The sequence below is a fragment of the Vombatus ursinus genome, unplaced genomic scaffold, assembly GCF_900497805.2.
Source record: "Vombatus ursinus unplaced genomic scaffold, bare-nosed wombat genome assembly UNPS02014802.1, whole genome shotgun sequence".
Classification (NCBI taxonomy): domain Eukaryota; kingdom Metazoa; phylum Chordata; class Mammalia; order Diprotodontia; family Vombatidae; genus Vombatus; species Vombatus ursinus.
The window spans coordinates 29,567,023-29,639,111 of NW_020954580.1; the positions used below are offsets into that span (position 1 = coordinate 29,567,023).

Here is a 72,089-nt window from a genome sequence, read left to right on the forward strand (position 1 = left end):
GGAATTCACAGCCAAAGAAATGACATGGAGATAAAATGTCATGTGTGAGGAATAGCAAATAACTGGAATGTAGATTATGTGGAGTGAGTAAAGTATAAGAAGACTGGAAAGGTAGGAAGGTTGGTCATTCTCATTAGCAGTGCCTTCTAATTAGTGTTTTTTTTAATTTACTTTTTAAAAAAATACAATTTTTATGTAAGATAGAACCAACTATTTGTAATTTAGCTTCTGCATCACAGTTAAAATCCAAGTAGATTTTTTTTTTAGACAGGCAACTCAATCAAAACCTACTAGTTTAGAATCAATAACTTCTTTGAAACCACAGCAATACACTTGGTTGAGGCTTGAAGGCAGAAATATGGTTGGTTGGAAAGCTCAGTAAACTTTCAGTCTAATCAAGGAGAATTGAAAAATGCAAAACTGTGCTTTTTGCAGAGGTACACTCATCCCCAGAAGGTTTCTTTTCCTTTCTCCTGGGCTCAAGATGGAGAGCTGGGTACCTAGACTCATTATTCCTTCCGTGGCCCTCTCTTCTTCCCTCTGACTGGCAAAATACCTCTCACCACGATCTCATCCCCTAGCTGTGTCACACCATTCCCTTGGTTCTTCCTTGATGTTCTCACCCCATAAATCCTTAGCCTTTTTCTTAGAAAGATTTTCTCACAACCAGTTCCCAGACAAAACCGAGTCTATTCCCTTGCCCCTAGAATGTGCATTTCTACTGAAACTCCTGTGTCTTCTTACATAAGTCTGCTTTCTAGTGTCTTCCCACTTATTCTATTTAAGCAGAGTCCTTGTTTCTAATTCTCACTGATTGATTTCTTCTGCAGTACTGTGATGTATTTCACCTATTCTCCCTGTCTCAGATTTGGGGAGAAATCTTTACTTCTCAAGCTCTCTGGTATATGAAACCAGAGATCAACCAAGTAAAAAACAGAAGAAATTAGAATACTTTCCCCAAATTTTAGAATAAAAGGTAGACAATGGGGATAAAATTGATGAAGATATGTGATGGGAAAAAACACTGAAAATAAAAGAAAAATATAAAAATCTGGTGTATATATAAATAGTGATTATAATATAGAGAGGCTATATCATCCTGATGATAGTACTCTGTATTTTGGAAATTTTAACTATTTGTACATTTTATCATATCCCAGGTACACTGTATTTTTTGTCCTTTGCCAGTTTTGCTCTGTGTAGTTACTGTTGCACTATCCATGAATGAATGTGTTATTATATTTATAAAAAGTATAATGACTGGCAGATTTATTGATAATCTTTCACATGGAAAACTGCTTTGGGACTAACTGATTTTTCCTAACCTAATGCAATATACAGAAGCTTGGCTTTTCTCCAAAGAAGTTTCAGGAAAAAAATTGATTCTGCCTGCTTCCTGTCTCATAAGGAAACAACCATTTATGTTTACCTTCTTGTTATGTGGATTATGATTGCTGACTAATTTCAGCTGCATTCTCACCAGATTAATATATGTCTGCATGGAGACTATTTCCATGTATACATAGTCGGAAAATTAACCTAAACTAAATAAAAATATAAAAGTGCCATGCAACTCTGCTAGCCCAACAGCATTTTTGATGTTCCATAGCTCTGTAAAAACAGGCAGCAAACTACATATGATTGGAAAACATCAGAAAAATATTCCAGCCCCTAGGGACCTTCTTCCGCTGAGCCCAGATTTCCTTATCTATAAAATGGATGTACTTATAATTGTAATACTCAATTAAGGGTATTGTTCTGAGTAAACTACTTTGTAAACCTTTCAGACTGGGGAACTTTAATGAGGGCTTGGCCAATGAATTCCCAGATTGTGTTTGAGTGAGAGATACACGGTGAGCATCCCAGTTCTGTCTCAGGAACTGATGAAAGGTAAAGGGAACAGAAATGATCAGAATGCCTGCTCACACTCTGAACCTGGCAGAATCTGGCATGATAACATGTTAATGAGCCTTTCTGAAAGCAGGCTCCCTAACTTCTATATGGACTGGCAGAAAGCAGAACATGTTGAGTGTGCTCTGAAGATGGACTGTCATTGGTCAGGCCCCCTTTAAAGAAGTATGAATTAATAATTACTAGTACCACCATTATTTTTTTTTCTTTTGGGTTGAGCTGACATTAAATGCAAAAGTAGAGCAGAAGATGTACATGCAAAAGAATATTTCTTTCATTATTATTAAATGGTGGTGCAGTGGGTAGAGCACCGGGTTGGGAATCAGGAAGTCTCATCTCCATGAGTTCAAATCTAGCCTCAGACATTTACTAGCTGTGTGACCCTGGACAAGTCACTTAACCCTGTTTGCCTCAGTTCCTCATCTTTAAAATGATCTGGAGAAGGAAATGGCAAACCATTCTGGTATCTTTACCAAGAAAATTCTCAAAAAGGGGTCACAATGAGTCAGGCACGACTGAAATGTCTGAACAACATTTTAGCAAGGATTAGATGATCAGATTAGGCCACTAGTCATTCCTCATGATTCTGAAGGACTGGAGTATAGGACATGCACATTTTGCTGAAGTTGGAGGAGAAAAGGAAAAGATTTGGGACACAAGACACAAGGAAACCTGGTTGGATCATTGCCTCAGAAGAAAGTTGGGACTTCTTTGCCGGGGACAGAGCAACAAAGGGAAAGTGGCAGCCTAAGACACTTGCGTCAAGAGAGAGAACAAAATTAAAAGATTTAACCAAAAGAAAGTAAAAGTACTCAAGATACTTCAGTTATATTAGCATCAGAGGGCCAATACTAAACAAACTGTGAGATCAGTCCTTTAAATATAAAACTCTTCTGTGTGACTGCATAAAACACTCAGGTAACCATGGACCTTGAGGAATGAAATGTTGCAGGAAAAAGTCCTACTCTAATCCAAAATGGATAAGTTAAGGTATTTCTCTGATTGGAATTGGAAGAATCGTGTGTTTTTTTCTGGGACTAAAGAAAATGATCAGAGGATACATAAAGGGGAAGATAGAGGGGAATGTGTGATGAGCTCTAATCAAATCAATGGTAAACAATGAAGGAAAAATAACTCTAGTAGTCTCTCAAGAAAAAGAGGGGCTACTTGGGTGAAGTGGCAAAGGGAAGGATTGAAATAGGAAGAGAAGAGTAAATTTTGATTCAGTGTTGGGAAGGAGTTCCCTTAAAGAAAGGGGAAGGAGATAAGAATCTTAAATGGGTACAATCTGCCAGAATATGGAAATTAGACAGTTTGGGGGGCGCTTGAATCAAAAGAGGAGTTTTCATGGCAAATAGGGAAAAATGATCATGTGGAGGGCAGGGGGCGGTAATGAGCCACATAATCAGGAGCACTGGAAAATTTCTACCCTGGGGCAATACTTTCACATTCTTTATCACCTACAGTAATAGAGACTTCTAATAATAAGACTCGGCAAGAAAAAAAAAAGGTAGAGAGGGGGAAGATCTACAAGGCACTAACAGAAGAAGGGACACAACAGAAAAAGAAACCTTAAAAAATGGCCTTAAAAATCGCACATTCAATTGCAAAAGCCACAGAAGAATCCTATTTCCTTTGCAAACTCCTTGCAAATAGGGATTATTTCATTCATTGCTCTCGCTTCTCCAGCACTTAAAACAGTGACTGACACAAAGCAGGTGTTGAATAAAAACTTGATAGAAGAAATAAAGTAGAGCCTGGCTGCATGGTCCTCTCGCCTAGGTTCATCAGTGGTCTGTCTACTGAAAGCCACCAATCTAGTATTCCAGACTGGTGTCCCAAAACAGATAATGCTGCTCTCACAAATGCTTCCCAGCAAAAGAAAAGCTGAAACAATGAGGAAACCTGTGTCCTTGGCAAGCCCATTCTTGTCTGAATGGTACCAATTTGACTTAAGTCTAAAATTAAAATACTAGGTGACTTAAATATTTCAGTACTTTTGAGTTTTAAGTACTTAAATATTTAAGTATTTTGGTCATATAGTATTTAAATCATATAGTATTCATTGATTCATTCACTAATAATTTACTGAGCATCTATGTGCACAGCATAGGATTAGGCTCTAGAGCTGAAAAACAGGATAGGGCAGGGTGAGGGTGCTGAGGAAAATCCGTCCTAGAAATGGATGCAAAACAGGGTGGAAAGCGTGTTTTAGAGACAAGGTTCTAAACCTTTTGTGTGCCATAAACCCTTGGCATTCTGGCAAAGTCTGAGGATCCCTTCTCAAAGTTATGTTTTTTAACGCATAAAATAAAATACACAGGATTACAAAGGAAATAAAATATACTGAAATACAGGTATCAAAACGTGTCAAAAATGAAAAAACAAGTTTTTAAACTCCGTGTTAAGAACCCCTGGTTTAGAGGAACAGAGTCATGAACTTGGAAGTTAGGAAACAAAGTTTGAGTCTCAGTTTTGCTACTGACTATGTGAGCAGGGACAAATAACTTCCTCTCCTGAATTTGTTTCTTCCTCTGTAAAACGGGAATGATAATTGTTCTACTTAACTACCTGGTACTATTATTGTGAAGATAGCACATTGAAAACTTTATAATCCTATGTAAATGTGAGCTACTATCGTTTTTGCAGGAGACTAGAAGATTCATGAGGGCAGAGAACTACTGAATTTTTTCTTTGTATCTCCCCCAGGGTCTAGCACAATGCTTGTAACATGGGCAGTTCTTGATAAATGTTTGTTGCATTATTCGTGATTTCCAAAAGGAAAAAGCAGAAATCTATATTTGATTTCACCAAAAAGTGTTCTTTTAAAATTATTTTATATAATAACCTTATGATAACTGGGGGGTTCACAAAAAATAGGCCATACACATCCAACAAAGTTCTGAGAAGTCACTTCTCAAACCTTGTAGTTGGTGGGGGAAACTGAGTTATATATTTTTCTTGGTTTTATTTGCATGAGATTTTAAAAAAAGAACAAAAGACTTACCAAGAACATCTGTGGGACATCAGTTTCAAAAATTAGTTAAATTATATCTCAGTTCAAAGAACACATTTCTGGTTTTTCCTCATGCTTCAAATTTCATATCTTATACAAAAGAGGAAACCCCTATTTTCCATCTAAATTTAGATTTTTCGGAAGAGAATTTTTAGATTTTTTCCCTGATTTTTCTACTTTTATAAATGTGATGGGGAGGGGAACAGAGCAGTCAACAGCAGTTTATAAAAGCTAATATGTTTAGTTCTTTAAACCAAAATTTCAGTTCTATTTAAAAAATGCTTATTAAGAATATGTCAGGAGGCAGCTAGGTGGTGCAGTGGATAGAGCACCGGTCCTGAAGTCAGGAGGACCTGAGTTCAAATCTGACCTCCAACCAAACACTTGACACTTACTAGAGCAAGTCACTTAACCCCAACTGCCTAAGCGGAAAAAAAAAAAAAAAAAAGAATACGTCAAGTACTGCGGCGGGTTCTGGGGAAACAAAGACAAAATAAAATAGTCTCTGCTTTCAAGAAACTTACATTTTTCTAGTGGAGGGAGACAATATCACTAACAGATAGTTAAATGTAAAACAAATACAAAATGGAGGGGTGATTAGAATGCCCCTGATCAACTGATTTCCCTCCATATCAATTGATGAAATCACAGAAGATGAGAACAGGTGATACAGACAAACAGGGATTGATATCTTAAGGTCTTAAGACTATCTTAAGAATATTTTTATTTTGTTAACTTTTTACAAAGTATAAAGTTGTCCTTGAAGGAATTAGAGGGAAGCTTGTCATTGGCTAGCTAAATTGTATGTATCTATATGTATATAATGTGTATATATGTTAATAATCTATAAATACATAGGGTAGCTAGGTGGCTCAGTGGATAAAGTGCTGGGCCTGCAGTCAGGAAGACTCATCTTCCTGAGTTCAAATCCAGCTTCAGACCCTTACTAGCTATGTGACCCTGGGCAAGTTACTTAACCCTGTATGCCTCAGTTTCCTCATCTGTAAAATGAGCTAAAGAAGGAAATGGCAAACTGCTCCAATACCTTTACCAATAAAATCCCAAATGGGGTCACAAAGAGTCAGACATGACTGAAATGACTAAACAACAACAATACTACATCAATATAGCATTGATTATAGATAGTATAAATTTATAATATATGCATATATACAAGTATATGTGTGTATATGTATACATGTATGTGTATATATCTTTACATGTATATATATATATGTATACATCTTTATATATGTATGTGTGTGTGTATCCACAATGAGTAATAAGCCATTTTGGGAGTAGATTGGATCTAGCTTTGTGCAACATATCTAACTAGTTATTAGATAATAACAGAAACCAATTAAGAGTAATATGTGTTGATTTATTGTACCTTACATGGGAAGTTCAGTAATTCCGTGGCAAAGCAGCAACTGTGGAAAAATTGTCTAGCCTTTCATTTCAAAAAAATACAACACAGCATTACAGTACAAAACCACCAGCCCACCCTGGGCAGCTATAAACTCACTATAGCAGTGGGAGAACTGATGAAAAACTCATTATGGAATTCCATTAGATATTTATATTAAATGTCAGTGACTTTTGGTCTGCATCGACAATATGTTCAAGATAGTACTGCACAACTTCAGCTGTGCCTCCTCTTCTCAAGATACCCTCTCTGTTTGCTTCTTCCTCCTTTTTTTTATATTAGTCACACTCCTCCTCTCCCTCTTCCCCTGCCAACACACTTCACATATCATACACAAGCCTACAAGTTTTTAGTTGGATGAACATTTTGCTCCTAGAGCCACTATTGGAGTGTATTTTGCATGATGTTTGGAAGTCAGACTATCTGCATCGAACAAGAAAAGTTGAGTTGCCCAAGGAAGACTAAGTACTTCAAAAGATTTTCTTCTTCATCATCTTTTGTTTTTCAAAATACTGACTAGTTGCTCTAGTAACCCAAAGAAATGGAAGTGAAAGCAGCAACTACTTGGGCAGCCCAGATACTGATTTTTTTTTCAGATGTGTGAATGTCTCCTTACAAAATCAAACCAAGAAATCTTTCCTTAAAATTAAAAACAAATCCATCTCCTTGGCTCTGGAAGTAAGTTAAGGTAGTAAGCAACTCCAAGGAGTATGATCCCTGGCAGCAGAGAAGAAAGCCAGCTAAGGAGGAAATGACAGATGATTGTTTTTTACCAATTTCCTTCCTTGTACTTCTGCCAGAGGGCAATGAAGGGGTAAGGGAAGGGGATTTCTCTTTTCTCTCCCCAAATGTTGGCCATGGTGCTTGCTGCAGAGCTAATATGACCAGAAGGCAATGCCACATCCAGAAGGGAACAGGTCTACGAAAAGAGTTAAGTTGGGAGACAGCCTTAAGAAGTGTAGCCCCTGGAAGCAAACAAGAAAATCAGCTGTAAAGATTGAAGGGAGAATTAGTCTCAATAATTAAGTTGTAGAAAGAATCAGGCCTGGGGAGCTCAGCTAAGTGACTTGCCTAGGACGGATGTTGCTCTCAGGGGGGAACAATGTGAGAACACCATCAAAAGAGAAAGAACATTGAGGAGCTGTAGTGGCTGAGGTGTGAATTACCTGGGCTGAATATGCTCCCCACGTGTTTGCTTCTATTGATGTGCTCTATGTATGGATCCACTCTTGCCTCTAATGCAATCTCCAGATTTATAGGGGGAATTCTTTTTTACTGCTATTCTTACTGTTGTCATCTCAATAAATGCCTTTCCTTTAAGCTAACTCTGTCTACTATCTATTAGTTGTATGCATTTGTGAGGGCTCATGAGCTACAGTTTTAGTAGTGTAGTTGTACCATGCGCCTTGACCCTAGGATAGCTCATGTCTCCCAGGGATCAAATCTACAACTTCTGAGTGCCAAGTTGAGAGTCAGAACCATTAGGGTCCTTCAAAATAACATGAGGTGAGCACTAATAACAGGGGAGGAGGAGGAGGTTAGGAAAGTCTTTTTATAGGAGATAGTACTTGAACTGAACTTTAAAGGGAGCTAGAGATTCCAAAGGGGAGAGGCAATTAAGAAGAGCATTCCAGACATGGGGAGCAATCTGTGCAAAGACATGGATATGGAAGATGAAAATCCTAAATATGGGGGAAATAATTAGACCATTTTGACCAAAATTTGGAATGAAAAAGAGGGGAGTGTATATAAACAGCCAGGATGGATGGACTGCAGTCATATTGTAAAGGGTTTTAAATGCCAGACACAGGAGTTTATATGTTATCCTAGTGATAATTCAGTGAAGCCACTGAAGTTTTTGGAGCAGAATGATGACATGATCAAACAAATTCTTTGGGGGGATAAACTTGGCAGCTCATGGAAGATAAAGGAGAGGCTGAATGTAGAGAGACCAATGAAGAGTCTGTTGAAGGATGGAGGAGGGAGGGGAGAGAGGGAAAGAATTAGGAACTCAAAAAAATTTAAATGAATGTTAAAATGAATGAAGCATAAAAAATAAATAGGCAAAAACCCCCAAAAAACTATTCTTCAAAAAAAGTCTATTGCAAAAGTACTGGTATGAGGTATTGGGGACTTAAACTAGGATGGTTTGTAGTATGAGTCGAATTAAGGGGACAGATAAAAAAATACTGTGAAAGTGGAATTGACATAAACATGGAAACTGATTGAAAATGGGGGAAATGTATAATGAAGTATTTACCAATAAAGCTGTTGACTCTACTTTTGGCTTATTCTTTTTTCTGGGTCCCTCTATCTATGCCTGGATGTAAAGACTGCTTATGAGCCAAATCCCATGATTGGTCAGCACCAGAGCTCTGACTTGCTCCATTTCTTACCTTATCTAGCCCTTCTTTAGATAATCTGATGGGCCCTACTCCTGGGAAATTTCCATAATGATGCTAAAATTAGTGTGGACACTCAATCAGTAAAAGCCATTCAGCTTAGAGCCCCTAAACTTAAGAGATCTGCCAGTTTCAGCCTCCCTAGTATCTAGGATTACAGGCATGGACTTCAGTTTTTTTTAATTTAAAAACCCTTTTGTTGATACCTTTTATTTCTTATAATAGCCATTGCCTTAGCTACTCCTCTACCAAATAATTCTCCCCTTTAACAAAAAATAATAATTATTACACAAAAATCAATGATACAGTAATTTTTCAGTTGGTATACGAGACATTTGGCATTCAAAGCTCCCTAACTTTCCACTGAGAAAAGGGAGATGTATTCCATTATCTGAACTCTGAAATCAGCCATGGTTATTGAATTTAATCTGAGTTTAGATTCTGTTAAGTGTTTTCATTTCCATTTCTTTACTCTCCACCAATTCATACAAGTCCTCCCATGCTCCTCCCAGTTCTTCATATTTGTCATTTCTTGTGTAAGTGATAGTTTTCTTAGTTTTTCAAATAACCATTGACCAATTTACCTGTCTGCAACATTTTTTGCCGGCTTCATGTCCTTGATCCATCAATGAATGAAATCAATATGCATGGATTCCTCAAGGTATCATCAAATATTTTGCATTTGCAGACATGGTTTTACATTAGACTGTGATTAAAAAAAAATAAATAATCCTCTCAGTTTGACCAGCGTGAAATAATACATTGCCAAACTGGAACCCAGACTTGAAGAATCTTGATTCTCAGTCTCTTACTTAACTGGTGGGAGCTAGCTCTCGTTAAAGTAGAAAAGGGATTATCCAAGAGGAAGTGAAAGTCGGTGCTTTCATTTGAGGATGCCCTTTATATCAACTTCCTTTCCAGGCACATAAACCAAGCTTCAAAGCAAAATCAATTGCTCCTCAATATTGTGGGGGAAAACATAATCTTGTACAAATTTTATTTGTTTTTTCAGTGAAAGAATAATTCTACAGAAAAAAAAGGACTGATATCTAGGAGTGATTTTCTAGAAATGAGCTCTACTCCAAAAGTAATTCTTCAATATAACATAAAGGGCTTTTAATGAGACAAATCCAAATCTATGTGCAATTGTAAAGAGTGACTTACTCTCCAGCAGTTCCAATCAGACAGGTAATGCTAGGGAAATCAATAAGAAGGCTCTACACAGTAGGACTCTAGCACTAGAATCAATGACATGGTGACAGTTTTGCTACTTCTGTATTCTGAGAAAGCAGCCACCATCATTTGCTCTAGACACAATAAACAATTTCTGATCGGCACATTGAATGGCTGAGTGCCTGCCACTTTTGATTTCTCAGGTTGCCTTAAGGAGCTCACTTTTTCTTTCAGGGAGTAACACACAGTACAGTGGAGGCCAATGCAAATGGCAGATTTTGCTTCCATGGCTACAAAACTAATGAAAAGCTATTTGGCTTCTGATTAAATCCTTTCTCTGGATTCTTGCTGTTTTTTTTTCTTTTGCAAAACAAAGCTGTGTGAAGCAAATTGTCAGTCACTTTACTATTTTAGCTCTTTGAATTTCACTTCCCTAATCACTCTGCTGCTCTAATGAACATTCCTGCCACAGAAATCAGCACATTTAATCTCTTATTTGGAAATGAACACCTTATCCTGGAATTAAGTTGAAGTGGTTCCTTAATGTACTGTTGTCTGCAATATCATTCCTCCTCATACTTTAATTTATTTATGCTCATATTTCTTTGAATAGATCCCTTTACATGTATTTTGGGTATGTGTCAAGCATCAGGTAAGCCTGACATCTGGGGCTGGAGCACAAATGTGAGAGGGGACCTACAACCAAATAAAAGGGGCCATAAGGGTCATGGTGGGCAAACAGATATGGAACAACACCGTGTGGACTTGGAGTCAGCAGTCCCTGGAGGACATCTGCTGATGCCAGGCAGAGATACTGAATCACACCTACACTGAAGACTGTTATAACCACAGAGCCCAGAAAGGAAGGGCCAATGCCAGACATAGGTATTGAACTAATACAAAGCATCGGAGATTGAAGAGGGAGGGAGGAGAAGAATCCTATGTGACAGGGAATCACAGAAAGATGAACCAGAGAAGGGGGCAAAGAGCAGGGAGGCACAGAGCTATAACATGAAGAACAAACCCAGACCTTGCTCTTCATAAGCACTGTGAGTCATATAGACTGTATAACTCATGGGGAGGCAGTTGATTTTGTAACAACTTCAAACCATACAGGTAACTATCATAAATCATCAATTCTATATAAGCCCACGTGGGAAATTAGGCAATATTTTTATGACAATCAATGGGATCAAGGATGAATCTTTTCTACATTTTTGCTGTGTGATGAAACTCTCATTAGTCTAAAATTTGAAAGAAGGTGATTGAAGAATCCTTTGACTAAGCAAGATGAACCACATACTGAAGTTCTAAGGGTTTCCTTAATCAGAGGCATGAACCAGAAAGAGTTAAACCTGTACTCAGATCTTTGTGTCAGGAGGAATACTTACACAATAGACTTACATGTGCAATATTGCTCATACACCATCTGGGATTGGAGATGGATTTATGTAGTTAAGTGACAGCAAAATCCAAGTGAACACTTATTATATTACAATAAATTATGTTTGTCTAATAACAGAGGGAGATAAATAGCATGTATAAAACATGGTCCCTGCCCTCATGAAACTTAAAGTCAGTCTAATAAAAAGATGAGACATACACAAATCATTATAATACACAATAGAGCTCAAATACTACCTCAGACACTTATAGGCTATGTGACGTTGGGCAAATGATTTGACTTCTCAGCTTCAAGTTCCTCATCTGTAAACTGGGGATAATAATAGCATCTATTCCAGAGGTTTGTTGTGAGGATCAAATGATATATGTAAAGTGTTCTACAAACATTAAAGCACTATATGAGTGCTCGTTATTATTATTGTTGTTATTGCATGAAGTCTATTAGAGAGGTACCCCCCAAGAGTTATGATAACCCAGGGAGAGAAGGTTATTACCAAAAAGAAGATTCAGGAAAGGGCTTCCTGGAAGATAAGACATTTGCATTGGGCTAAGAATTATCAGTATGTCTAGTCAAGGACCACTGAGTTGAATCCTCTGAGCCAACTTCAAAAAGAAAGCCTGTAATAGCAATAAGAGAAGAAAATAAAATTGAAAGAATAAAAATAGTTAATGAAGAACAAAACTATGTCTCTTTACACATGATATGATGGTATAGTTAGAGAACCCATGAGAATCAATTGAAAAACTAGCCAAAACAGTGAACAACTTTAACAAAGTTGCAGGATATAAAACAAATCCGCATAAATTAAAGGCATTTTTATGTATTACCAATAACACTTATCATGAAGAAGTAGAAGGAGGAATTTCATTTAAAATAACTGGAGGTAGTATAAAATATTTGGAAGTCTACCTACCAAGATACACACAGGAACTATATGAACACAATCACAAAATATTTTTATGCAAATAAAGGTAGAACTAAACAATTGGATAACTATGAATTGCTCATGGGTAGGCTAAGCCAATATAATAGAATGACGATATTACCTAAATTAATTTACTTATTCAGTGCCATACCAATGACACTACAAAACAGTTATTTTATAGAGCTAGAAAAAAATAATAAAATTGATCTGAAGGAACAAAAGGTTAAGAATATCAAGGGAATATTTTTTTAAGTGAAGGAAGGTAGCCTAGCAGTACCAGATCTTGAGTTATACTACAAATTGGTAATCATTGAAACAATCTGGTACTGGATAAGAAATAGAGTGATTGATCAATGGAATAGATTAAGCGCACAATAGTCAGAAGTAAATGACTATAATAATCCAGTGTTTAATAAACCCAAAGATTCAAGCTATTAGGGGAAAAAAAACTCACTATTCAACAAAAACTGGGAAAACTAGAAATCAGCCTGGCAGAAACTTAGCATGGACCAATTCTCACACTGTATGCCATGACAAGCTCAACATGGATACATGTACATAAAAGATGATATCATGAACAAATTAAGAGAGCATGGAAAAATTACTTGTAAGATCTATGGATAAGGGAAGAGTTCATAACCAAACAAGAGACAGAAAGCATCATTGAAAAGTAAAATGGATAATTTTGATTATATTAAATTTAAAAGGTTTTGTACGAACAAAATCAATGTAGCCCAGATTAGAAGAAAAGCAGAAAAGTAAGAGAAATTTTTTTATATTAAATATCCCTAACATCTCATTTCTCAAATATATAGGAAGCTGAGCCAAATTTATATTTAAAAAAATAAGAACCATTCCTCAATTGATAAATGGTCAAATAATGGGAATAGGTAGTTTTCAGAAGAAGAAATCAATACTGTCAACAGTCATATGAAAAATGTTCTAAATTACTAATAATTAGAGAAATGCAAATTAAAACAACTATGAGGTACCACCTTGCACCCATCATATTGGCTAATATGACAGAAAAGAAAAATGACAGATGATAGTGGGATATGGAAAGATAGGTACACTCATGCACTGTCGGTGGAGTTCTCCGTTCTGGAGAACAAATAGAAACAATGCCCAAAGGGCTATAAAACAGCGAATACCCTTTGACTCAGGAATACCACTACTAGGTCTGTATTCCAAAAAGATCAAAGAAGAAGTAAAAGTACTCATATGGACAAAAAATATTTATAGCAGCTCTTTTTGTGGTGGCAAAGAACTAGAAACTGAGGGAATGTCCATCAATTGGAGGATGGCTGAACAAATTGTGGTCTATGATTATGACAGAATACTATTGTGCTGTAAGAAATGATGGAATGGATGGTTTCAGAAAAACTTGGAAGACTTACATGAGCTAATGCAAAGTGAAATGAGCAGAACTAGGAGAAAATTGTACACAGTAACAGCAATTATTCTAATAACAATCAACTGTGAAAGACTTAGCTATTCTGATCAATACAGTGATCCATGACAATTCTGAGAGGCTCATGCTTAAAAATGCTGTCCATCTCCAGAGAGAGAACTGATGGACTGTAAGCGCAGATTAAAGAATATTTTCTTTCACTTAATTTTTCTTGCTTTTTTTTTCTTTCACAACATGGTTAAGTTGGAAATACATTTCCATCACTTCATATGTATAATGAGTATTGTATTTCTTGCCTTCTCAATTGGTGGGAAGAAGGAAGAGAATTCAAAATTGGAAATATATGTATGTGTGAATATATTTCACCTACCCCCTAAAAATAGAAATAAAGTATAAAACACAGCACCTATTCTCAGAAACCTTACAATTTAGTTGGGGGTGGAGGAGGGTTGGAAAATAAAAGAAATACATAATGATAATTAGTAATATAAGTTAACACATGATAAGTAAAGATGAGAGACAATAAGTGCTAAAGGAACGGATGAGGGATAACTTACTTCCAGACATTATAAAATTCTAAAATGAGTCATTAAATTTATTTTACAGGATTAATGGCTTCCTCAGAGTAAGAAAGAGTATGGAGGGTGGTCAAAAAGCAAGGAGCAGAGTCTCCAATTCCAGAGCCCAGGCTTGTCAATTTCCAGTTCCAAAATGAATTTGACAGAAAAGTCCAGCAAAACTCAAAAATCATATTCTCAAATTGAGCTCTTTAGAGGTAATACATTTCAGGCCATATTATGTCATTGAAAGATAAAAGGTTGAAAAAGCAAAGTCATTAAAATTAAACAGCTTGACTATCCCTCCTCCAAAGTGGGGAGTGAGTTATTGTAAATCCACATGGGGTCATTTGGCACCCTTCAGCAACTTTATGAGGGAAGGAAGCCTTACTCCCTCAGTATCAGGAGAAGCAACCCTCCACAGAGCAAATATGATGAATCGCCAAGAAGACAGAGGGCTAGAGAGGCCTCCTAGGGACAGCAGACCTTTGCTAATCTCCTCATAGAATACAGGTCCTAACCCATTTATAGTTCACCCAGTAATTGTTTGATTGCCCACTGGATTATTTCAACCTTCCCTAAACTGCATCCCCTCTCATTTCTACTTTTGAAAATAAGCATACCTTTTATTTATTTGTTTGTTTGTTTATTTATTTATTTATTCATTATTTATTTATTTATTTTCAATTTAATCAAGCATTTATTTTCCTCCCTTCCACCTCTTCACACAATAGAAAATGAAAACATTTGTAATGAGTGTGCATCATCAAGCGAAACAAATTCTCAAATTGTCCATGTCCAAAAAATGTGGGTCTCATTCTGCATTTTGAGTCCACCTCTCTGACAGGAGATAGATAGCCTTTATCATCAGTCCTCTGGAACATGGTTGAGCATTGTGTTGATCAAAAGAATCATGTCTTTTCAAGGCAAAAAATAAAATTCCCAGGGCTGGAAACTAAGTTGATAAATTTACAACTGCAAAGGTTCTTAAAGGTTATCTCTTCCACCTCTGTCATTGTACATATGAAGAAACTGAGGTCCAAAGACTTTGGTGACTTTCCTAAGGTCACACAGGTAGTAAGTGGAAAAATAAAGATTTGAAAGTGTGTCCTCCACTCCAAAGTCAGCTGTCTTCCAATGTAACATGCTCAAAAACTGGGCTCTGGATGGCTTGGGCATAGTGTCTGTATTCAATAGTAACCTTACTTCATGAGCAGCTAGCTGCCTCAGGAAAGGTTTGTTCTATTCCTTATGAAGTAAGCTCAAAGTCATTCCCCCTTACTTTAGCATCAAGCAAACTTCAAGGAATCTATTGTCTTGCTGACTTCTGCAGAGAGAATCTAGGACACTGATTAGAGAGAGAGAAAGAGAGAGAGAGAGAGAGAGACTCTTGTAACCCTCTATGCCTTTTCTGTTTTGTCCTTGGTTCAGATAAGAAGACTTGAGTTGAAAGCAAATTTAAATATCAATCCTTGGTGGTCTGAAATACTGAGCTATTCCTAGACTGAACCTCTCCATTAATGTCCATGCTCACATGTGAAAGAAATGTATATTATGCCCCCAAGCAATCATTTTTTATTTCAGTGACCTTAGGATCAAGTATGTATGTGCACATGGTCCTGCCTGATAATAGAGGACAAAGAGCCAGCATTATAGGCTAATAAGTGCAAAGTGGATGCATGTTCAAAGGTCTTTACATTTTCAAAGTGCTTTCAAACCTACCTACTTTAGTCAGGCAGTAGATGTCAATATTTATCCTTCACAAACCATCCTCCTCCTTCTCTTCCAAATAAGACAATTTTTTTGAAAGAAATTTCACTTCTCCAGTTAATTGTCCAGCTTATCTCAGGCACCACACCTGTCCTTTTTTTTTTTTTTGGTTGTCATTTCTAAATTGAGCCTAATGTTCTGTTGGCATTGGTCTGTTTCCCTTTCTGCATCCTTCAGTCTTTCACGAATTCCTATTTCTCATGATTGATCCTCAATCTAGCCCCCTTAATGTTTTCTCCCCCCACACACACATATGTATGCATGTATGCAGATGTGTGTATGTTTATTGTCCAATAGAATGTAAGCACCTTGAGGTCAGGGATTGTTTCCAAGACACATGTAAATAAATTTCTTGAGGACAAGAATCACTTCATCTTTTTCTCTTTTTAGTCTCAAGCGTTTAACATGGTACCCTGAACTTGGGACAATGATTAGGGACTTAATAAATGCTTATTGGTATATTGACTATTGAATGAACATAGCAGGCACTTTGGATCATAGACTGAAAGCCATAGGTCAACCTCTTTATTTTGCAGATGAAGAAACATATTCATCGAGGGGGAGTGATTTGTGCTAGTGGGTAAGAGACCGAGCCAGGCCTCCAAAGCAGGGCCTCTGATTCAAAATCCAACATGCTTTCCAGTAAGCCACGCCTTAATAAACATGTGGTAAACTGAATTGTCTCAGTGACAAGAAGTGGCATGAGAAAGAAAAAACTAACAGTCTTCACTTCAGGGCAAAGGTTAAGGAAAAAATAATTTCTTTAGAAATTATGACTTTGGTAGGACCATTCTTGTATTATTCTGGATTAGAGATAGAGATTTCCTTCGCACCTGGTTGTGCACAAAAGTATTATTGTAAAGAAGGTACTAGATGCTCAGTCACTTCCTGGCAGGCAGGCAGGCAGGCACACATAACTGATGTCTGGGAGAAGCTGAGGAGCCTCAGGAATCTTCTTGTCCCTGAACCCCCTTTGAAGAGCTCCATTTCAGTCAGCCAACTCAAGAGTTAAGGCATTGGCTGAAAGGACAGATGACTAACTCCCTTCTCTGGTGAGTTATGATTTTTACAAACTCCCTGCTTATACAGCTGTTGTTCATTGCCCCTGGTTAAAAAAACACACACAAAAACTGATGGGACCACTTCAAACAGCCGGGCCTTTGACCTATGAGTTAATGTATGTCATTGCTTTGGAAGTGCTCAAGGCAGCATCATGGGATGGCTCTGACTCTAGAGCCATGGACAGATAGATCAAAGTATTTCTATAACGTCACTTGTCTTTTCCTCGGTAGAATATATACATAGGCCTCTGCAAAGAGAATAGGATGCTAGGGGGCACGAGGGGGAGAATTACCCAAGCTCGGTCACTTATACAAGTTCTCCTTGGGAGGGCGCAGAGGGGAGACATTGATTAGAATTCTTCAAGGGTCCTTTCTGGTCCAGTCCCTCCAAATCAGGAGCTGAGAGCTTGTTGGATGCTTGGCATGACTTTATGCCTGACTTGGTTTGTCTAGTACAAAATACGCCAGTGCAAGAGAAGGTGATAATGCGTATGAGTGCAGGTTTGGCCTAATACTGTTTATCTGAATTATGTCAGTTGAGTTTGCTTCTCCAAAGGGAAAAGGGGGAAGCCTATGGGTCAAGACAGTTGAACTTTTTATCAAGTGCTACCAAAAATCCTATTGCAATCTCCCTCTTCTCCACCCCTCACCATACATACACACACACACACACACACACACACACACACACACACACACACACAACTTATTTAAATTATCAATGATAGATCCAAAGGCTATCTGCTCCCAGATGTTTTAGGGATGGACAAGGTTGGAAAATGGGTAGAGTGCACAGCTCCCTATATAGCATGATTTTAGGAGCCACAGCAAATAGGCTGCTCCCCTCAAAACACCTCCTTCGCTTGCTTTCTGATTCCTGAAATTCCACTTTTAGAAAATCATTCTTTAGTTTAATACTTTGTCAGGAAGTGGAGTCAGGAAGACTCTGCTTTGAGTTCAAATCCAGCCTCAGATGCTTATTAGCTATGTGACCCTGGGCAAGTCACTTCATCTTGTTTGCCTCAGTTTCCTCATCTATAAAATGAGCTGGAGAAGGAAATGACAAACCACACCAGTGTCATCACCAAGAAAACCCCAAATGGGGTTACGAAGAGTCAGCACAACTGAAAAACCGCTCAACAACAAAACTCATCTTAATAATAATACATGGACAGCCAGGTGATGCAATGGAGAGAGCACCGGGCCTGAAGTCAGAAAGACTCATTATTCTGAATTAAAATCTGACCTCAGACACTTACTAGCTGTGTTCCTGGGCAAGTCACTTAATCCTGTTTGCCTCAGTTTCCTCATCTGTAAAATGAGTTAGAGAAGGAAATGCAAACCATTCCAGGATCCCTGCCAAGAAAACCCCAAATGGAATCATAAAGAGTCAGATACAAGAAAACAACTGAACAACAACAACAACAATAATACATGTACATGTACATATACATATGTATACATACACATACATACACATACACACATATATACATACATATACACATACATACATATATACATGCATACACACATATATACATACATATATATATACATATATATAATCTCATCTGATTTTCACAATAATCCTGCCAGTTGTGTCATGATCATCCTCATTTTGCAGATAAGGGAAAGTGAGGCTGAGATAAGTTAAATCATTTATCCAGAGGTCACACAGACAGTAAGGATTTGAGGCAAAATTTGAACTCAGATCTAAGTCCAGAGCCCTATCCACTGCACCATATAGGCTCCTTACTTTAAATTCATTCATATATTGTTATTTCCTGAAAGCAGACTTAAATAATAGGGGTGGGGAGGGGACACCAAGGCAAAGACCTTCAGGACACTATGGACCTCAAAAAGCATGGGAAAAAGTTTTCTACCAAGGGAGGAAGGAAGGATTCACAATGTAGAGACTGGCTAAGATGGAAAACAAACTTTCCCTCACATTACAATTTCATCTGGGGTTAGCCCTAAGTATAAACCTGTTTTGAAGCAGAGAATGAGTCAATCTGTTTCAGAGAATCGAAGATTCCTTGCAGCACCAGAATGATATAGTGGGAATAATAATAGCCAGTAATTACATAGCACTTTTAGGCTGGCAAAGTGCTTTTGATATATTATCTCATTTGACCCTTACAACAAACCTATCTTAATGGAAATTGCTGGATTTGGAAGCAGAAGGTCTTGGGTTTGAATTTCTACTCTTCTTTTTATTCATTGTGTGTCCTTGGGCAATAAATTTTGCCTGTCTGGGCCTCAGTTTCTTCATCTGTAAAATGGGAAGAGATTGAATCGGTTGATCGCTAAGGTTCCTTACAGCTATAGATTCTATGAGATTTTCCAGTTTTCCCATTTGTATTCTGTTTAATTCTTTTCTCTTTGTTCTATCTCCCTATTCCACCCTTATATCATATGGCAAGTCAGGGCAGCCTGGAAAGTAATCATATTGAAGAATTTCTGATCGGATAGAGAAATTTGAAGTTGCAAAAGTCTTGCTTCTCAATTTCCCCTCAAAACAGTGATAGAAATGTCAATAAAAGAAGACAAACTACTAGAAACCCTCAAAGGAAAACTGGTTTTTAGAAAGATCAAAAAATACACTCAAAGAAATGGACAAATGAAATAAGAGTTCTAACACAATGAAAATGAAAATACTCTGGATTAAAAGAAGCAGTCACAAGAAGACTAGAAGGGACATATGCTCAAACATCAACAGAAGCACCAGAAATCAAACTTGTATTGATTTTATTTTCCTATATGTTATATCCAGAAAGAGGAATATAAGCTCTTAGGAAGCAAGAACTGTATAATGTTTGTCTTCCTTAGCCCTTGCACAAAGGAGGCATTTGTTGAACTGAATTGAACTAAAATTTCCTCAATATACAAAATGGATAACAAACACTTAAGGAATTAAAGAAATGAAATTAGCTAAAATATCACAAGATGAAATAAGGAAGAAATTAAGCAAAATTAGGAAATCTCAGGATACTATGATGCCAAAATAACCACTTAGAAATACCCAAGGAAAATATAAACAAACAATACACTCAATGAAAAATAAAAGAATTATTTCATTGGAGGAAAGAATGACAGAAACAGAATTCTAGATTTAGAGGTAGCAATGACTCAGCAATGAAAAGTTTTTATCATTTTCCTTTCTCACTCCTTCCATCTTCTGGCCGTCACTGAGACCTGGCTCCCTGTTAATTACAATACATCCCAGGCATCCTGTTAAGTACTTGACCACACACTTCCCCCCAACTTACTCATTTCTCAACTTCCCTATTCCTATCATGGGCTCCACCATCTTCACAATCAACCAGTTCACAACCCCAATGTCATGTGACTCCTTACTTGATTCTCATCTCACATATCCAATTGATTATCAAATTTTATTGTTTCTACCTTTCCAATATCTCATACTGTTTGTCTACCTACAAAACTGTGTACACCCTTTCACCTAGTGACTCATCTTCTTGTGATCCTAAATAAGAAGAATATTTTTATGTGAAAAGGAGCCATCTGCACAAAAATGTTCCTATCAGCATAGCAAATGCTAGAAATGATCTATGTGTGCGATGATTGAAAAATAGTCAAATAATCATGATATATGAATGTAAGGAATTATTGTGATATAAGAAATGACAAATATAAAAAAAATAAGGAAACAGGAAAAATTAGATGAGATTCAAAATGAAGAATGCAGAAAAAAACAATATATACATTAACATTTATAATCTAACACAATATTTGGGTGGGAGGATGACAGAAAAAAACAATTTCTGAAGGCTAAATGGAAGTAGGAGATTTTGTTGCTATCTTATTAAGGTAATTCTATACTTTTAAAAAATTTTCAAAACTAACTGGAAATGATGAATCTTTACTATTTCCTCTAAATCTTTGCAAATGCTCTTTTGTTTATATTAGTGTTTATCTTTATTGATAATTATAGTTCATAATAAATAAATGTATCCATATACATGTATATTTATGCATAAATGGAAAAACACAATTAGGCTAAATGAACTCTCCCTGGTTAGGATCATCATGGACTTTGTGTGTATATTTCAATAATATATTCTGTTAATAATTTGAAGGTTCCTCAAGATTACATATGAAAGAACAGGCTGACAGTGCCTGACAAAGCATTCTTACAAAGACCCCTGGAACTGAACAAGTATCACAAAATAAAAATGCCTAGATTGTTGTCACTAGACTGTCCAAGTTCCATGGTGACTATCATATAGTTAAGATTTAAAGATAAAATTAATGAAGCAATTTTAAGCAGTATAATATTTGCTCTGTTGGAATTTGAAACTTACTGGCTAGTCCATTAAAATCTTAGTAAATCAGAACTTGAAGTCACTCCTCCATCTTCTACTAAGACAGAAGCTTCATTCTCAAAAAAATTGTAGACTATTAATAGCCATATAAGAGTGCTCCAAATCACTAACACTAATAGAATTTCAAATCGAAAGAGTCCTGATATTTCATTTCATACCCATCAAATTGGACAAGATGATAAAATGTGGCAGAAGTCAATGTTGAAGGAGATGTGACAAGACAAGTGTACTAACTTATTGGTAGTAGAGCGATGCACTAATGCAATCATTTTGAAAAGCATTTTGGAATGAGGCAAATAAAACGACTAAAATTTCCATGCCCTTCAACCCAAGAGATTTTCTTAGTGGGCATATGCTCCAAGGAGATTGGTGGTAAGAAAAAAGTCTCCATTTACACCAAAATATAGCAGCACTTTTTATGGTAGCAAAGAACTGGAAACAAAGTAGAACCCCCTCAACTGGAGAATGGCTAAACAAATTGTGGTGCATGAATGTAATCAAGTATTATTGTATTGTAAGAAATAACAAATATGATTAATATAGAGAAGTATGGAAAGGTTTCTACAAACTGATGCAGAGTGAAGTAAACAGAGCCAGAAAAACAATATATACAACAACTACAAAAATGCAAATGAGGAGAACAACCACTAGAAACTACTGAAAGTGAAAATTGCAAAATTGCAAAGAACAAGCATGGCCTGTAAGAAGATATATAAGAAGACACTCTCACCCCACTCCTTTTCAGACGTTGAAGGTCTACAGGTTTGGAATATTGCATTTAATTTCAAACTTTTTAGTTATGCTGATTTTTTCTTCCTCTTTTAAAATATTATTATTATGCTCTTTGGAAGGGAGAGGAGGAGAAGGAGTCATGCTGGTGGACATTTTGGTGATATAAAACAACAAATATCAACAAACCTGGCTTAGCAGGGAACTTAAGAACTTGAATTGGCAACAGTGGCATGGCAGATATAGAGCAACAAACGAGTTCCTGAAAAAGTAGGAAAATTCCAGGACCAAGTAGGAACTGGACCCATAGAATACTGGTACAGATTAATTTTGTGCAAGAGCAGACTTGGCCCTTGACCTCCACTGATCCCGGGAAATATGTGGAGTGTGCAGGTCTGGGGACAGAGTTCTAATCTTTAGTGACCCCATGTCCTCACCCTTTTCAAGGGATCCTCAATATATGTGTGGAGGACTGGACAGATCCCTGGTGGGGGAAGAAGACCAAGAAAAAGAGAAAAATAATTTTTGAGCTGTTTATGGGCACAGTCCTTTTTGTTTGGTGGGGATTTGGGGGGGATTTAAATAAAACCTGTCCTATATTCAATGTACTTTTAGCCTGTTTTTACATGGACCTTTTTCCTTTTTGTCATGAACATGTGGACATGGGTCAGTATTACAATGTTTCCAGGAGCAAGCTGGCTGGGACAAAGAGACAAATTCTAACATGGGTTGTGAACTAGAAGAGCATGATTGCCTACTGCTCCCGTAAAAAAAAAAAATTGATACCATACTGAAAGGATGCACAGTAAGAGATTCTGACCACATGTTTTAAATATTCTGTTGATTTCTTTTGTTTTTCATACCAGTCATTTCATAATATACCCCTCTCACCTTGTTGAGCTTTCTTGCAATAAGGAAAACCAGTTCAGCAGAAGCAACTAAAAATGATCATATTTAATTATGCATAAAACATCCTGTTTCTCATCTCTCTACCAAGAGGAGGAGGAAATGTGTTTCATCATCTCTTCTCCAGGACCAAGCTTATCATTGCATTTAATCTTACTGCTTTCTTTTCATGTTTTCACTTCATTTCATTTACATTAGTTCAACCATTGTATATATTGTTTTCCTTATTCTTTATTCTGTATCAGTTAAAACAAGTCTTCTCACATTTCTCCGAATTCCTCATATTCATTTCAGGCAGTACAATAGTATCTCATTACATTTTTTCCTAATCAATGGATATCCATTTTGTTTCCACATTTTTTATTACCATAATAAATGTTGCTAAAATATTTTAGTGTATATAGGATCTTTTTTTCCATCTTTAAGGTATATACCCAGTAAAAGCATTGGGTCTGAGGGTATGAAGAGTTTAGTCACTTTTTCATATAATTTCAGATTGTCTTCCAGAAGAGTTGGACCAATTCATTACTCCACCAACAGAATATTAATGGGTCTGTCTTCCCACAGAAGCCAAAGGTGACAATTTCCATACTTGTTATTTTTTGTCAATTTTATAGATAGAAACCAAAAATCTCAGAATTGTATAAAATTGCATATCTTTTATTATTAGTGATTCTTCATATAGTTATAATGGTGTACAAGCATACTCAATCAACATCACCATTATTTCTGGAAAGGGACTGTTAATCTATTAGCCTATAACTTCATTCACCATCCCTATGAATTCCCAGACCAAAACACCCTTCCCTAACTGTTGTTCCCCTACATATGTTTACTCTGAGGTACCACCTCACACCTATCAGATTGGCTAACATGACAAAACAAGAAAATGATAAATGTTGGAGAAGATGTGGGAAATTGGAATACTAATGCATTGTTGGTGGAGCTGTGAACTGATCCAACCATTCTGGAGAGCAATTTGGAACTGTGCCCAAAAGGCAATCAAACTATGCACACTCTTTGATCCAACAATACCACTACTAGATCTGTATCCCAAAGAGGTCATAAAAAAGGGCAAAGGACTCAAATGTACAGAAATATTTATAGCAGCTGTTTTTGTAGTGACAAAGAATTGATGAGCAGGTGGATTTCAGAAAAACCTGGAAAGACTTACATGAACTGATGCTAAGTGAAGTGAGCAGAACCAGGAGAACATTGTAAACAGTAACAGCAACATTGTGCTATAACCAACTTTGATAGACTTAGCTGTTCTCAGCAGTGCAATGATCTAAGACAATTCTAAAAGACTCATGATGGAAAATGCTACCCACATCCAGAGAAAGAACTATGGAGTCTGAATGCAGATCGAAACATACTATTTTCTCTTTTTTTTTTTCTCACGGTTTTTCTCTTTTGCTCTGGTTCTTCTTTCACAGCATGACTAATGTGGAAACATGTTTAATAGAATTGTACATGTATAGCCTATATCAGATTGTATGCCATCTTGGGGAGGAGGGAGGGGAAGGAGAAGGAAAAATATAGAACTCAAAATCTTATAAAAATGAATGTTGAAAACTAAAAATAAATAAATAAATATTTTTTTAAAAGACAAGTAATATTTAAACAAAATAAAAAGACTAAATTTTTCTTTAAAAAAATGCATGTTGCCTGATTGCTAACTAACAAGACAAGGACTAACATAACAATAAAGGAAATACAGAATGTAAGAGATGCCCCAGGAAGTATATAAATACCTGCTGAGTAGAACAGACTCTAAATGTTAAGAGTTCAGAGGAACTGTAGGATTAGATGAGGTCAGTGGTATGGCACCTTTTCCATTAATAAGCCATTTCCATTATTAAGAAAGCAACCAAAATATGGATTTTACTGATGACCATACAATATGAGAATCAGTTTGGCATGGAAAAGAGATGTGCGCATAATATCCACATAAATATTTATGTACATTTGAGTCCTTTGCCATTTTTTATGACCTCTTTCGGACACAGACCTAGCAGTGGTTTTGCTGGATCAAAGGGTATACATAGTTTGATTGCCCTTTGGGCACAGTTTCAAATTGCTCTCCAGAATGGTTGGATCAGTTCACAACTCCACCAACAATGCATTAGTGTTCCAATTTCCCACATCTTCTCCAACACTTATCATTTTCCTGTTTTGTCATGTTAGCCAATCTGATAGGTGTGAGGTGGTATCTCAGAGTAAACATGTAGGGGAACAGCAATTAGGGAAGGGTGTTTTGGTCTGGGAACTCATAGGGATGGTGAACGAAGTCATAGGCTGTTTAAGGTCTTATGGAAAATGGATTAGACCTGTTTTCTTTGCTCTACCACATAGAATAAAGCCAAAATCAATAGAAGAAAGTTTTAGAAAATCAAAATTTGAAAATTTTTCAACCAGAGCTGTCTCAAGGTATAGATGGCTATATCAATGAAAGATCAGATGACCAGGTGACCATGGTAGAGAAGATTCTTGTGTGGGCATGGGGTTTGACTAAATGACCTCTCGGGTTTCTTCCAAATCTGAGATTCTATGAAGTTGCTCCAGCGAGGTCCCATCAGATGACACACTGTCCTGGACAGTGGAAATTAATTGCCTAATGTAAAAAAAGGGGGAGGAGTTGCATATTATCCATGATACATAGATACAGATGCAATCCCTCATTTTCAGGATTCCCTCCAAAAGATTATATTCCTTCTTTGCTCTTTTCCTTAACAGCAGTGACTCCTCTACTTTTACTATTGTTCAAATCCTTTTTTTCTTTTTTTCTTCCTTCCTCTCTCCCTCCCTTTCTTCCTTTCTTTCTCTTTTTCAAAATGGAACCCCAGACATTGCAATAGATTGAAATGGAAAGGGGCGGCAGCTCAGCCTAAAACCCAAGCTGTACCACTATCAGGCCCCACTTTAAACGGTAGAGCATGTTTTGCTGAACTTCATGGAACTTCATGGCAATCACTGCACTAGTCATAAAGAAGGAAATCCAAACCATTGTTACATAAAATCCCGGAAAAATCAGACCCATTTTACTCAGTGAAGAGCCTGTCATCATGTTCTCTATATTGTAGCCCAGCTTTTGTTTATGTGGATGACTATACAAAAAGGCAGATCACAGGAGGTTGCAGCTTCCTTAACTATCCCATATTTATTTTGCAAAATGGATGTTCAAAAAGACTAAGGGTATACATCTAAGGAAATTGTATTGATAATTTTTAAAATATGATTTAAATACTTTAGTCTCAATGGTGAATGGCTGATCAGTCATCACATTTTTTTCAATATGAAATTACCTTTACTTTATAGTCAACAAATACTAAGGAACTTAAGACTGATTCATCCCAAGCATAGCAAGTTTTACGTGGAAGTGGCGAGCAACACTAACATAAACAGGAGCAGATTTTTTTTGGACAGCTCTGTTTTTAATTATAAAATAATGGCTCAATCCATGGACATTCCCATACAGTAAAACTACACAGCATAGGAAACTTTGAGAAATGTAACCACTGGTAAAGTAAAACTTGTAGTTACAGCACCAATCCCCAGGAGATACTGGTTTTACCACATATATTTTGCAATTTACAAACAGTAATAAGTCATTCATTCATCTGTTCATTCAACAAATATTCATTGAGTATTTACTATGGATACTGTGAGTTACTATGGCAGCTACTAAGAATAGGACAAGGGTCCCCTGTCCTCTTGGAGGTTACAGTCTAATCTATTTCTTTATTATTTCCCAAAATATTTAAGATATGTTAGTTCTTAAGGATTATTTTTGAATTAAAAAAGTTACCCTTTCTATAACTATTGTTTCTTTTAATATTGTTACATTTTTAAAATATAGAAATATTTATTACAAAGATTTTTTTTACAACAGAGTAAATCACATGGTCATATTGTAGGAAAAATGAAAAAAGAAGAAGGAAGAGATTAAACAGCAACAACAAAAAAAAGAAAGTTCTCATAGCAATATATTGTAGTCTCCATGAAAGTGCATCAATGGCTAATGCCAAAGCACCAACCTGGTGATGGCATATTCAGTAATGACTGGTAAGCCCTGGAAAGAAAGATGCAAAAGTTCTTTATTTTTTCTAAAGATGTTTAAATGGAACACATTTAGGAACCCATTCTTACTATATAATTATTTTTAAATAGTTTCTAGCTACAAAAGGGTACCGATAGAAATACTTTACCAACAGTCTGCTTAAAAGCAAGTCAGATGGCTTATAAAACAAAAACTTTGCCAGTTTGCTCTTCATATGCTGCATTGAACTCACCAGATTTAAGACTCTCATAATCTAAGATTATAGAGTCGATTTAATTCAGCTGCAGGAGTAAAATTCAGAAATGTCTCTCTTCATGTTCATTTCTAGCTCCTAGTTTATATAATTCAGTTATTGCCATATGAAGACTACTTTCAGTATGTGTTGCAACTTTATGTAAGATGGTTATAACGCTATATTATAACTACTTCTGTGGCTTATATGCTAGTTCATTATATGAAGTGCTACGTATGTGTAATATATTTTTATCTATTCTATAACATGTGGTAATAAATGTGCTCTCCCAAATTCAACCAAAATATGCATGGCAAGAAAGTACTAGATGAGTATCAAAACTTTCTACATATCTCTCAAACCCTTACCATCAATAGTATTATTAACAACAATTATGTAATAAGACTGCTAAGTTTAAGTCTTTAGCCTTGCCTACCTTGACCCTAATAATGAGAAACAAGAAAACCACAGATAGACAAAGTGAATACAAGGAATATCCCCCTACCTCCTTATTTTAGCTAGCATCTTTCTAATTCACTTTTCACTTGGACCATACCTTGAATTTACATTTGAATCAACTTGATTCTACACCAAGAACTCTCAAATTCAGAATTCCCCAGGAAGCAATATCCTTGAATTACTCTTTCAGGAAGTGTTAAGGTATTAGTGCAAATGGAGGGGTTGGGAGGGATATATGGAAGTAGAAATCCTATCCCCACCTGGCTGCACTCTATAAAAGGTGCAAAAGGAAAGGTGAAGAGCAACTTTTGAATTGAGTTCTGTGGCTGGCTCCCTCCTCCACTGCTAAAGTGCTCTTTTTTGAGCTGGCCAGCCTACTTTGTTATATAGCTCCAAGAGACATAAACAATCCTTTCCATCCAAAGTTCCCTGTGTTTTGTCACTTGCCTTCATTGATGGCCAGCAGCAAATATCTCAACTTATTGATGGAGAAACTTCTGCAAACCTTGGAGGGTAGGAAAACTCAACAACAACTCCTTTACAAATGAATAACTAAAAATAATTTATTAAGCACCCACTATGAAAAAGGCACTGTACTAAGTGTTAGAAATACAAATGCAAAAAATATAGTTCCTTTCCTTTTGGCTCCTTTTTTTTTTTCTTTTTGAGACTGAGAATCCCTCTCCCTTCCAGATTGTAAGTACAATGGCCATTCATGGGTTAAGACCCACCACTGAGGATCAGGGTTTCTCATCTGTACCAATTTGCCCCTCCTTAGGCAGTTATGCACCCCAATCCCTGTGCACTCCATCCTCCAGCAGAGGTGAAGGAGTGGATATGCCTATAACATTAGTGCTAAACTTAGTATAGATAACCCATTGCCTTTTAGCCCTACTGCAGCTCGGAATTCCCGGACTCAATCAATCATCAGCATCAACGTCTCTAGTCAGAAGGCCTATAGGCATTAGGCACCATGTTTGCAGTAGGCTGTTACATTCTAACAGGGGCAAATAACACATGTAAGGGAATACCGGTTAGGGAAGAATGTATTGGTCTGGGAACTCACAGGGTTAGTGAATGGAGACATAACAGGCCCTTTCAAGAAATAATGGTGGTGTTGATTTTATTATTGCTTTCAGAGCAAGATATGGAGAGGGAGGAGAAAATGAGTCCTCATCTTAGAAGTGAGGAAACTGGATCCCAGAGGTGGACAGACTTACCCAAAGTCACATTACTAACAAGTGGCACAGCTGAACTTTGAATATCTTTCTCCTGACGCTACATCCAAAATAATCTCCTAATAGAAAGAGAATAATTTAATTCTACATAACAGTTTCCCTTTGACAGGCAACATGGGGCAGAGGGGAGAGGGTTGGTCCCCAATTCAAGAAGACTGGCTTCATGTCCTATCTTGGACACCTCTTGGTTGTCTGACACTAGACAAGCCGTTTAACCTCTCAGTGTCCCCAGAGCAGACTATGAGTTGCCAAGACAGAGGATGAGCCTTATTTGGAATTCTCTAACTGATGAAATTTCAGGTCCAATTTTTAAAAATCCTTTTAATTTCAGTTCCCAAGTTAGCAGCATAGGTAAGTATGAAAACCCATGTTGGTATTATTCTATCAGTGCCAAGTATTTTCAACCCTAGTCCCTTTTGATCACTATCTTACATTTCTCAGAATCACAGGAGTTTAGTGAACAGGACCCTTCCAGTTATTGCCCTTGGAGAAAGGTCTTATGAGTTGAAACATACAGAACAGGAATTTGAGTGCTGTAGAAAAATCACCACATTTGCTGATATCATCTTTTTTGCAACTGTCACGGTCTGTGAATTTTTAGAGTCATCATTTCTCTTGCCACATTTTGCCCTTCTAGGTCTTGCTCATTTTTTCCAAAGATCCTCATCCCTCTACAACTTAAAATCACAACCTTCCACAAAGGTATAATTCCATGGACTTCAGAGGAGCTAATGACTCCAACCAGTCTGCTTAATGAGCAGCATTGAGATGAAAGACTGTCCCTTAGCTATGAAGATGATACTCGTGACCCGTGATCAGTAGTTTTATGAACCTTGAAATTTTATCTCAGTAATAGTAAATACTAATGAGTTCACTGAGTTATTGATGTACCCTTACCTGGTCCCTCTTGTCACAATGGCATACAAATAAATGTAAGACTCTCATGGTTTGGGAGTACAGACTGTAGCCTTGAATGAGAATTTATTTTATGCCCATTGTACAACCCAGCCACCATTTCTATACCAGGCTGCCTGCTCTCTGGCCATTATCATTGGTTCTTCTCCACTAGAATGTTGGATTCAACCCTTGGAATGCCAACCTCTGATAAGTAAGCTTTTGCCTTATCTTTGCTCATTAGAATGTAAGTTTCTTGAGGACAAAGACGGTTTTGCTAGCTTGTATTTATATCCCCAACACTTTAGCACAGCGCCAGGTACCCAGTGAATGATTAATAAAAATTTTCCCTGTGTATAAACATATGTAACAGACATATACACATATAAATAAGCAATACACATGTGTGTATATATATATGCATGTGTAATGTGTAGGTCTATATACACATGCACATATCTGTGTATACATATATGTACACATGTGTATGTTTGTGTGAGTATATATGTATACACACATACATTTCATACATACATGTGTGAGCTGAGGACCAGCAAGGTTAAGTTTTGGTGTTTTTCCTGGGTCTTTTAGTAGTATGTAACCTCAACGGAGTCAAGAGTGTTATATCATAACCAAAAAGAAGTAACGTGATCTCAGCACACATTAAACAAGGCACTAGGGAGGTAGTGGCCACATTGTCCTCTGCCTTGGTCAGACTACAGCAAGAATATTGTGGTTAGTTCTGGGCCACCATATTTTAAAGGCGGCTAGGTCATGCAGTAGATAAAGATCCCTGGGCTTGGAGTTAAGAAACTTGAGTTTAAATGTAACCTTCAGACATGTATTAGCTGTGACTCTGGGCAAATCACTTAACTACTTTCTGCCTCAGTTTCCTCATGTGTAAAATGGGGATAATAATAGCACCTATTTCCCAGAGTTGTTTTGAAGATCAAATGAGATAATATCTGTAAAGTGCCTGGCAAACCTTAAAGTGATATATAAATGCTAGCTATTATTAGGAAAGACGTTGATAAGTCAGAGAGCATTCATAGTAGAATGACTAGGATGGTAAAGGACTTGGATGATTCCGTATATGGATTGGTTGAAGGAACTAAAGGTTAGTCAGGAGTAGAGAAGACTTAGGGAGGGCATAATAAATCTATGAAAGAATGTTATATGGAAGGCATATTAGACTTGTTTCTGGTTGAGCCTAGAACTCAGAACTACAATCAATGGATAGAATTTGCAGACAGATTTAGGCAAATCATTAGAGAAAATCCTAACCATTAGGCCTGACCAAAAGGGCTCCCTAGAGAGGTGAGCTCCTATTCACTAGAAGTCTATAGAATGAAGTCTGGGTATCCACCAATTGGAGACGTCACAGAAGACATTCTTGTTCTGATGTGCATTTGACTTCATTCTGGAGAGCAATTTGGAACCATGCCTAAACAGCTATAAAATTGTGCATACCCTTTGATCAAGAAATACCATTACTAGGTCTGTGTTCCAAAGAGATCAAAGGAAAGTGGAAACGACCCATGAGTACAAAAATATTTATATCAGCTCTGTTAGTGGTGGCAAGGAATTGGAAATTGAGTAAATGTCCATCAATTTGGGAATAGCTAAACAAGTTATAGTATATGATGGTGATGGAATACTATTTATTGTGCTATTAGAAATGACAAGTAGGATGCTTTAAAAAAGACTTGGAAAGACATATAAATGGATACAAAGTGAAGTGAGCAGAACCAAAAGAACATTGTACATGGTAACAGCAATGTTGTAATAATGATCAAATGTGAAATACTTAACTACTCTGACTGACGCAGTGATCCAAGACAATTCTAAAAGACTCATAATGAAAAATGCTATCCATCTCCAGGGAAAGAACTGATATACTTTGAGTTCAGAGTTGAATGAATTATGCTTTTTTCCCTTTTCTTTATGTTCCTTGCTTTTCATTGTTGTTGATTTCTTTTTGCAACATGGCTAATATGGAAATATGTTTTTCATGACTTCACATGTATAATTGATATCATTGCCTGTCTTCTCAATGTGTGGAAGAGGGGCTAGAGGGAGAGAGAGAGAATATGGAAGTAAAAAATTTATATGGATAATGAATGAATGAAAATAAATGAATGAAAGAAAAAAATTCAAAATAAAAGCAAAAAATGGGTTAGACTAGCTGACATCTGAGTTCCCTTCCAACTCTGGGATGCTGCTATTTTGTGATCTATCTAGGGCCATACTGATTATTGACTGCCCAGGACTAGAATTCTAGTTTTCTGACTCCCAATCCAGTGCATTTTCCCAATAAATTGCTTCTACCTATCAAACTTCCCCTCACCTTTAAAATCATGATTCTGGAGTCAGAGGAGAGGGGTTCACTTCCCATCTCTGTTAATATCAGGGTGACTTTGTGAGAGTCACTTACCTTCTCTGGGGCCTTGATTTCCTTATCTGTAAAATGATAAGATTAGGCCAGATGGCCTCTGAGTTTTCTTCTAGCTCTAAATATATGATCCTCAAATCTTCAACTAAATTTCTAACAGCCTTATGATTTATAAAAAATTCATATATATTATTCTGTCAGCAAATACATAGAAACTGAACAATAGCACAGGTATGAGGTAAGAAGGGCCTGGATTAGGGTCTGCAAGGCAGATGAAAAGAGATAGATTTGAGGGATTATAAAAGAAAAATGATAAAGGAGTGGAGGAAGTTAAGGATGGCTGAGTTTTTTTTTAAATGAGGTGACCCTAAGGTGCCTGAGAGAAACAGGGAAATTTGGGGTGGGAATTATTCTTTTGGTAGAGGGAATGGTGACATTGAGATTGAGATGAATGTGGGCCATCTGGATGGAGCTCAGAGAGAGATCATGTCTGGCAATTGTCATTTCATTTCTTTGGACCTCAGCTTGAATTTGTAAAATGAATGAATTGAGTTAGGTTATCTTCAAGTCCCTGGAACCTCACTATTCTATGATTGTATGATGTAGACTAGTAGTCATACATATTTAGGGCAGCTAGGTGGCATAGTGGAGAGTGCACTGGATTTGAAATCAGGAAGACACATCTTCATGGGTTCAAATCCAGACTGTGTGACCCTAGGCAAGTCACTCAGCTGTGTTTGCCTCAGTCCCTCTGTAAAAATGAGCTAGAAAAGGAAATAACAAACCACTTTACCACTTTTCTTTACCAAGAAAACCTCAAACGGGATCATGAAGAGTCAGGCACAACTGAAACAACACAACCACAGTAGTCATCCATATTAAGATGACAATAGAGCATGTGAAATTTCTAAGGGAAAAAAGTATAGAAAGAAGAGCCAACCGGCAAGGGTTGATTCTTGAGTTATGCTTACATTTGGATGTACAGGAGGACAAAATGGTACTAGTGAATTTTAAAAACGGGAAGGAAACAGAAGAAGTAAATAATGCAAGGGGAGGGTAAGAGAACCTGAATTTGAATTCCCTCTCTGCCACTTACTACATGTGTGATCTCAAACAAGTCACTTTATCTCTCTTGCCTCGGTTTTCTCATCTGTAAAATGATGCAATTGGACTAAATAGTCCTCAAGATACTTTCCAGCTTTATGTCTATGCTCCTATTATCTTATAAGTAGCTGAAAAAATTAAGAAAAGAAAAGCACGCTTCTTCATGGAAGTCAAAGGAGGAGTTTCAAGAAGGAGGAGAGGGTTGGCATTGTTGAATCACATAATCGCAGAGGTAGCGGCAGCTCCAATGATCATCTAGATCAACCTTTACTGAAGTCCCACTTGTGACATTCCCGAACAAGCGGGCCCTGGGATTACTGCTTGGTGATGTCCAGTGCCGGATGACTCAGGGAAGCTTTCTCAATTATGAGACAGTTCTAATTATCAGAAAGACTTTTCTTTTGTTGAACTGAATGCTGCAAAGTGGTTCAAGGAAAATAAAAACTGAGATAATTATATCACCTTTGACAACAGGAAGTCATAAGTGACATTGAAGAGAACAGTGTCATTACAACAATCAGGGCAGAAGTCAAATTACTAAGAAACAAAGGAGTGGATGGTAAGGAAAGGGGAGTGTAGATTATAGCCAAACTGAAATTGTTACACACAGAATATTTCCCTTTTTAAGAAAAAAATTCTGCTTACTTTAAAATAAGTCTGGTTATTCCGGTATAAATTTGGTTTAAACCCTTAAGCCTAGTAAGGAAAATAAGGAAGCATGCTTAATGGATACTACATTCTTAATCTCAAAGTTGACCAAGAGGCAAATGCAAGTAACATCTTAAAAGGATCCTTATGGCCTACCTTCACTAATCCTCATTTTCACTTGACCTCCATCTTCATAGACTACAGCAGGGGGTGGAGGTGGGGATTCAATCACCCAGGTGGAAGAAATAAGCTGTGAAAGCACTTTTAAAAGTATATGGTACTAGGCTATGGAAGAGCCATTCCTAATTTATGAAGAGCTTGTGTAAATGGGTGGTCAGGGAACTCATGAGCAATTTTCCACAGAAGCAATACTACAAATGATGCCTAGTCCAGGCTAGCCTATGTGTCCATTTAATGAATAGTTATTTTATTAATACTTCAAACCTACATGGAGAAAATAAAAATAATAGCTGACATTTATATAATGCTTTAAGTGTTTTACCAACGTTATCTCATGATCACATATGAATTAGTTACCTAATATTATTATCTTCATTTTCAAGATGAGGATCATTGTTGGAAATACAGCCTACTTGTGCCCACCCTCAATCAATCAATCAACAAATATTTAGTAAGCACCTACCAGGCACTGTGCTATTCTCTGGGGACAGAAGTACAAAGAATGAAATAATCCTTCCTTGCAATGAGTTCACATTCTAATGGGGAAAGCAACAAGTACATATAAAAATGTATACAGCATAAATATAAAATTAGTTATATACACACACGCATTCCCAACTAAAGCTAGTTAAGTGTCTGATTTGAAACTAAAGGTTTTGAACTTAGATCTTCTTGAATCCAGGCTCAGGGCTCTTTATCTATTGCACTACCTATAAGAAAGAAGAACATTTTCTACCCCTTCCTGCATTCAGGAATAGCCCTAGAAACACTTGAAATTGGGAAAATGTGTCTTTGACATCTTCCCATATCCTTTTTGTACCCTCTCTGCTGCTTCCCAATTCCTTCCCCCTAAAATTTGGATTCAGTCAAAAGGCCACACTTAACTATCGAGAAGACCACATGTGGCCTCAGGGCCACAGTTTTCCCATCCCTGCCCTAAACTCTCCTGCTAACATGGACCATGCATGGAGCACTTTAGAAGCCAGGCCTGCTTAACACATCAAAGCATTCCATGCTCCAACGTTAATTACCTCCCTTATTCCTAATGAAAATTTCCATCTTCTCAATGTAGTTTATCTCAGCTAGCTGTTAAAATGAAAATTATCTAAGAAAACGGAATGATAGTCTCAGACCCTTCCAGATGTTTGTGTTTTTAAAGTGGATGCTTGTTAATCCAAAAGAATCCCTAATTGGCAAAAAATTCAGACAGTATAAAAAATCACTTACTATCTCTTTGATGTGGATCAAGTAACTTAGACTGTCCAAACCTCGGTTTCTTCCTCTCTAAAACATAGTTAATAATATTTGCACTAACTGCCTTTGTAAAGTTCAAAGTGCTATGAAATGATAAGCTAATGTAATACAGTCAAATGAGGTGGAAAAAATTCATGCAGTATGTCAAAATATCATCCGATCGTAGCTCAGATTCAAAGGGATCATAGCTTTAGAGTTAGAGGAGACTTCAGAATTCTGATTTACAGAAGTGGGAATTGAGACACAGCGAGGTTCAATGACCTGCTCAGGATTATTCGAGGTATTCGGGTGCAGAGAAGAGATTCAAATTTAGGTCCCAGACCTCTAAAGACATCACTCTTTCCCCTTCACCATACTATCTCCTTTCTTTTTGAGCTGGGAGTTACCAAAGAGACAGTCCAGCCTTCCCATGAAGTTGGCTTCCAGATCAACTCCCCTGTGCTATTGTCTTTGATAGCTCCTTCCCTTCAGAATTCAGAGTATTTTCCAAATTCACAGATTTTCTCAAGGTGCCAAGACTATTTACAGTCATCCTCATGACAGCTATGTAAACAGGGTCCCTAGCAGGGTAGGGATCTGGGTGAGGAAACAGAGGCTTGGTCATTAACTTAGGACAGGCCACATAATTTGATCACCAAGAGTTTCCAACTGGAGCTATAAGGGATGATCACTTCCAAATTCCAACATAATGTTTCCTAGTCCAAATAGCTTTCAGTGACAGGTGGCTTAGCCTTGTGGCATCATTACTGGGTGAAGAGGAAGGAAATGGGTCTACCTGTTTTGCAAGGAATTAGTTAGGTGACCCAGAGACAGTGTATACCACTCCTTCAAGAGCCTCACACACTTAGTAATTACCGTTCACCTCCATTTTAATAGTGTCGCTATCAATAGTATATCTCTGGAGGGATCAAGAGATCCAAACCATAGACTAAGAGGTTGACTTTAGAGTTCCTTCTCTAGTACATAAGAGGAAACTGAACGTTAAGTGATTTGCCCAAATGTCTTACATACAGGTAGTAAGTAGCAGAGGCTGGATTTTAAACCAGTTCCATGACTCCAGATCTAGAATTTTTTCTACTATACCACATTGACTCTAGAGTAGGTAGGAAACCCAGAAATTACCTAGTTCAACATCTGCTTGAACTGAAGAATATGAATATCTTCAACAACATCATGGACACAAAGAACTCCCTCCCTACCAATGTAGTTCCCTCCTGTATTGGACAGCTATAACAGTCTGAAATGTTTTCCTTAAGTCTAGCCAAAATACTTTCTTATAATTTCCACCTATTCCTCCTAGTTCTGCCCTCTAGAGCTCAGGGAAACAAGTCTAGTCCCTAACCCACATGAAAAAAAAAAAACTCCCAAATATTTGAAAAGAAGTATCTTATCTTCTCCCCACTGATTTATTGTTGTTGTTGTTGTTGTTTAGTTGTTTTCAATCATGTAGGACTCTTCATGGCCTCATTTGAAGTTTTCTTGGCAAAGATACTAGAGTGGTTTGCCATTTTCTTCTCCAACTCTTTTTACAGATAAGGAAATTGAGGCAAACAGGATTAAGTGACTTGCCCAGGGTCACATAACTAGTGTCTGAGGCCAGATTGAATTCAGGAAGATGAGTCTTCCTGACTCCAGTCCTAGCACTGTATCCACTATGCCACGAAGCTGCTGTATCCTAAACTATACATAGAACCAAGTGCAGTAGAGAATTTGGTTTTTTTGGTTACCACACCATACTATTGACTCACCTTGAGCTTGCAGGTCAATAAAATTCCAGGTCTTTTCCACATGAACTTCCTTCTAGCTATACAGCCCTCATCCAACCCTAACCATAACCCTCATCTAGTTTTGAATATATATTTTTTTAAATCTAGCTGCAGGATTTTGCAGTTTTTTTTATTATATGTCATCTGATTAGAATTTTCTATTGTTCTAGCTTGTTGAGACCTTTTATAGATTTAAATTCTTTCATCCAATTAATTAGCTATCCTTTTCCAGTTCATGTCATTGACCTGTTGGATCACATAGGTAATATCTTTACACGTCACTGATTATGGAAAGAAAGGAAAAAAAGAAAGAAAAGAGAAAGGAAAGAGAAAGGGAAAGGGAGGGATTAAAGAAGGAAAAAAGAAAGAAGAAAAAAGGAAAGAAAAAAAGAAAGAAACCAAATCTAGTCAAGGACAGGCATTTAACTAGACAACTCTATCCCACTACTAAGTTTTGGTACCTTCTGTGTCCCCCACCCCCATCCCTTACCCTTAGCTCCAGATCTTAAATAAAGCACCCTCCTGTCTTCCACATGTCACTTAGCCTCAGTGAGTCTCCATTTTCTCATTTATAAAATGAGAGGAATTGTTCTAGATGACTTCCTAATACCCTGCTCAGCACTAAATGTGTGTGTGCCATAGTTGAGAGAGCTACGACTTTGAGTCAGGAAAATGTGAGTTTAAATCTTGCCTCAGGCACTTAACTGGATATGACCTTGGGTAAATCACTGAATCTCCAAGCCTCAGTTTCCTCATCTGTAAATGATGATAATAGTATCTACTTTACAGGGTTGTTGAATATATCAAATGAGATAATATTTATAAAGTAATTACAAACTTTAGTTACTGCCAGTTTGTGATGTGATTTACCTATATTATCTCATTTTAGCCTTATAACCATCCTGTGAGGTCATTGCTATTGTATCCTCTGAGGCAGAGAGAGATTAAGTGACTTATCCATGGTCACACAGCTAGCAAGTGTGTGAGGTAGAATTTGTTTTTTACATTTAATTTTTTTTTTCAATTATATGTAAAGAAAAAAATTTTGACCTTTTTAAAAAAATTTTGAGTTGTGAGGTAGAATTTGAACCCAGGTCTTCGGCTTCTAAGTCTAACATCCTATCTACTGGACCACCTACCTGCCTCTAATAAAAAATACCTATAGTATATAACTCATTGGGTCATTGTGACAATCAAATGAGATAATGCATGAAAAACATTTTGCAAAGTGTTCTACAGATGCCATTTATTATTATTATTAATTTGGAAATTAAACCCGAACCAAACATCTTCTGTGACTGAAATAACTGGAAAAAATCTACTTTGTGTGAATTCATCAATATGAACATAGAAGGGAAAGGACTTCCTTAAAGATATCTCACACAGTAGCTTAGACTGGGGTCAGAATCCAGAGCCATTTCCTCCGAATCTGACCCCTTAACTGCGTGAGATCTGGGTGAGTTCTGTGTGGCCCCATTGCCCCAGATGACACTCATGCAGCGCGTGTACTATTTTGTAGCTTTGGTCAGGAGATAGCTGATGGCCAGGCACATAGGTCAGAGAGTTGTGTAATGCTGTCCCATAATGGCAATGGAGGTAAATTTTGAAACCATAAAAAATATGTAAACATGGTCTGACCCTGCCTTGGGTTCATAATGAAAGTTGAGTTGCTTTTCAGATAATGGTCGTACAAGTCATACCAAGAGGGTTTGTTATTCCTGTTCACCAAACAATTCTTCTAGGACAGAGTTGTCCCTTGAACTGCAAATGGTTTTCAAAGCCTAACAAAACATTCCACAGTTGGAATAAATGTGGCTCAAACTTCCTTCTTGGGCACCTGGCCTAGTTTCTCATAGGGTGGTCTTTTTGGAAAAAAAAAAAAACAGCTTTCATTGTAAAGCTGTAATAAATAGAATCACAGAGCAGGAAGGGATCGCATAAGTCACTTAGTCCAAAGTCCTACTGAGTGAATGAGTCTGCTTTACAAAATTCCATACGTGTGGGATCCAAAGAGACATAACTAGGGAGGGGGCAAACAAGGACTTGTTGCAGGGTGCCAACATCAGGGATGTGATGCTCTTTCTCCCTGTGGTAGTTCTCTATCCACAGGAATAGAGGAGAGGAAGGAAATAGGTCCCTTCACATTGGTTCCCGTTTAAGGAACAAGTAGAAAAAAGGACTGCTAGAGAGATGGAACATCTCCAGATCAAATGTGGCCATGGGCAAAGGGACAGCATAGCTCCTAAGCATCCCAGGAGTGAGTGGAGGATGAAGTCCTCTAGGCTACTTTCCACCTGTGAGGGACTGCACTGCATCAGGGAGGAAGGATGCTTCTCATTCTACTTACAGGGAAAGATCACTTTTGGGATCCCACAGTACAACGCTCTTCTTGAAAGATGGGAGAAGAGAGGACCATTGTGGGGAAAAAATTGTAGACATTTTTAAAGATAATTATAGTCTACCCAAAAAATGTGTTTTCATTGCCAGATGATATAATTCTGTACTACTTCCTATTTTGACAATGTAGAATCTTTTTTTTAATTCACTCATTTGTATAACAAAGAAAAAAACATTAATGGGTTCACTGTGGATTATATGTTAACTACCAACAAGTTCTGAGATGATTATTCAGTTAAATTCTATTCAATAAGCATTTATAAGGTGCCTATTATACAGTAGGCTATGGGGTACAAAGTTTTGTTCTTAGATGATAACATGTTTTTTATAACTTTTCACATCAACATGGCAGAATTGTTAAATCTTAAAACTGGGTGAAACTCAAAAGATTATCTCCAGAACCAATGTGGCCACGGGCAAAGGGAGAAAGCATAGCTCCTAAGCATCCAGGAGTGAGTGGAATATGAAGGCACAGTCGTCTAGGCTACTAGTCCAAATTGTTCATTTAACAGATGAGGAAACTGAGGCCTAGAGAGGTGAAGTGGCTTGTCCAAAGTGGCATCATAGGATCATAGATTTGCAGTTGGAAGGGATCTTAGAGTTTTTTTAGTGATTTGCCAAAGGTTAGACAGTAGCAACAGATCTTCTGACTACAATTCCAATGGTCTTTCCATTGCACCCAGCTGACCCCATCTCTCTTTTAGATTCTTGCACTAATGGTCTTTTGTTTTAAAAAAATTTATTTATTTAGTCTTAGTTTTTAACATTCACTTCTATAAGATTTTAAGTTCTAAATTTTCTCTCCCTTCTTTCACCCCCCCCAAGACAGTGTGCAATCTAATATAGACTACACATATATATTCATATTAAACATATTTCCACATTAGTCATAGAAGAATTAGAACCAAAAGGGAAAACCATGAAAAAGAAGAAACAAAAACAAAAAAGAGAGAAAATAATATGCTTCAATCTTCTTTCAGACTCCACATCTCTTTCTCTCTGGATGAGGATACCATTTTCCATTATGAGTCTTTTGAAATTTTCTCAGATCCTTGCATTGCTAAGAAGAGCCAAGTCTTTCACAGTTGGTCATCACACAGTGTTGCTGTTATTGTGTACAATGTCCTCCTGGTCTGTTCACTTCACTCAGCATCAGTTCATGTGAATCTTTCCAGGTTTTTCTGAAGTCCACCTGCTCATCATTTCTTATGGACCAATAGTATTCCATTACATTCATACATCACAGCTTATTTAACCATTCCCCAATTGATAGGCATCCCCTCAATTTCCAATTCTTGGTCACCACAAAAAGAACTGCTATATTTTTTTGTACATCTAGGTCCTTTTCTCATTTTTATGACCTCTATGGGATACAGACCTAATAGTAGTATTGTTGGATCAAAGAGCATGTGCAGTTTTATAGCCCTTTGGGTATAATTCCAAATTGCTCTCCAGAATAGTTGAGTCAGTTCACAACTCCACCAACAATGCAACTAATGATCTTTTTATGCAAAACACATTGTATAAAACTCTTTTTCCTTCCAAGACAGAAATGTTTTAGTATAGTTAGTGAGGTAACTATTCTTTTTCCTATTCTTGAAATATGCCTCTGTATAGATCTACTTTTTTAACTTGACCAAAAGAATGTGTTTATGAAATATCAAGACATCTAGATAAAAAATATAGTTATCTGATGTTTTCTCCAGTTGAGATGATGTCTGCATCTGTAAGTTTTGGAACATTGAGGCAAGAGGCTTAATTTTTCAGTTTTGATCCAAAGGTTTAGCTTTGTGGACATATGGCCAAAGTGTGCCAAGTGGATCAACTCAATGCAAGAAAAATCTTGTAGACCTCTTTGCTTCACTGATTTATTTCCCTAATTAAAACCAGTAATTACTTGCAATGTAAGTAACTGAAAGAAAACAAATTAAGAAATGTTCTAACATATGGTTTTGTCGATTGCTATTTAGCACTTTTGTCAGGTACAAGATAAATCTAGCTGGAGAATGAACTTATATGTCTAATCAAAAAGCTATCCCAAGACAGACAGAGAGACAGAGACAGAGACAGAGAGATAAAGAGACAGAAAGAAAAAGACAGAAACAGAGAGAGATAGAGAGGCAGAGAAAGAAAGAAAGACACAGACAGAGACAGAGAAAGAAAGACACAGACAGAAACAGAGAGAGAGGCAGAGAAAGAAAGACACAGAGAAAGAAAGACCCAGACAGAGAAAGACAGAGAGACAGAAACAGACAGAGAAAGAGTAGCCAAAAGGTCCTACACAGCATGAAGATACCCTTTTATAGGTCAGCACAAAGGGATGTCTCCACTTTCACAATTCTGAGCTAATAAGATCATCCTTAGTGCCAAGGAGATATTCTAGATTCTCTCCATGAAGTTGTCAGTGGACATGCCCATACCCTCCATAGTGAACTGTAATCAGATCCAAGCAAAGCCTCACCACTCTGTAGGCTCATCAGGGAAGTCAGGAAAGTTTTTTGATCATTAAAAATGAAATTATATATCCCAGCTTGTTTAAGCTGAAAAGACTGATTTTTCAGGTTAATACTTCTTAGAAGAAACCATCAACTGATTCAGTCATTGACTACAAAGCCAAAGTTACCTAATTCTGTTGCTCAAAATCTGGAACCGGAAGGGGCATCCATCAACTGGAGAAAGATGAAACAAATTATGGCACGTGAATGGATTAGAATAATATGGAGTCATAAATAATGAAATGGATGACTTCAGTGAAACCCAGGAAGACTCATATGAACTGAAGCAGGGTAAGTGAGCAGAACAAGGAGAGTAATTTATGTAATAATATTATAAAAACAAATAACTTTGGAAGACTTAAGAACTCTGATTAATGCAATGACCAACACTGCCCACCTCTTGACAGAGGAGTGATGGTTTTGGGGAACAGAATGATAGATAGATTTGTTTGGTTATATCCGACTCTTCATGAGTCCATGGGCCATACTGTCCGTAGGGTTTTCTTGGGAAAGATACTGGAGTGGTTTGCCATGTCTTTCTCTGGTAGATTAAGGCAAACAGAGATTAAGTGCTTTGCCCAGGGTCACACAGCTAGTAAATATCTGTGGCCAGTTTTGAACTCAGGTCTTCTTGATTCTAGGCCCATTGCTCTATCTACTAAACCATCTAGCTGCCCCAAATGATAGATGGATAGATAGATGGTATTTACAGGTGGGTGGTAGACAGAGAGACAGACAAGATGATAGATGATACATAGACAAATATGTGATAGAAGACAAATGATAGATATAGATATTTTTATATAATCATATATAGTACATTTATATATAAATGTATGTATTACATACATAGATATAATACACACATTTGGGTGTAGCCATTGCAAAAATTTTTTTGCATGATTCCATAGTTGTTATAAGCATTTTGTTTTTCTTAATGGTGGGGGGAAGGAAAAAAGATTTTTGTTCATTAAAAAAACAAAATTCATTCAGAAAAATAAAAAAGAAAGAACATTAGAGGTCATCTAGTTGAAATATTTCATTTTTACTGAGGCTCAGAGATGATGACTGAAGCTTAAAGTTGTTAAGTAACTTAACCAGAGTCACACAGGTGGTAATTTGCATAACAGTGATTCAAACCCACATCTGCTGACTGTAAATCAAGAGCCCACCTTGTTACCTCAGTCCCATCATTTCTAAAATGGGGACAATAATACATTCTGCATCATTTTCATTTTATTTTTTATATTCCACAAACATAATATGAGTATGTCTAACACCATACTATGAGTTCAACAAATACTTAGACATTTTATTAATTATATATTTATATTTGTATATATACATAATGCATTTAATAAATGCTATATATCTCTACCCATAAATGACTATATATTTTATTTATATATGTATATATATATAATTATATGTGTATTTATTTCCTTCATTAAGAATTCAGAGGTTACTTGTATCAAGGATATGGGAAGGTGCTTTGACTAGAATAATTTGGACATGTGTTTCAAGCTTTAGTTCATAGAGGAACATTAGGCCAAGTGAAATAGAGCAGCTTCTACTCTGTTTTCACCCTGAAACATTTGAGGAAACCATTTCTAAGGGGTCTACCAAGCATCAAATATTTCCATGCCTTTTCCACAGGGATATCTTCAGTTTGGGATTGATGTGCACCCAAAGCATGAAATTCTGCCCATCTAAAGAAAAGCAAACTTAGAGTCAAAGGAACTGAGTTTGAATCTCTGGTTCTGAAACTCATCTGTGTGATCTTGGACAAGTTGTTTCAGCCTTCTGAGTTCCAATTCCCTCACCTGAAATATAAGGAGTTCAGACTATTAGACCAAGGCATCTTACAGTCATTCTGACCTATGTCTTGCCAGTGGACTCAGATGATTCTGGAAGAGAAAGTGGGGCTGTTGACTTTGCACAGCTCTACCTCACTTAAATCCAATTCAATCTCAGATCAAGGGATCACCCTCCTGATGTCCTTGGTCTTCTTCAAGAACAAAGGATAAACAACAACAAGGCATCTTAAGCTTTTTTTGTGTGTCATAGACCCATTTGGCATTTTGGTAAGGACTATGGATCCCTCCTCAGAATAATATTTTTAAATTAAGAAAATACATTATGTAGAATGACAAAGGGAACAAATTAAATTGAAATACAGGGATCAAAATAGTTTTAAAATTCAAATTAATGTACCCCCAGGTTAAGGGCTCTTAGATCAGAGGATCCCTGAGGTTCCCTTCAGCCCTGTATACCATGTTCAATAAAAAGAATGTAATTACAATATGGGTCCTGATCATGGATCCATCCAGTATTTTATTATTATATTATATTAAAACCCTAAGGCCTTATTGAGACACAGATACGACATGAGACTTCTCCAGCAGACTACAAACTTGAATAGGTTCAATCATTTTGGAAAATCTTCTGGGGGCAGACCAGGGGTAGATTGTACACCTATTGTCTGAGAACCAGCTTAGCTGTGTTCAGAGAGGTTCAATGCCAGTTTGGCTACAGAATGGTGGCTTTTTCACCCATAGCAACTCATAAAGGCAGTCTATCAGGCTGAGGAGTGAGATGTCATCTTGTGTATAGCAGAAGACACAGGATAGAGATGAAGCTATAAGTGATTTCACTGGTAAAAGGACTTCAGATAAGGAAATTCACTATGCCAATGCAAACTGGCACCTTCCTTGCCAAGTATGGTCAGAAAGTTGCCTAGGGCACTGACAGGTCAAATGATTTGCCCAGCCCCACACAGTCAGATATGAACCCAGGACTTTCTGGCTCTGAAGCCAGCTTTTTATCCACCAGATTCCACTGCCTCTCCAGTCAAGTCCAGGAGACTCAACATCAACAAAAATTACAGATTCATGAAGTCCATACTTCAAACACAGTCTATACCCCCTTTAACTCTGTTCCTATTAAACTATTTGGGTCATACACACTCCCTAGTTATTACTCATGAAAGAGTCAGATATTCTAGTGATTCTCTTGTGGACAACATCTTGAAAACATCCCACAGATGAAGTAACAGTAACCACACTTTAAGAAAAAATAAGCTAATCAAACAATCTTGTATTATGGTAACAGATCACAACTTATTGGGTTTTTTCTCCTAGAGAAAAAAGCCAGAAGGATTCTATTCTGGCTTTTGTGACTTTAGACTTATACATTATTTCCTTTGCCACTTCACTCCCACCTTCTCCAATAAACTCTCAACCAAATGAGAGGGGTAGGGGCATCTGGATAGCCTACATTCCCCCCAAGGTCCAGTAGGATAGGCAGCAGCCAGATGTGTTTAGCTGACAGCCCATGTGAAATTTCCTTCAAAAATAAATACTGACCTAGAACTTCCTTTTGGGGTATATGAGGTCAGGAAATGTTACCAGATTTCACTTCACTATATGTAATTTTGTAATTTTCATCACATTTTCTTCTCTTCATGAAGTTAAACAGAACCCAAGATAATATCTGATGCTCCCTATTATTATTTTTCTTTAGCATAACTAAGCCTGGGCCTATGCTAGCAAAGTCTCAATCTATGAGGCAGACTCTCCCAATGCATTGGGCTGTCCAAGAAGTGGCTGAAACCACAGACCAAAGGACAGTCTTGACATGCGCATGATGTGGGAAAGGCTATTTGTTGATCATATATCATTCTTTTTAATGAGACCAGAGGCAGTAACATGTCTGAATGGGACCCCAGAAATGGTTACAGGGTACAAAAAATATAAGTAACTAAAATTGGAACACAACCTCCATCCCCAGTGCCTCCAAGTGGGTCAATGTCATAAATGTTCAGTTTGACTCACCAATTCAATTCAACATGTTATTTCTTAAATGCCTTACTGTATGAAGAGAACTATGTAGACCTTAAGGGAGTCTAATAAGGGGATGTTACACCTAAATAAATAAATAAATGCAGTGTAAAATAGCCTATATGCAACTGAAGGGGCAGAACTAGAATTTGAGGATGTCAAGGCCATAGGTGTGTTTTCTGAAGAATAATCTGTTAAGGGTAGGAGAGTGAATGGAATTGCTAAGGAAGAATATGAGAGAAAGAAGAGAATAGGGCCAAGGACAGAACCTTGAGAAAGGTTAGGGTCAGGAAAATTAATGGGAGACAGCAACAGAGACGGAGGTGAAGCAGATAGAGAAGGGTGGGTCAGGAAGCAAACTGGGAGTGAATGATTTCTGCTCTGAAGCTGAAAGGAAAAAATATCTAGAAGGAGCATGGGACCGATAACATTAAATGATGCCAGGGAGCAAGGAAAAGGCGGTCTATAAAATGAAAAATGAAATGAAATAACACAAGGAAGATGAGGCCTGTAAAAGGCTGGGGATAATAAAAGTAAATAACTTTGCAAACCTCAAAACAATATTTAAATGGTAGTTATTGTTCTTGTAAAGTTGTCATTGAGGACCTTTGAGAAAGCAGTTTTAATAGAATGAGAAAGATAGACACTAGACTGCAAAGGGTTGAGGAGAATGTGGATGTGTACTGAGTAAGTAGAGACCTTGATTGGAAACATAGTTTTCAAAAAGTTTAGCAGTGAATGGTAGGAAAGAGGAGGAACCATAATTGAATGGGGTAGTAGAATCAAGGGAAGATCTTTTTTGGAGGCAGATGGGAGTCAATAGAGGGGACAGACAATGAGGAGGCATGGAGGAAAGGGAAGAGATGATTGCTGGAGGTAGGTCCTGGATGAGACAGGACAAAATGAGATCATTCTTGACATTAGGAGAGGAATTATTCTTATCAAAGAATAGGGAGATCTCTTCCACTGGTGTTAAGGAAGAAAAAATTATAATGTTGAGAAGTACAAAAAGGGAGTAGAAGGCTTTTCTTTCTGATGTCCTCTGTTCTCCTCAGAGAAGTGAGATTCTAACAAGGATGCTAAAATAAATTAGCTAAGATAAGGGGAAGGGAGTAAGCATTTCTATAGTACCTTCTATGTGCCAAGCACTGTGCTAAGCACTTTACAAATGTTATCTCATTTGATTCTCACAACAACCCTGGGAGGTAGGTGCTATTATTATCCCTATTTTACAGTTAAGGAAATTGAGGCAAACAGAGGGAAGTGGTTAAGTGACTCACTTTGGATCACTCAGTCAGTAAGTGTTTGAAGCCAGATTTGAACTCAGATCTCCCTGACTCCAGGCCTAGAGCTCTAGTTGGACCCAGTGATCCAACTAGATGCCTGAGGGTGGGTGGTAAGCATTCATTTTAGGGCTTGAAGAAAGAGAAGGTTTGGAACACTCAATGTGGGGAACGAGATAGGAAGTCAATAAAATGGAGTAGGATTGTTGAGCGCCAGTGAGGCCCTAACTAACATTATGCTCCATAAATTTATATTAAGTAAAATCAGATCAATTTTGTAACTTTCTCCAGAAATACTTAGCAGCCTGGAAGTGAGTGGAGGAATCATCATTGTGGTTATAGCCAAGATTTTCAAACCCACCTGCACATATCAACAAAAGTGATCATTTATATTGTCCTAAATCCTAAATCCTAAATCAGAAGGGGTCTCTCCTGCCTAGCACGGTCCTGGCTCATAATAATCACTTAATAAATGCTTGTTGAATGAATGAATGAATTGAAGTGGTTATTCAGATATTTAAATGTAAATAAAATTGTATCTCAATGACCTTAATATTGTAGCTAAAATTCTTGATAAATGCTCCAATTCATGTTGGAGACGACTCATGTTGGAGTCTAATCTAATGTAGACTAGACTAAGTGAAGGTTATTTACAACATCACTATGAAAGTCATTTCTCTTAATCTTGTGTCACAGTGTTTTTCCTAATGGTTTACCTTTCTTTGCAGAGCAAATGTTTTCTAGCAAAGTCAACTGTAAAACAAATTTCTATCAGGCGAATGCCCTTTTCTCACCACCATCCATTATATACTACTCTGATACTCTATTTTAGTGTGGAAATTGCTTTGAGATCTCAAAGGTCATGCTATGTTTTCACAAGCTGTGGCAGGACCTAGCAAGCCAAAAACTTGAAGGACGGGCTCAGTGACTGACTGGCTATCTGGTGCCTAAGTACCTGCCAAGCGAAATTCTAGGCAACTGAGACATCATCATCAGGAAGTTGAACTCTATCCACTAAGCTGTTGAAGAAGACTTCATAGAGAAATACAGGGTGAACAAAAGGACTCTCTTTTTAAGCTGAAATGAGAACCAATGTCTGAACCCTGGCCCAGCAAAATTATCAATATCCATTCAACAAGGTAGTGAGTGAACTTGGCTTGAACCCAACTAGCCAATGGTATCCCTATAACTGTAATAACTGCCTAGAGACCTATTTGACTTTCTAGGTTGCATACCTAAGAACAAACTGAATAAAAAGGGACTGTCTTTAATTGATAGGCTCATGGAAGCCTGCATCTTGATTGAGCCAGTGATATAAAAATATTCCCCTATACAAGAGTTCTTGAAATGAGATCCATGAACCTAGGGTTTAAATATATAGTTATATATTAATATAATATATAATTACTCTATAATAAATTATATTTTATAATAAATTATATATTATATTATTCTATATTATATATAATGTATATAGTTATATTATTTGTATGTATATATAACACTACATATAGTATTATATACTAACCTGAAATAGAGTGATATATACATACCTTATATATAATATATTAATAATTTATGTATAATATATATATTAACCTGAAATAGAGTGATATATATAAAACTGATATATATAATATATTAATAATCTATTTATATATATTAACCTGAAATAGTGTGATATATATAAACCTGATATATATGTATAATATATTAATAATTTATATATATTTATATATTATGTATATATTAACCTGAAATATAGTGAAATAGAGTATTTCAGGTTAATTGATTTTCCTATGTGTTTTCTTTATGCATTTACAGTTATCCCTTCCACATTGTGGGGGTTAGGGTCACGGTGTACCCACGATCTGGAAAATCTGCGTTAAATTTTTTGGCCCTCCCTTTGTACCAGGGAAGAAGTCTGAATTTTTTTTCTTTTTCTTTCATGGGGTGTTTACCATACCTTATTATAAAATTTGAGTTAAGTATTTAGTCACAGGCTCTGTGTCGTTTGCTGGCCTTCGCATGTTGTCTGGGGCTTCCACAAAAGTCCCCAAAATTTCCCATTTAATTTCTTATGCTGACCAGAGATATGTCAAAACCACTATGGGGTGAGTTGCAATGTGGCAGGGATAACTGTACAAACATTATTCTGAGAAGGAGTCTGAAGGCTTCAGCAGACTGCCAAAGCAGTTAATGATAGAAAAAACAAGAATCCCTGCCCTGTAAGTGGTCATTTTTCAGGGTTGAAGCCAAGGCTTCCCCTGTTGCTGGAAGGAGAAGCTTATCCCCATTCAACCAATGTTTTTGCCACCACACTGTCCTGGTGCTCCCAGGATTTGAACCCAAGCACTCCGCAGGCTACAGGTACAGAGAGTGGTTTTGATTCATGAAGGAGAAAGACAAATCCACAGGCCCTAATCCAGGACAGTTGTAAAGAATTGAAGTATTCCATTACCAAACTATGTTCCCATAGAAGATTCCTCCCAATAGAGTGAGTTGAATGTTTCTGTAAGGAAAGGCTCATGGTAGTGGTCAGGCCTCTGGCATTCCGAATGTTGTAACACTGGGGGATTTTGTAAACCCTTTCAAAACTTTGCAACACTTTCACTACCTCCCCGCCCCTCTACCATCACTTCCTCTCCCCCTTCCCCTTTCTTTCTTAGACCACAGGAATTTCTCCCTTGTTTAGGAAGCTCCTGAATTCCTACTAAAAGTTCATGGAACTTAGTTTCCCTCCTCCTGCTTCCTTTGCTGGGCACTGGCAGCATCTAATAGAGCTGAGCTATAAGTCATAATTCATAAAATTAATAATATTAAACAAAAACTTGATCAATAGGTGACTTGTTGCATCCACCAAACTCAGGTTTCTTGGGTTAGAGATGACACTCTTGCCATCCAATAAAGCTTTGATGATAAAGCCAATCATCAGTTGGCTGGTGTTTTACTAGTACTAGTGTTTATGAATGCAGCATATCCACATTGTTAGTCCTTTACTCTCGAAGGGAACCAATGATATCAACAGGGTGATGTCTTGACTTGAGCATGAATTAGGTTTAAGTGAGACAGAGTTTTGCAAAAGTTGTCAGCCTCACTCTCTCCTCCAGATTCATGGAAGTCCAGTGGCAAGACAAAAATAAAGATGACTGGCGATGGTCCAACTGTCCATGTAAACTATTGTATTCTCTGCAAAGAAGTGTTTTATTTCTTGCACTATAAGATTTTACATGCTCCTGAATCACTTTTAAAAATGCATTTGGTCATACTACTAAAAACTCTATGACCTTGAGTAATTATTTACCAAAGCCCACTTCTATGTACCTCAGTTTCTCTAATTGTAAAATGAGGAGATTGCTCTATATGACCTCTAAAGTCTCTTCCACTTAATCAATTAAAAAACAAAACACTTAAGTGTCTAATATGTGCCATGACAAAAAGACTACAGTGAAAATAGTCCTTCACCCAAGGAATCTAGCTGACGGAGGCAACACGTACTGGTACATACAAAATGTGTACTGATATACGCATGTACAAAATACATATGTATAAAAGATACATGGTGATTTTGAGGAGAAGTCACTGACAGCCACAGGTATCTAGGAAGTTCTCAGGCAGTAGGTGACCTTTGAGCTGAGCCTTAAAGAAAACCAGAAGCACAGATGAGGAGACAGTGCATTTCAGACATAGAGGCCAGCCAGTGCAAAGCTGTGGAGGCAGGAGATGCTAGTGCTGTACAGAAGGAACAACATGAATGCCAGTTTGGCTGGACTACAGTTGGCGTGCGTGAAGTATTCTGAAAAACCAAGTAGCGTCGTGTCTCACCAATCCTAGAAGTTTCACTGAATCACAGAACCCTAGAATTAGGAACCTGGGAGTGCTACAGTCCAGGAGTCCACACCACAGAGCTACAATACTTGAGATCATTCCACTAAGAAGTAGTATAATCATTTCCTGCCAGGGAGACTGCTACTTCAAAGGTCACACAGATAGTTAATGACAGAGACAGGATTTGAATCCACATCCTTGGACTCCAGTGTTCTTTCTACTATACTATGTTTCTCCTACAAAAGTTCATTCCACTTCTCACCCTCAAATGGGTAATCTTCTGGCAGCAAATTAATAAATTATAATAGATGAACATGCTACTTGCTGCAATGGTGTCTGTGTAAGATCACCATCCCTTGTACCATTCCTTTTCATTCTACTGCTTTCCCACTATTGATCATCTCCAATTTATCTTCCAACATCCTCTTTGCACCTATTTATCTGCTGTCTCCCCATTGGACTGTGAGCTCCTTCAAAGCAGTGACTGCCTTGTCATTCTTTGTAGCACTGAGCCCAGCACCTGGCACAGAGTAGGCAGTTAGTAATTATTCGTTGAGTGACTTATTAACCTAAAGGAAAGCATTTACCTTGAGTGAACTCTCTGCAGAGACTTTGTGGGAGATCATGGCAAGATTCCATAGGATGAAGTGTGTATAAATTGTGATTTGCACAGTTGGAGAGAGTTCTCATATTGATGAGATCACAGATGTGGTAGAGTATTAAAATTATACCTCCATTAAAATATTAGATTGTAATTTAGTTAATATTTAATCCATTTCAACCAATTATGAAGACAGCATCATATAGTGGAGAGAACATTGATCTTGGCGTCACAGAACCTAAGTTTGAATCCTGGGTCTGCCATTGCTTACCTACATAACTTGAGGCACTCTGGGCCTCAGTTTCCTCACTTGTAAAATGAGGGGACTGGATTAGATGGCCCATAAAGTCCCTTTCAGCTCTAAATCTAGGATGCCTACAATCTCTATGTCATGGGCTAGTATATCCAAGAGCTGGACGGATTTCAGCTAGGAGAAGCAGGAAGAGAGAAGAGAAAGACAATGAGCATGTTCTTCCTACCCCTTGCATTTGCTCAGGATGGACATGTTAGTGTACATTCAACCAAGTCCAAAGTTGGTAGAAAAAAAAAAAATCAGACTCAGCCTTGGGAAGCTTTAACACAATGAAAAGAGTAGGGAGAAATCCGAGCTATAAAGCTGAGTCTACGTTAGCTGCCAAGCTTTTAATTCCCTTTAAAAGTACCTTCCAGGGCTGGGGTTAAGTCCGAGCGCACCCAAGGCAGCATGTTTTCACATGACTAATACATTGCTATGGGCACGACTGTGAAACCTATGACTTGCCTCCAGTGAAGCCCTTCCCTCACCACAATTGCACAAAAATCCAAATGCAGTCTATAAACAAGCCAGCTTGACACAGAACATGTATTTAGAGATTCCAGCCCCACAAAGCACTAAGAGGTTCAATCTACCATGTCCCCAGTGTCAGGGAGCTAATGCCTTTGTCTGGCAGTGGGACAAAGTGCCCCGGAGCAGCAGCCAGTGGGCATAATCTGGCAGTACTCCATGGGGCCAAATTTCATTCTTGGTGGTGCTGGGCAGGATGCCAGGCATCACCCTCTCTGGTGAGACGACAGGGCAAGGTGCCCGAGGGTCTCCAGACAAAAACATCTGTAGGAGTCACTGAGTTGTTGGTTGCCTGAGTTCACCCACATGGAAACACAGAGAGTAAACTCCTCTGCCATTTCCAGGACGTGTCCCCATGACTGGGAGTCACCACTTCAGGCTCCCAAACCTAAGCACAGGGTCAGCCAGCATGGAAATAACTGAGCGGGAAAAAAAGCTTTCAGTCAGCAGGAGGCAGGATACAATATTAATAGTAATAGTTAGCATCTGTGTGCTGCTTTAAGGCTTATAAAAAAAAGGCTAAAAATCTGAATGGGCCAAAGAGGCAAGGGATGACTCGTGATGGGACGTAAAAATCAATGACGTAGGTTTTTTTCTATCACTGATTGAAAAGTGAAGAACTATAATTGAGTATAGCTGTAATAGATGTATGTATACATGCATACATAGATGTATATATACACATGCAAACATACACACTAATAGATAGATATTTAACTTGAGTTCTTCACTTTACATGTTATATATACAATATATCTATGACAAATTCTTCACTTTTCGATCAGTGGTAGAAAAAGCACACATACACACACATATTGGTGTGTGTATATATATATATAATATATATACACATAACTTACATGACTGATATGAGCACATATATTTTGTAAAGACACCAAATAGATCGATTTTTTTCATATCAGTCATAGCTATATGAGTTCATATCAGTCATATATATAATGTTTATGAGTCATATTATATGTATGAATGTGTGTAAATATGTATGTGTGTGTATATATATATACATACATACATAATATATATATGCTTTTTCTGCCCCAATTGAAAAGTGAATAACTCAGATCATAGATATAGATATGGGTATATAGTATATATACATATGCATATATATGCAATGTGATGAACTCAAGTCATATATCTGTATGTTTGTGTACACACACACACACACACACATATTTTGTAAAGACACCACATAAACTAAAATTTCCCCCTCCCACTGAATAGATTCTTTTAGACTTCTACAGATAATCTTTAGACTCTATGACTTGACTTTACTTTGTGAAATGGAAAAAGACCTACTTGTCCATAGCAGAGTGGTCAATGGGAGCTAAGTCAAAAAGGCAAGTGTTAGTTAAAATAAAACAATTTACCTTTAGCAGAAGAAATGTAAAAAATAAAAAATGGAACCAAAAATTCAGCATGGAGCCAACCACATTAAACATCTTCCCCAACAAGAACTTAAGATGATGCCTATAAGTAATAATAATTCACATTTATATAGTATCTTTGAGTTAACAAAGTGCTTTACATACACATATTATCTTATTTGATTTTCATAACAACTCTAAGAGTTAGGTGCTATTAGTATCCCCATTTTACAGATAAGAAAACTGAAACTTAGAGAAGCTAAGTGAATTACCTGGGGTTATGTAAGTAGTAAATGACTTTTTTTTTTTTTTGGCTTTTTAAATTTTTATTCATTTTGAATTTAAATGTAAAAAGACCAAAAAAGGAACATTTCCATGTACATAGCAAAACATAAAAAGAGGATTCAATATAAAACCATGAATTTCCATTTCACACTGCTTTCTTAGATACAACCTATCATTTTCAAAGCTACCCTTGTTTTTCTGTACTTCCTTCTAAGTTTTCTTTTGTTCTCTGCTCTGTACTTTTTTTTTTCTCCCTCCCTCCCCACCCCACACTGGAGAAGGCTACCATTAGACACAAATATATACATTTATACATACATATGGTTAAACCATACCCTCTATCTGTATGTATATATACTTATATATATACATATTCTGTGTGTGTGTGTGCATTTCTATTTATCAGTTCTTTTCTCTGGATGTGGATAACATCTTCCTTCATAGGTCCTTTGTAGTTGATTCTAGCATTTGTAATTCTCAAAATGAGTTAGTGACTGTCATTCAAAGTTGTTCTTAGAACAATATTCCTGCTACTGCATACAGCATTCTCTTGCTTCTGCTTATTTCACTCTTCATTATTTCATGTAGGTAGTAATTTTCTAAGATAGGATTTGAACCCAAATGTTCCTGATTCTTAAGTACAGATTCCTATCCACTATGCCATATTGACTCTCATCCATATTAGTTTGCACATGGTTATTCTGCTATATTGAGAGAGAGAGAAACAGAGACAGAGATAGAGACAGAGAGACAGATATTTCAGAATAAAACATTAATTATATTGAAATTCTCTTATTTGCTAACTAGGTTAGCAACAATTTACTGAGTATCTATAGGAGGTTACTTTACATGGTTATTTGCCCAAATGAATGTGTGTGCACCTAAGTGAATTTCAGACTTTCTGATATTGTAGAACCCTGCCTCGTGGTTTTGGGGTTTTTTTTGTGCCTGGGGACTCCACTGGTTAATTGGACCGAGGTTTAGAGGTAAAGAAGCAGACACCAATTAAATATAAAATGTGCTTGCCATGACCATACTGCCATTCAAAGAAACTCAATATGTACCTCACTGAGCCCTTGGGTTCATGGAACTCAGCTGAAAAGCCATTGATCCAAGTGAACATGGGTCTTTGGTGTATTTTTAAATAGATCCCAGACTCAACTTGAGCCTGGCTATAAATCACTTAAGATTAAGATGGGTTGACCACTCACCATGCAACAGTATGTTTATATCCATTGGCTAATTAAAAGTTTATAAAGCTCCTCAGAGAAAAAACAATGCATACACCAAAATAAATAGCAGCTCTGACATAGGGAAGCAAATTTGTGTCTTGGTCTTGTGACAGGTTATATCTCACAGAGTTCACTGTTGAGAATGTGAAATTAGAATTGTGCTCAGAATACAAATTGCAATTGGTCTTCCACTCTGGTTCTCAAGGGTCCTTGGGAGGAGAACAGAAATTCTCCTAAACTCAGCAAATACAATTTTTAGCTTGTGATAATCTGCCAAGTCAACATTGCAGCCATTAGGATGGCTATGTTAAGCACCTGAGAATCTATCCTCCCCCTGGACTTTTAACTCTAACATCCACATTCGACAAAGTCCTACTGGTATTTTTAGTTATAAAATTCTCATTAGAAGCAGCATGGTGTAATAGTTAGCACAGAAGACCTGTGCTCAAGTTTTTGTACTTTGGGATCACGGATTTAAAGTTGTACATGACCTTGGAGACAATCTAGTATAAGCCCCTTATTTTATAGAGGAGGGCCTTGCCCAATGTCACGCAAGTGACAAAACTAGGTTTTAAAGCCAAGCAGTTTAATTCCAAATCCACTGCTCCTTCCACTACTATGTGACTCCAAACAAGTCATCTCACCTCACCAAGCCTCAATTTACTTATCTGAATAATCTGCAAATTGCAGCTAATAATACTCTCACCATCTGCCTCATAAAGCTGCTAACAAGAAAACATTTTAGAAAACTTAAAGTGTAGTGTACATGTGAATTATTAGTTGCATTAGTAAATTGGCAGAATTATAATGAAAATATACATACATATTAAGGATGCATTTCCTCTGAAGAGTATTAAGCTTTGTAGAAAGGTTGAGTATTCGGTTATGAAAACATATGGAACATGCATGTAATGACATCAGGCTTTCTTCCTTGACGCCAGCTAGGCTTTTGATGTGGTGATGTTCTGAAGCCATGTGACACCAGTTTCAATTGTATGATTCATTTGTTAACCTTTGGAAATGCTGAACAGATATGAATGATCCAACATTCTACCCAGATGTGTGCTAAATGGTACTTCTGGACAATTCCTTCAGTTTTTGGTTCTTTCTAACTTTAGGAAGTTATTTATTAATCTATCAAAATAAGAAATTAAAGAGATCCTCAACAACTGCTTGTATAATTTGAAATTTTACTTTAGGTGAACTCCCATGTTACTGATGAATTACAATGAAAATTCTTATCAACGTGCAATCATTCTTTCAACCATGTCTGCACAATATAACAATCTACATCAGGGGTCAATAGATTACTGCCCCTCTGCTTTTGTACAGTCCTCAAGTGAAGAATTTTTTTTCAATTTTTAAATAAAGTTAGTAGGACCCCTGCCTTATATCACTGAGCGGAAATGGGTCTTCACTTTAACATCTGATCACAAAGAATAGAGAATCTCTTGAGTACAGCATTAATCCTTACTCGATATCTTGATGCATCTATCAACAGCAAACAGAGGATGTAATGGGAAGAAATGCCCCTGAAACCCTTTCAGAATAGAACATAAAACATAGAGTTTCTTTAATATCCATTTCCAGAAGACAAGGAGCCAGGTCACAAGGTTCTTATTTAGGATCCCAGATAGTGAACTAGAAGGGACGTTGTGTGTTTCAGTCATTTTTCAATTATTTCCAACTCTTTGTGACCACATTTGGAGTTTTCTTGGCAAAGATTCTAGAGTAGTTTGCCATTTCCCTCTCTAACACATTTTACCTATGAGAAAACTGAGGCAAACAAAGTCAAGTGACTTGTCTAGGGACACACAGCTAGTAAGTATCTGAGGCTGTATTTGAACTCAGGAAGATAAGTTCACACCCAGCACTCTATCCTCTGCACCACCTAGCTGCCCAGAAGGGAACTTAAAAAGGACCTTACAGATCATCCCAAGCCCATCATTTTACAGATGAAGAAAATAAGGTTCTGAGAAATCAAGGTGACATGCCCATGATCACAGAGACACTAAGTAGTAGAGCATCATAGGGCATCATTTGTTTAGAGAATTTAATTTTTAAATAGATGACAAAGGCTGCATTTTTCATGATTTTTAATTTCAAAATTCCCTCCTTGCTCTTTTTCTAGAATCTCTTTTTCTATTGCCGATTTGTTGGATGCTAAGCATCATCATTATCCTTATTTATTCATAACAATCTTAGGATGCCATCAGGCCCATGAGTATGGATTATTTCTGTCTTTGTATTTGTAGGCTTGGTACCTAGCTCATTTCCTGGTATATAGCAGGCACTTAATAAATGCTTATTAATAGAATATCCAGCATTTGTTATAAATTTCAACTAAAATGAAAAAGACTACATAAAAGCATACTTCATGACCTATCCAGGAAAGTGTTATGAATCATTTTAGAAGGATGGGTTTAGTTTTGGGGATTAGGAGGGGATGGAGAGATGCTAAATGATAGTTTATTGCAGCAGTTTATAATAACACTCTGATAGTAGTCTCTTGTCCCCTTCATACCTCAACCACAGTTCTGAAAAACACAAGAAAGTGAATAAATTTTTCCCCTGTGTAACTTCATTCCATTTCCCACACACACACCTAATACTATGTAGATGACTTACCACACTCCCTTCTTCTCCGCCCACACGCACATTCAGGGGACCTTAAATACTCTGCAGGATTAATTGGTACTTTATGGTAGCATTGTGACTCATTGATTAATACACCCCCTATTTTGCAGGATTAGTAGAGCACTTGGTGTGCTCTTCACATTTCTTTTAATACAAAGAAGTGGGGGGGTCAGTCTATGTCCAATCTGCTCCACAATGCACCAGTGGTGGCAGAAAAGGAGTCGATTGCCCATTTGACAAAGGGCCCCTTAAACTACACGCCTGTGTTGATGCTGCTGCCATGTAAAACTGGACTGGATAATTAAGAAACGGTGGGATGGGAGTGGGAGGTGTATAAGAGAGACAAACATATGAAAGAGACATACAGACAGAAACAGAGACAAAGAGACAGAGACCAAGAGAGATAGACAAAGAATGAAAGTGAATGAGAAAAAAGGGGAAGGAGTCAGACAGACAGACAGACAGATACAGAGACAGACAGAGAGATAGAGACAGAGGAGAATGGGAAAATTGAAGTTAAATAACCCATTGAACAGAATTAGTGTTCCATGATTTTTTAAAAAACACTTTTTATTAATACTATTTATAAAAAATATTTTTATAAAACATATTTTAGATATTTTAAAAATATTTATATGGTATTTAAAATATTATAAAATACTTTATATTTTTAAGTACTTTAAAATACTTTTTACTTTTTATGATAAAAATATTCATTAATAAAGTGTTAAAATATTTTTTATGGTTATCTTTTGTTTTTGTTTCATCTTCATTTCTAAATGTATCACCTCCTCTACCCAGCAGGCCATTCCTTATAACAAAGGAAAAGGATTAAGAGGAAAAAAAGATAGCTCAGCAAAACTAGACAGCACACCAACAAAATATGACAATATATAAACCCTTCCACACCCATGATATTCCACCTCTGTGAAGGAGGTGCATTTTCTCATCTTTTCTTCAGGGTTGTTATAATTATACAACATTCAGTTTGGTTTTTTGCTTTTGTTTTTGTTCTTTTCATTTACATAGCTGATTATTGCACACATAGGTTTATTGGTTTTGCTTACTTCATTATGCATCAGTTTACATTTTCCCATGCTTCTTTGAATTCTACACATCCATTGTTTCTAATGGCACCATAATATGACATCCCATTCCATTTTTGTCCCCAAATTTGTTTGGCCATTCAATAACTAAACAGATTGTTAGTCATCTCTTTATTTCCAGTCCTTTGTTACTACAAAAAGTGCTGCTATGAATATTCTGGTGTATATTGGATCTTTCTTTCTGTCTTTGGTTTCTTTGGGATGTATGCCTGGGAATCTCTGAGTCTAAATGACATTTAAATCATTTTCTTAGTATAATTCCAAATTTCTTTCCAGAATGGCTGGACCAATAATTCAGAGGTCCACCAATAATGTATTAGTGTGTCTACCCATAACAGGTTGATTTGATGTTACATAAACATGGGATCAGAACAGAGAAGAAATCATAGAGGGGGAAAAAACAGTTTCAGATGAATAACAGTTAAGTTCTACATACCCATATCAGAACATTTAGTTTGGAATATAGAGATTATGTAGAAATTTATTAAATTTTAACTTTAAATTTAAATGAAGTTAAAGATTTAACTTTAATGTGATGAATAAGATATTTAGAGGGAGAGGAAAAAAACATTCTGAGACCTAAATTCAATCCTTAGATATTCAAGTACCTAACAGGAAAAAAAAACCCTACTTTTATTATTTATTGCCTTTACTTAGTCAACTAATCTAGACATTAGTCTTCTCAAGAACTCTCTTACTCTCTACTCCTATTAGCTTTGTCATACATCTCATACAAAATTTCTTTCTGGTTTTCTGCTACAGTGCCTGCAATTTCACCATTAAAGTTGAATTCCTTTAGATCTTAAAAGAATCTGAGCCTCTACAAATTCCCTATTAAAATTAAATTCCCTCCCCCAGGAGAAGTAACATCTTATGCAATGATCAACCAGCTCTTTCAGCTGGTTATGACAAATAATTGAGAGCAAAGTCCTATAGTAATAAGACTCAGACCAGCTAGACAACTTAGTGGACAGAGCAGACAGAGGCTCACGGAGGCAGAAAGTCACTGAAAAGGAAAATGGAAGGCTGACAGACACAATCTGTGCCTTTAAACATGGTCATATTTAATATTATAAAATATTATACTACTATAATTCAACTATAAAAATATTTTATTTAAACTTAATTTTTAATTAAGAAACATTGAAAGGCAACCAAAAACAAAACAATAGAAACTGAGTGCTGCAAAATTATAATGGTGCTGAGGTAAGACCCCAAGAAATAAGAAGGATCCTCCTCTAATTCTTCATAGATGTAGGGGACTATAGGGATGGAACACTACATATAAAACCGTAATTTTCCAAGATATTGATTAGTTTTTTATTTTTTATTTTTTCCACTTAATAGTGTTTTATTTTTTTTCCAATTACATGTCAAGATAGTTTTCAACATTAACTTTCAGAAGATTTTGAATTCCTAATTTTTTTCTCTCCCTCTCCTCCCCCCAAAGACAGCAAGCAATCTGATATAGGCTATACAAGTACAATCATATTAAACATATTTCCACATTAGTCATGTTGTAAAAGAAGAATCAGAATAAAAGGGGAAAACTATGAGAAAGAAAAAACAACAACAACAAAAAAGAAAATAGTATGCTTCAATCTGCATTCAGACACCATAGTTCTTATGGGGATAGCATTTTCCATCACGAGTCTTTTGGAATTGTCTTAGATTATTGCATTGCTGAGAAGAGCTAAGTCTATCAAAGTCAGTCATTACACAATGTTGCTATTACTGTGTACAGTGTTCTCCTGGTTCTGCTCACTTCACTCAGCATCAGTTCATGTGTGTCTTTCCAGGTTTTTCTGAAATCTGCCTGCTCATGACACTGATCAGTTTTGATGAACTGATTGCTTTTTCCTTTTTTTTTTTCCTAAGGGATTATTCTCTAGGGGAGAGGGAAACTTTTAGAAAGACAGGTAACATAAAAACAAAACATTAATTAAATATATATTTAAGAAGAAAAAGAAACCTAAGGCCATTGTATTGTAGGGCATTGCATATAGGGAAGGAGAATTGTGTGGATGAAAGAGTAACAATAATAACCAATATTTACATAACTCTTCAAAATTTATCAAGAGCTTTATATGCATTATCATTTGATCCTCATAATAACCTTGTCAGGTAATTACTGCAGGTATTATCACACCCATTTTACAGATGAAGAAACTAAGACTCAGAGAAATTAGTTGATTTGCAAATGGTTCCACACCCAGTAAGTATCAGAGATAGGATCAGAACATGTCTGACTCCAAAACCAGTCTGGTATTGACTAGAACTACCTGTCTCCCCAAAGTATTGCATGCCAGGAAAAATTTCCATTTCCATTTCCAGCTTTGCCACTAACAAATCTTGGGAACCTTGGCAGCACATTTAACCACTGAGTCTTGGTTCTTCATCTATAAAAGGAGAGGTTTGGACAAGGTAATGTCTGAAATACCCTCCAACTCCAACATTCTATAATCATCAGCAGAGGATAGGGATAGAGGCTGAACCTGTGAATTCAATGATTAGAGACCCAGGAGAGGAAATTCCCTCTTCCAATGCAGGTTATTATCTTCTCTGAAATTCTTAGAGAACTGCCTAGATCACCAGGAGATGATTTGTCCAGTCACACACAAGCAGTATATGTCAGAGGCAGAATTTGAACCCAGGTCTTCTTGGCTTCTTGAAACTTGCTCTCTGTCACCTACACTAAGTTGCATTTCTTACGATGTTTATAAATAAAGATTACACTCTTGTTACTTTAATTATTTCACGTGTGCTCATGCCACATCATCAAAATTACTCAATTTGTTGTAATGCCACATCACCATGACTTCACCCCTGTCTACATAGAGAGGTAGCCCTTTTCTTTGTCAAGGCAAAGCCCTCTACAAGCCCAAGTGATCCCATTCCATCCTGTCTTCACCAGCAGATTGCCCCTCTATCATGTGTACTCTTTTACCAATCTGCAATTGCTCCTTGTCTACTGGTTGCTTCTCTACTACCTACATGACCATACTTCCCCTATTCTCAAAAAAAAAAAAAATCCTAACTGGATCCATCCATTCCTGCTAGCTATCATTCTAGCTCTCTCCACCCTTTTGCGGCTAAACTCCCTGAGAAGATCATCTATAATAGACATCTTTACTTCATGTCCTCTCATTCTCTTCTTGATTTTTTGTGATCTGGTTTCTGACCTCATCATTCAGCTGAAACTGCTTTCTCCAAAGTTACTTTTGTTTTTGTTTAGTCATTTTTCAGTCGAATCCAACTCACTGTGACCCCTTTGGGGGTATTCTCAGCAGAGATATTAGAATGGTTTGCCATTTCCTTCTACGGCTCATGTTACAGATGAGGAAACTCAGGCAAACAGAATTAAATAACTTGCCCAGGGTTACACAGCTAGTAAGTGTTTGAGGCTAGACTTAAATTCAGGAAGATTAGTCTTCCTGACTCCAGGCCCAGTACTCTATCCACTGTGCCACCTAGCTGATATATCTATATAGATATAGATACATGTGTGTAGGTATTCAACAAATTTCCCACATATGCATGCATATATGTATATACATATATACACACACATACATACCATCCTTATCTATATTCATTAATTCACTAGCCTTCCCACACATGCCATCATCTGGACAATAGTCATTTTTTACTCCCTTTGTTTTTCTAGAATGGGTTGCTAGACCCATCTCCTTCACGTTGCTGCAGATTCCAACAAGGAAGCTTCATGTTGTTCTGAGACAACCTGTAGAATGTCAGTAGTGAAAAAGAGTATTTCTAGAACTTCACTATCCAATGTGAATCAGCCCTTCCTTGTTTTGCACTACCCAGCAAAGTGGATTGCTAAATTAAATCTTCAGAATAGTCCAGTTGTATTATCTCCTTTATCAGAGCTTGGTTTCCTATGAGATTGAAAGCAAGCATTTTTCCATCTTGTCCCTACAGTTTTTTCTGACATTGTAAAGTATATAAGACAGTTACATAGAGAACAGTGCCAGACCTAGTAATGTTTGTGCCTGGATCACAAGCATGTATCACAGAATAGTCTCCTATCTAATGGCACAGTGGAGTTGGAAAAAGAGGGACAGAACACTGCCCCCTGGTGATGGAAACAGAGAACACATAACACCAGGATGGAGCTACTGCTGGGAAACCAGCAAGTGGAAGGGTGAGGGAGAAGGGCAGGACTGGGGACGTGGTAACCTTGATAGCTTTTCATCTTACCTAATTATTCTTGCTAACTAGGTACTAAAATCTGTTGTTTCTACACTGCTAAAGGATTCTAAGTGCTATTCTTGCCCTCTTTACTTGGGACCCTCTAAATGTGGCACTCTAGGGCAAAGTACTCATGGACTGGCTCTAATTCCAGCTTGATAGAAACCCTAGAGCTGAGGAATTAGGCATTCTGGGCTCTAGTCCTGGTTCTGCCCCTAGCCGTAAGATATTAAGTAAATTATTTCACCTTTCTAGGAACATTTCCTCATTTATTCAAATAAGATAATCTATATAAGGTGCTTTGCAAACCTTAAGCACTATATGAATATTAGCTATTATTGTTTGTAAAATGAGAAGATTAGAACAGAGGATCGCTATATCTCCTTTTAGAAAAAATAAAAACCTCTGAATGTCTACTAATTCAATTTGACAAACATTGACTTAGAAAATAAGCACCTTGAAGGCAGGAACTGTTTCATTTTTATCTTTGCATGCCCACTACCTCCCACAATCTCTGGCACTTATTAGGTACTTAACAAATTCTTGTTGATTGATGATTGCTTGGTCTCTTGTCACTTCGTCTCTTTTTCTCTTGGGATTTCAGTTTTTTCTTCTATAAAATGAGAGAATTAGACAAGATAATCTCTAAGGTTCCTTCCAAGTCTGAAAGTTGTTGTTCTAGGAATTTTCTTGAATTAAGATAATTCTCTATCTCTTTCTTTCTGTTTCTTCGTCTCTGTCTCTCAGTCCCTCCCTGTCTCTCTGTGTCTCTATCTTTTTCTCTGTCTGCTTCTATTTCTCATTCCCTATTTTCTCTCTGTATCTCTGTTTCTGTCTTTCTACTCTCTCCATCTCTTTCTGTCTTTCTTTTTTCTCTCTCCCTCCATCTCTGTTTCTATCTCTCTTCTGCGTCTGTCTTTCTCTCTTCTCTAACCTCTCTTTCTGTCCTGTCTCTGTCTCTCTATCTTTCTGTCTCTCTTTGTCCCTTTCTGTCTCCTAGTCTTTCTTCTGTCTCTGACTCTCGGTTTCTCTCTCTCATTCCCTCTCTGTGTGTCTTGCACTCTTTTTCCTTCCCCACCTCCTATCCCATGTCTATCTGTAATCTAGGTGATTTTAAACAAGGAATATACACAAGACCAGTTTAGGCGAGCTCTACATGATGATGGTAGTAGCCTATGACTCCATGAACATCCAAGCTATAGCTTAGAGATGAGTTCACAAAAAGAGAGATTAAGGAGACATGCCCCGTTTTTCTTGCTAACCTTGATTTCATCCATAACACAACTCCTGGCTTTACAGGAACAAAATGAGAAGCATATAGATGGAAATGGAGAACAAGAAGAGAGTCTGAAGTATAATTGTGAAACTCATGAATAATGAGAAATCTCCATTTCAAATCAACATGGGGAATCCTGTCCTTGCTTTCAGGTGGAGAGCTCAACAGGCTAATGAACACATGCTAATTTGCTTCAATATAACATCATGGCCACCTTTACTGCTCAGCATTGACCCAGACAGAACCATTTCTTAAAAATCTTTCTCTCCCAAGAAAGAGGATTGGAACTTTATCTCCATGCCTGTAGATCACAAGTGTCAAACTTATAGCCTATGACCTGCAAGGGGCCTACAAAATTGCCAAGTACAGACAAAACCAGATTAAAATTTGGAAATTGTTTAATAAAATAAATAAAATACAATACAACATAGATGATGTTAATCTATGGTTTTCTGAAGGAATATGCAGTCAGAGGGATCCATTTCTATTTGAGTTTGACACCATGCTTTAGAAGGAAAACTATATGCCTAGACTATATACCTACAGAGCAAGGATCTTTAACACTTTTATATCATGGAGCTCTTTGAGGGTGTCATAAAGTCTATTAATCCCTTCTCAGAATAATTTTTGAATCATTATTAAAGGAAATGATTACCTTTATTTAGAGATTAGTGAAAATCAAGATGTATTTTTTTTTCTAACCCAGGTTCAAAGACTTTTTGAAATCTATCTACAAACCCTTTCAGATTAAGAAGCTCTACTATAGACAGCAAACATACAAGAGGAAAAGTTTGTAGAAAATGGAAAGGAGTCACCTGTCTAGACAAGGGGATTCCAGGAACCAGAAAATATGTATCTACTTTCACTTAATCCTACATCCCTTTACAGAACAAGGAGTTGAGGAAAGAAAGAGAGAGAGAGAGAGAGAGAGAGAGAGAGAGAGAGAGAGAGAGAGGGAGGGAGGGAGGAAGGAAGGAAAAGAAAAAAGAAAAGAAGGAAGAGAGGAAGGAAGAAAAAAAGAAAAGAAGGAAGAGAGGAAGGAAAAAAAAAGGAAGGAAGGAAGGAAGGAAGGAAAGAAGGAAGGAAGGAAGGAAGGAAGGAAGGAAGGAAGGAAGGAAGAAAAATGCCTAAAAAGAGTTAGTTGCCATCCCACAGAGGTCCAGATGAATAACACATGCACTTCTGTGTACACGTTGACCTTGTATTTTTCTACATCATTTAAAATAGAAAAGCTAGTGTCTATTTTTCAGGGTCTGCAAAGGTTATTTTTATCCTCAATTATCATAACCAAAATAGCCAACTCTGCTTTTGGAATAAAGGAGTGGGTGGCAGGTATTTAATTAGTTGTTAAGAATGAACCAAGACTTCTTTCAAATTAGGATGCTTCTTGCTTGCTCCTTGTTGCTTTAAAAAAAAGTTCCCTTTGTCTTCTGTTTTCCAGGAGGACTTCTTTGAAAATCTGCAGAGTTTCTAAGTTTTCATCAGAAAGCAAGGGAGTATTGGTATGTACTGTGCTTCCCTGGGTCTTTGCTTCCATCTCTGGCTCTCACCATTTTGACAGGCATCCTTGGAATGTCTGAAGTGACCACACATTGTCAGACTTCACCTAGTCTGTTTTCAGGCACCTCTCATCAGAGAGAAGGCCCTATATGTGTGTATCATTCATGCAGTAGGAGAGCTAAAGGATAAGTACTTAGTTGCCAAGTTGCTAACACGCAACATTAGCGCCAATGGCACCTGTAGGGGAGCAGGTGAAACGACCTTGGGGGGTAAACTACACACATATTTGTTTGTTCAGACTGGTGGGAATGCAAACTACCATGTGATATTTCACAAGCCACTTGTGCCCTGACCAGCCTGCTTGTCGAAACTCACACCACTCCTGGAACTTGGAGAATGAATCTATCAGGGAATTTTTCTCTAAACCAACAGTAGTTATAGAAATAATGAACATTATTGCCCTTTCTCTGCCCAAACTGTTTATTCTCTTATTTTCCCCTACCCATCCACCCCTAGGCATCTTTTCTCCTTCTTGTATGTCACATATTCTTATATAACCTATATCCAAGGGATCATTAACCTTGCTGTCCTTGAAGCTGTGGGTGTTAATGTCAGTAAGCTAAGATGGAATCATATTAAGTATCTCAAATTGCCAATTCTCTTTACTTCCTGGATATTTTATTTTTCCAGCTTGATTTATTTCCTAAAAAGGACCTAACTGCATTCAATAGTAGAAAGAGTATAAATCACAATTTTAAAAAATTAGCCCTTTTTCCCTAATACATAGATTATGTTCCCCTCTGGCTCCTTACTGAAATCCAGAACTTAGAGGAAACTGGCAGCAGGACAAACATTCGATTTGGGATCCAATTAGGGCAGACGTTCCCCAATGGTGTGAGCTTGGATGACTCGCTTAGCCTTTTTGAACTTCCAGTTCCTCATCTATAAGATGAGGAAAATAAAATGTGTATTTTACCCCCCCCCCAAAAAAAAGAGTTGTTGAAAGGAAATCATTTTGTAAACTTTACAGCTCCACAGAAAGCCAAGTTCTTATTTAAAACTGTGGTAGCTAAGTAGGAGACTAGCTTTAAAAGCCTGAAACTGGTATCTACCAACATAATTGGCCCTGGCTTTCTTCAAGTTTCAGCTAAAAGACCACTTTCTGCAAGAAAACTTTCCCAGGCTTTCTTATGTTAGTGCCTTCCCTCTGAGATTATCTCCAATTTATCCTATCTTATTTTCATGAAGTTGATTGCAAGTTGTTTCTCCAATTAGACTGTGAACTTCTTGAGGGCAGGAACTGTGTTTGCTTTTCTTTGCATGTCCAGCACTTAGCATAGTGCATGGCATAGGGCAGGCCCTTAATAAATGCTTCTTGTTGCCATAGGAAGTATTCACTAAATACAACATTTTTGTCAAATCAAGTCATGTGGAATAATGGTCACGCATGAGTAAGTCTGTACTTTCAGAACTGATTTAATGAACTCATTCATAGGACTATAAAGCCAAAAGATTTATCAAGAGGTCATCTAATTCACCCTCCTGTCTCTAATCATGTGACATCTAAACCATCTAAAAGAAATGTTTACCTGTGCTATTGGAAGATATTGAAAGATTTCTCATGCCCTTCTTGTGGTGGCAAACCCTCCATCCCTACAGCCTCATCCACCTGACTGGCAAGCTCTTCCCCAGAATCTTCATTTAAGTGAAGTGAAACATCCACTCTCACTTTAAACCTGAACCAGCCCATGACTTTTTATCTTACTTTACTTCTCCACCTTCTCTCCCATAGGTTCTTCCTCCAACTCTATACTTTTCAGCTCCCTTCTATGTTAGCTTGTACCACTAGAATTAAGCTCCTTGAGGGCAGGGCTATTTGAGTTGTATTTGAATTCTCTGGGATTAGCACAGTACCTGGCTCACAGGCTTAATAAATGTATCTTTTTTGCTAAAGTTTTAGGTTGGTGGGGGGTTTTTTGGCCCTGAGAGAAGGTGTCAAATGGGAGTTCATCCTCCCCATAAAATAACAAAAGCATTTTAAAGTAAAAAAAAAAAAAAACAATAGTAATCAGGTCTAACCTTCACCTGCGCAGCTAGGTGGCAAAACAGATAATGTGCCAGGACTGGAGTCAGGAAGACTCATCTTAATACTTAGTGTCTGTTGTGACCCTAGGCAAGTCACTTAACCCTGTTTGCCTCAGTTTCCTCATCTGTAAAATGAGCTGGAGAAGGAAATGGCAAACTACACCAGTATCTTTGCCAAGAAAACTTCAAATGGGGTCACAAAGAATCGGAAACAACTAAGCAACAACAACAACAAAAAAAAAACCTCATTTTACAGATGAAGAAACTGGAGCCTACAGAAGGCAAATGACTTGCCCAAAGTCACACAGCTAGTTAGTGATGGCACTCTGACTAGAGTCCAGAGTCATCTGCTTTCTGGTCCAATGTTTATTCCACTACTAGGATACTTAGAGTATTAAGTATATTTTATTGCATTTGAATTATTTTATAATCACCCATCCGCATAACATGCATGTGGTATCTCAGTTAAACAAACCTTCATCTTTAGACCATGCTAGCAGACAGTTTATAACATCATTGGAATTTGATATTTGAAATGGAAGAATTCTGCCGACTCTGTGAGTCTGATGGTCAGAAGACTAACTCTGACTTAGGATGGCAATGTTTAAATGCCCTCACTCACTTCAAAAGCAATTTCAGTCTGTCTCTGGTCAGCTGCTCTTCACTGGGCTATTTGGATTTTGTTGTATGTTCCTGGACATACATGGCTGCTGACTGAGACTTAGAAGATTCTGTGGAAGGGTATTTTTTATTGTAACTCTGCCCCCCTCACACACATTAGAAAATCTTCTCCAGGTTCAAGACTCTTTGTGGGTCAGCACCCACTGAAAACCATCAGAATTCTCCACCAATAACTTTATTTTTTACCAGGTAACTACAAGACAGATGAATATGGGGACAAAGGAGGCATTCTTTGGGGTATGGGGTATGCATAGGTTGACATATCACCAGTGGGAGAAGGCCTGTAAAGAATAGCCCCAGTGCCTAGCATATTCTAAGCACAGAGTTGGTACTTAATAAATATTAATTGATTGATTGATTGATTGATGTGTTACCAAGATAACGCTCCTGTGATACTGCAGGCCACCTAATGGTCTCTGGTAAGATCATCACATGAGGTGATTTGTCTCTCTTGGGTATTGCCTCTGCTGGTCTCAATCTTGTATTTAAATCCTAAGGAATCTTAGAAACTGTTTAACTCATTCCCCCATCCTTATTTTGTATGAATTAACCAAGTCTCAGAAGGGTTAAGTGACTTGCCCATGATCACAGTGTTAGGAAGTTTCAGAGGCTAGATTTGAACCCAGGTTTGGCAGTGGCATAGGGCAAGGTCAATGGCAGAGGTAGAATGAGGGGGCCACGAGCTGCTCTCACTTTGGCTCAGATCCTCATCATCTCTTCTCAGACCAACAATCCTTCATGCCCAGACTTCACCACCAAAACACAACTGGCTTTTCCCTCTGCCGCTGGATCCTCTGGCCACTGGAGAGTTCTTCTCAGGTGTTAGAAGTAGAATTTCAATCCAGAATTCTCCTGATTTCAAGTCTTGCATCTTTTCCACAAAAACTCAGAGTCAACTACTGCCATCAGGAGATAGTAGTACTATCTTAGCGAAGGAAACTTGGAATCCAGAAAACTTGGATTCAAATCCTGACTCTTCTATATACTACTTGTGTGATCGTAGGAAAGAAAAATGCTTTACCTATGGACCTCAGTTTCCTCATCTCTAAAATGAAAAAGTTATGCTCTAGTTATCCAACTTTAAATCCAAAAATCCATAATATATTTACTGATTTCTAGTTAAAGATCAAATGCTATAGAAATGCCACTAGCCTAAAATTTTTTTAAAAAATTCAATACCAATTCAAACTACTTCAAATAATCTCAGACTGCTCCTTTGCGCTTGAAAAAAAATAAGATAAAATTTGGGACAAAGAAGAAAGCAGGTTTAGATAAAAATCTAGCAAGGTCATTTATTTATTCATTCAACAAGGATTATGATGTTTGTTTTCAGGGAATATGATATAGTGGAGAGAGCACTGGTCTCAGAATCAGGAAGGCCTGGAATCAAGTTCAGTTTCTGACAAATTCTGGCTTTGTGTCTCTAAGCAAGTTACCACCTGTCAGTGCTCTAGAAAATTCTAAGACTAAAAGTTGGAGAGCTGATACTGATCTCCACTGGCAAAAGAAGTTTCTTCATTGGGAGTTCCCCATGCCAAAGAAATCGACCACCTAACATCAATCCCCCTGCCAAAATTGCCAGTTACTGTGTTAAGTAAGCAATGAAGATACAAAGAAAAAATACCATAATAATGAAAGGATGGGCTAGGGAGAAAATGGTATATAGTACAAGAGGATAGGGGGACACACAACACTCTCAAAATGTTCCATTAGCCTGCTATTTCAGAGTCACATCAATGAAAAAGAAAAAAAATAGTAATTTTCTTTAGAGCTACTAAGCAGATGGCTACAGCTACATTGGACAGATGTAGGGAAGAAATGAGGACCTCGTAAAAATTCTGGTAGCTTATAGCACTAATGGATTCTCCTTTAATGTGGAATAAATTTGGAGAATTAGTTTTCATGCTGTTACATGTCTCATCATCACTGGTCCAGTTGCACTTGACTATGAAATATATTAGCAGTGGGAAAAAAATAAAACATAGCCAGAGTCATAACTAGAAAATTTGCAGTAGGGGCCAATACCAAAAACTACACCTGGGATGAGTGGGGACATGAACTATGTCCTCAGTAGAAGATGGGGGGCGGAGTAGATCAGGTGAGGGAAGGATTTCACCCTAGCTACCTGTTAGCATCAGGGTAACTAGATGGTGCAGTAGATAGAGTAGATAGAGTGTCAGGCCTAGCGTCAGGAAGACCTGAGATCAAATTTGACTTTAACTATTGACTCGCTAGCTATGTAACCATGGGCAAGTCACTGAACCCTATTTGCCTCAGTTTCCTTATCTGTAAAATGAGCCAGAGAAGAAAATGGCAAAAAGCTTTCTTCGCCAAGAAAATCCCAAAATGGGGTCATGACAAGTTAGACACAACTAAACAACACACAACAATATCTGTTAGCATATCATCCTATTTTAACCTATTATTCTTGCTAACTAGACACTAAGCTCCATTTTTCTACGCTGCTGAAGAATCTCAATGCCCTTCAAAATCAGTAACTTGGGCCAGTCCCCTAATTACCCCACCTTAGTTATGTCTCTTCCTGTAGCTATCCTGAAAAAAAAAAGATTTTCTAGACTTGGATCTTTTTTAAGAGCACTGGGGACCTAGCTTCCTACAAGACTATTTAATCAGAGAGCTCTGGATGCAGTGAGTGCTAAGTACTATGTGACAGGCGCCGGGCTGGGCACTGCAGGTGATAGAAAGGTTAGATAAGGCACAGTCACTGCCAACATGGAGCTCACTCACTCTTTCTCTCCAACAGAATATAAGCATGTACAAATAATAACAATACAAAATAAATTGCAATAAGCTCATTAAAGAGGTACAAATTGAATATGAAGTCTGAAGGGGGAAAATCTTCCCAGATAAGAGAAGCAGGAAAGCTTCGTGGAGATCACATATTAATTGGACTTGAAAGAACAGTTATGAATTCAACTGGCAAAGGGAAGGTGAGAGGACACACTAGGCATTAGGAACATTGTGAGCAAAGTTATGAAAGTAGGAAAGTAGTTAAATGTCCAGGGGACAACAACATAGGGTACACTTTGGCCAAAGAATATATGTTTTTTATATATGGAATATACACTAGAGTATATGGAGGGGGAAAATATGAGATAAGGCTGGAAACATAGAATGGTGTCCAGTTGTGGG

The 72,089-nt window shown here is 37.3% G+C and overlaps 1 pseudogene; it reads left to right on the forward strand.

Annotated features, from left to right (window-relative positions):
* The first annotated feature begins 6,202 nt into the window (after positions 1–6,202).
* LOC114051306 lies at positions 6,203–52,830 on the forward strand (annotated as a pseudogene).
* The last annotated feature ends 19,259 nt before the right edge of the window (positions 52,831–72,089 follow it).